We start from the raw sequence: 70,914 nt of genomic DNA, 5'->3' as shown, positions 1-70,914 counted from the left end.
TCTCCCTTGCCTTTCACTTCCCTTCTCTCCTTAGCTATTTGTAAAGCTTCCTCAGACAGCCATTTTGATTTCTTGCATTTCTTTTTCTTTGGGATGGTTTTAGTTGCTACCTCTTGTACAATGTTGCGAACCTCCGTCCATAGTTCTTCAGGCACTCTGTCTATCAGATCTAATTCCTTAAATCTATTTGTCACCTCTACTGTGTATTCGTCGGGGATATGATTTAGTTCATACCTGAGTGGCCTAGTGCTTTTCCCTACTTTCTTCAATTTAAGCCTAAATTTTGCAACAAGAAGCTCATGATCTGAACCACAATCAGCTCCTGGTCTTGTTTTTATTGACTGGATAGAACTTTTCCATCTTTGGCTGCAGAGCACATAGTCAATCTGATTTCTGTGTTGACCGTCTGGTGATGTCCATGTGTAGAGTCGTCTCTTGGGTTGTTGGAAAAGAGTGTTTGCTATGACCATTGTATTCTCTTGACAAAATTCTACCAGCCTGTGCCCTGCTTCATTTTCTACTCCAAGGCCAAACTTGCCTGTTAACCCGGTTATCTTTTGGCTTCCTACTTTAGCATTCCAATCCTCCATGATGATAAGCACATCATTTTTTGGCGTTTCTTCTAGGTGTTTTAGGGCTTCATGTTGTTGTTATGTGCGAAGTCGTGTCCGACCCATCGCGACCCCATGGACAATGATCCTCCAGGCCTTCCTGTCCTCTACCATTCCCTGGAGTCCATTTAAGTTTGCACCTACTGCTTCAGTGACTCCATCCAGCCACCTCATTCTCTGTCGTCCCCTTCTTCTTTTGCCCTTGATCACTCCCAGCATTAGGCTCTTCTCCAGGGAGTCCTTCCTTCTCATGAGGTGGCCAAAGTATTTGAGTTTCATCTTCAGGATCTGGCCTTCTAAAGAGCAGTCAGGGTTGATCTCCTCTAGGACTGACCGGTTTGTTTGCCTTGCAGTCCAAGGGACTCGCAAGAGTCTTCTCCAGCACCAGAGTTCAAAAGCCTCAATTCTTTGATGCTCGGCCTTCCTTATGGTCCAACTTTCGCAGCCATACATTGCAACTGGGAATACCATAGCCTTGACTAAACGCACTTTTGTTGGCAGGGTGATGTCTCTGCTTTTTAGGATGCTGTCTAGATTTTCCATAGCTTTCCTCCCCAGGAGCAAGCGTCTTTTAATTTCTTTGCTGCAGTCCACATCTGCAGTGATCTTGGAGCCCAGGAAAATAAAATCTGTCACTATCTCCATTTCTTCCCCATCTATTTGCCAGGAATTGAGAGGGCCGGATGCCATGATCTTTGTTTTCTTGATGTTGAGTTTCAAGCCAACTTTTGCACTCTCCTCATTCACCCGCATCAGCAAGCTCTTTAGTTCCTCTTCACTTTCTGCCATTAGAGTGGTATCATCTGCATATCTGAGGTTGTTGATATTTCTCCCTGCAATCTTGATCCCAATTTGTGACTCCTCTAATCCCGCATTTCTCATGATGTGCTCTGCATACAAGTTAAATAGGCAAGGCGACAGTATACAGCCTTGCCGAACTCCTTTCTCAATTTTGAACCAGTCAGTGATTCCATGTTCAGTTCTCACTGTTGCTTCTTGACCTGCATATAAATTTCTCAAGAGACAAATAAGATGCTCTGGTATTCCCATCTCTTTAAGAACTTGCCACAATTTGTTGTGCTCCACACAATCAAAGGCTTTAGCATAGTCAATGAAGCAGAAGTAGACGTTCTTCTGGTACTCCCTAGCTTTCTCCATGATCCAGCGTATGTTGGCAATTTGATCTCTAGTTCCTCTGCCTCTTCGAAATCCTGCTTGTACTTCTGGAAGTTCTCGGTCCACATATTGCTGGAGCCTAGCTTGTAGGATTTTGAGCATAACTTTGCTAGCATGAGAAATTAGTGCAATGGTGCGGTAGTTTGAACATTCTTTGGCATTGCCCTTCTTTGGGATTGGAATGTAAACTGACCTTTTCCAATCCTATGGCCATTGTTGAGTTTTCCAAATTTGCTGGCATATTGAGTGTAGCACTTTTACTGCATCGTCTTTTAAGATTTTGAATAGTTCAACTGGAATGCTGTCACCACCACTAGCTTTATTGTTGCTCAGACTTCCTAAGGCCCATTTGACTTCACATTCCAGGATGTCTGGCTCCAGGTCAGTAACTACCCCACTGTGGTCATCAGGGATGTTAAGCTCGCTCTTGTATAGTTGTTCTGTATAATTTTGCCACCTTTGTTTAATCTCTTCTGCTTCTGTGAGGTCCCTACCATTTTGGTCCCTTATCATACCCAACGTTGCATGAATCGTTCTCTTCATATCTCCAATTTTCTTGAAAACATCTCTGGTCCTCCCCATTCTATTGTTTCCTTCTATTTGTTTGCACTGTTCATTTAAGAAGGCATTCTTATCTCTTCTAGCTTTTCTCTGGAATTCTGCATTCAATTGGGTGTATCTTTCTCTTTCTCCCTTGCCTTTCACTTCCCTTCTCTCCTTAGCTATTTATAAAGCTTCCTCAGACAGCCATTTTGATTTCTTGCATTTCTTTTTCTTTGGGATGGTTTTAGTTGCTACCTCTTGTACAGTGTTGTGAACCTCCGTCCATAGTTCTTCAGGCACTCTGTCTATCAGATCTAATTCCTTAAATCTATTTGTCACCTCTACTGTATATTCGTCGGGGATGTGATTTAGTTCATACCTGAGTGGCCTAGTGCTTTCCCCTAGTTTCTTCAATTTAAGCCTAAATTTTGCAACAAGAAGCTGATGATCTGAACCACAATCAGCTCCTGGTCTTGTTTTTACTGACTGTATAGAACTTCTCCATCTTTGGCTGCAGAGCACACAGTCAATCTGATTTCTGTGTTGACCGTCTGGTGATGTCCATGTGTAGAGTCGTCTCTTGGGTTGTTGGAAAAGAGTGTTTGCTATGACCATTGTATTCTTTTGACAAAATTCTACCAGCCTGTGCCCTGCTTCATTTTGTATTCCAAGGCCAAACTTGCCTGTTACCCCGGTTATCTTTTGGCTTCCTACTTTAGCATTCCAATCCCCCATGATGATAAGCACATCATTTTTTGGCGTTGCTTCTAGAAGGTGTTGTAGGGCTTCATAGAACTAATCAACTTCATCCTCTTCAAAGAAGAAGTCCGGGGGAGAATGACAAAAGATGGCACTGTGCTAGCCTGGTTTATGCCGGGCTCTTGAGCCATGCTGAGGGTCAGGAGCAAATGCACCTGGCAGACCTGAGCAGATACGCAAATCTTGCTCCAGGAACCGGGAATGGCATCCTGAGGGTCCTACAGATCCATGGATACTGATTTCTCCGGATCTCCGTGGCATGTGCTCAAGGTCATGATGGCGCCCTTGTCGTAAATAACTTTCTAAGCCTGAAATGACCAGCTGACCCTGCATTCTTCCCAGATCATCTTTTACCAGACTGACAGGAGCTGGAGTCTGCAAAAGTAAAGACTGTGAGTTTTCTGGCTTTTCTTTTTTTTCCCCACAAGCTCTCCTCCCCCCCCCCCACCAATTTACAAGGGAATCCTTTCGTCGAACGGGAGACAAATCAGCTAAATATACTCGTTAATCAAATAAATAGTGGGGGACGCTGACTTGATACGGAGATCGACAAACTGATCATTTTGAATCGCCCGAGCTCCCGCGAGACCTCACGAGACTTTCTGTTTATAGTTTGTGACTGCCTAGAACTATGGAAAAATTAACTAAGGCACAGCTCTTCCATTTGTTATGCGAAGGGAACTCAGAGATACTGAAAGCAGTCAACAAGGTGGAAAAGGAAATTCAAAAGAATAAGAAAGAGCTCTTAGATAGAACTGACGGTTTGAAAAAAACAGCTGATGAAAACACAACTCAGCCAACAATACATCAAATGAGAATTCAATGTCTGGAAGTTAATCAACAGGAGGGGGAGAGAGCTAGGGACGTAAAAATCAAAAGCACCTTGGAAGAACTTGGGAAAACAGATTTAAGGAAGGAAAGCACCGAAAACCTGGAAGTCTATTTAGAGCAGGAAGTGATTTGGATCAGCAAAATAAACAGAGTCTATTCAAAGGAGACAGCATGCAGGAAGCATTCAGGAGAGATATCTGTGCGACCAGAGGAAGAGATCTGGATTGACAAAGTATACAGAGCCTACTTAAAGGCGACTGTAAGCAAGAATCAAGTAAGATACTTTTTTGGCCCTGACAGAAAGGCAACCAGAAATACTCTATGCATCAGGCGACACTGCTGAGTGTGGTGGATCAAGTAACACAAATACTTCAAGACACGCAAGCAGATGCATCATGGAAAAGAACACAATTTCATTTTCTGCGACCACCTGAAGAATGTGATGAATAGTGGAGCATTCTCTTGGCTTCCTGTGGGAAAGACAGCAGCAGTAACTCTTAGGTCAGGGCCAATATATGAAGGGAACTGACTTTATACTACTTAAGACAATAATAGAATATATTCTTACTAGGAATAAAGCCCATTTTAAAGGGGAATAAAATGGGTGCTAGGGCGGGCGGGAGAAGGCTGCGCAGCCCCCCCCCCCCACCGGCAGGTCTTCCGGAGGCGTCTCCCGGCCGCTGGAGCGGCCTGGCTGGGGAGGGCCGGCGAGGCTTCTTCGACGCGGCCAGGCCGCTCCAGCGGTCGGGAGAAGGCGAAGCCGAACCCCCACGGGAGGTCCTTCGGAGGCTTTTCCCGGCCGCTGGAGCGGCCCGGCTGGGGAGGGCCGGCGAGGCTTCTGCCGGCCCCGGGCGCTCCTTCACTGCCGCGAAGGAGCACCCGGGTCAGGAAGAAGCCGGAAAATGGCGGCAGTGGGAGGAGGGCGGCTGGAGGACTCACCAGGCAGGCAGCGTCTTCTGATTGGGCCCTACAACACCTTCTAGAAGCAACGCCAAAAAATGATGTGCTTATCATCATGGGGGATTGGAATGCTAAAGTAGGAAGCCAAAAGATAACCGGGATAACAGGCAAGTTTGGCCTTGGAGTACAAAATGAAGCAGGGCACAGGCTGGTAGAATTTTGTCAAGAGAATACAATGGTCATAGCAAACACTCTTTTCCAACAACCCAAGAGACGACTCTACACATGGACATCACCAGACGGTCAACACAGAAATCAGATTGACTGTGTGCTCTGCAGCCAAAGATGGAGAAGTTCTATACAGTCAATAAAAACAAGACCAGGAGTCAATAAAAACAAGACTCCGGGGAATGGTAGAGGACAGGAAAGCCTGGAGGATCATTGTCCATGGGGTCGCAATGGGTCGGACACGACTTCGCACCTAACAACAACAACAACAGAATCATGTCGAAGCCCTTCTATGTCCACTGTTTCCCATGCATGGCTTCATCACTTGTCAAGTTCATTTGATGAGAGGGTCTGTGTAACAAATGAAAATAAAGAAATAAATCATCACAAAAAAACATTTTCTGAATATAAAGCTGTTTTAGAGGGTTCCACCTGTGTATGGCATTCATATTCTTCCACTGCCAATTCATGTAGATGCCTCTCCATCCCATAGGCCTTGTGAAACTCTTTGTGTTCCCTTCACAGGTGCCTCTTTGGAGTGTGAAGCATGCATATCCCCAGGAAACAGCTGCCGTGGTATCATGAAGACTTGTCGTGATGGCCTAGACACCTGTATCACCATTGTGGGCGAAGCATGTGAGTGGAATGGATCCTTGGCCCATTTGTACCAATGAAAAGATTGTACTTGTGTGACTCCTAAAATATTTTGCAACACATGCCCACTTTTGGGACAGCATCCAACAACATACATCATTTTTAAAAGCTGCAATAACAATTCAAGCCACACTAGAGGACATAGAAAAGCTCAGGGAAATAAGCGTTTTTAAAAAAACGGCACGATTCCCCCAAACAAACAGCCTTTCCGAGATGTCTAAATCTATGAACTTAGAAGGGGTTAGGACTGCACAGATGACGACAAAAATCAGAAATTCTATACTCAAATTCCATTCTACCCTAGGGATGGGACAAGCTTGAAAATAATTGAATCAATGCTGATTCAAGAACATTTTGGGCTTATCTGAGGCGAATCACATAGCCCATCAATTTAAAGCAGCCAAATCAGCCCAAATCGGTATGGACTTGATTCATCTGATTCAAGATTTGGCTGAGAGCCCACCCTTTCCCAGGTATACCTTGGAAAGGCTGGGGGAAGAAAAGAGCACACCTGAGTCTCAGCTGTTTGGTGGACTCCTGACTCTGATCTGCCTGGGAAGGGTCTGGCAAAGGGAAGAGTATACCAAACAGCTGAGCTTCAGGCTCAGCTGCTTGGTGTGCTCTTTAAATGCCTTCCCCTGCCCTTCCCAGGCATTTCCTGCCGAATCTGAATTGTACCAAATTTTTCTTTTGTGTACATCCGTATTATACCCTAATACCAGGTGGATCAAAGGTGTCAGAAATGGCCAGAAACGCTTTGTCCAGGGCTCTTACCCAGTGTGTGAGCAACTTCTCATTGTCTTTATTTCCATATGACAGATGCTGTGCAATATGCCCAGTGCTAACGGGGCAATAAAAGCAAGAGGGTGAGCACTAGCGAGACACTGTACATGTTAATGTTTTAAACAGATTTGCGTTCTGAGAACAAATGGTATAATGAATTGGGTTTGCCCGTGTCCTTTATCAAGTCTATATCTCCTTTTCCAGTTCGACAAACTGACATTTATGTCAGATCTGGCCCTTGTACCCAATGTGTTCGCCATTGGGGGATCCCGGCCCCACCAAATAAAAAAGGTCAAGGAAACAGAAGCTGCTGTTCTAGAGGCGATCAAAGAGGGGATAGCCAAGTGTGAATAGGACTGTGATGTGGGTCATGCCTCCATTCCTGAGATCCTCAGGGGAAGTTTTTCAGTAGTGTCTATTTATGTCAGCCATCTTGGGTATGAAAAAGGAAAGGTGGGACATCAGTTGAATGGATAAACCTCTTGGGATTGGATTTGCTGGGATCGATGACCCACTTTACCTCATACTTTTGTTTTTCAAATCCAGCTGGGCATACGTTTATTAGGAAGAATTGCTATTCCAAGAAAGCCTGTGAACTACTGAAAGATGGAGGAAACTTCAATGGAGCTTTAATCAAAGAAGTCACATGCAAAGAAGTCACATGCAAGGCCCCTTCCACCTCAGCATCTCTACTCCTGGCACTCTCAGGACTTCTGCTGATCAAGTTCCTCTTCTAGCACACCTCCTGAAGATCTGAGAGAGCCATCAAAGCCTTTTCACTGGACCTGACCCCTCGACCTTTTAAAGAGATCAGGCCCCTAATGGCTTTTTTAGCGAGGAAAACAAATAAAAAAGATGAATGGACAAGGAACTGTAATTTGTCTTTTTTGTATTCGGTCAGGGGGTAAGTAAGGACTGATTTTCCCTAAGTCTACTTGTGGAGAGACAAAAAGGAAAGGAAAAATTGGCATGAATTAGGGATGGCAGGAAAGACCGGGGATCCCCCAGTTTTATAGCTGGTCTTCAAGAGACAGAGATCAGTTCCCTTGGAGAAAATGGCTTTATACTGTATTGAGTCCCCTGTCCCCTAAATCCTACCCGCTTTTGACTCCACCCCCGAAGTCTCCAGGTGTTTCCCAATCCAGAACTGGCAACCCTAGCATAAATTCAAAATCTGATGACAATACAAGGACCTCTAAGCCATCTTAATCATATTTACAAGCTGTCAATGGAATGATGGGACAAGCTCAGCTGAGTTGGGTCAGGGGCTGAGGCCGGTTGAATGACATTTTGTTCTTCTGTTAGGTCAAATGTCCAGCATCACAGACAACTGTGCCAGAGAGAGTGATTTTCTAAGCAAGATCAGTATTTGGACATTCTTGTCCTGATATTTTATCCTAAAAATTACCGCACTCAAATGATTGCCATGGCCAACTTCTCAGGGACAAAGATCAAGTTCTGTCTTTATATTATTCACACCAAGGTTGGAGTGAACAATGTGGTGTATTCCCATAAAGCTCTCCACAAAATGCTGCCTTGGAATCAGAATACACAGCTTCATTAGAGATGCAATTCAGAATAATTTAAGGGGCGGGGGGAGAAGATTGCAAGGAGCAACTGCCAGGAGACACGTGGCCCAAATCACATTAGCTGGTTCCTGGTTCCTTTCTTGGGTCAACTGCTCACACTACCAAGAGTATTATGGAACTTTGTGGAACAAAATCATTCTGGTCTCAGAAACTGGGTGATCCCAGCGAGCTTATAACAACATCAACAACAACAACTTTATTTTTACAGCCCTCCCTTCTTAGTTGGCTCTGGGTGGATAACAGGAATTCTACAATTTGATTTTACATGGGGACAAAGTTTTTGAATGTTCCAACTAAATCAAATTAACCCAATTATATTAAATTACATTTGTGAACCGTCTTCTTAGCCTTGTACAGGGTGTCTTGTTCTGCTGGGTGGGTTGGGGTTTTAGAGAGGGTATATTTGTAGTTTTATGGGTAGGGAGGCCAGTGTTTACTTGGTGTTAATTTTCTGGCCTCAAGCATAGACCTGGGAGAACAACTCTGTCTTGCAGGCCCTCCAGAACTGTTAAAGGTCCCAGAGGGCCCTGATCTCATCAGAGTTCTACCAGGTTGAAGCCAGGACTGGCCAGTTTTACTCCTTTGGGGGGTGGCGATCCTGAGCATTTGCTGTTCGCTGGATCTCCATGCTCTTTGGGGGTATAGCAGAAGGCAGTCCCATAATTTCAGGGGGACCATTTATTTTATTTCATTACATTTACAGTTATATACCACCCTCCCTTATGTCTCAGGGTGGTTTACAGTGAAATTTAATTATGCAATACAAGGAACATCATTCTTGTGAATAGATAATATTTCCAAAGGAACGTCGTTATTAAGAACAGATCATATTTCCAGCAATAGAACTCCTAACAACAGAATATTTAACGTGTATCATTTAATATTATATCCTTATAACTTGGCAGCTCAATGATTGTGTATTGCACAGGTAGAGAGGCGGTTTCTCAGATGCTCAGGGCCCAGATGACATATGGCCTTGGAGGGGATTACCAGAACCTGAAGTCTAATGTGGTATCCAACTAGCAACCATTGCAGCAGTTGGAGCACAGTCCGTATGTGAGAACCCTGGCAGCTGCATTCTGCACCAGTTGGAGTTTCCAAATCAAGGATAAGAGCAAGCTGCAGAAACTCAGCCTAGAGGTGGCCATTGCCTGGATCACTATGACGACGTGTTCTGTGTCCAGGTAGTATAGCTTGATGCAAGTGGGAGGACATTAGCTTTCCTACTCTTGTAATCTGTTTCCCCATGGAGAGGAAGGTGTTGGAGATCATGCCAAGTTCCTGGCAGAGTGTGCAACTCGTAGCTGCACCTCATCTAGGTAGGGCAGTTGGGCTGCCTTTCCAACCAAACCACATGACCTCCATCCTTAAAGGATTAAGCTTCAGATGGCTTTGCTTGAGCCAGCCCAACACAGTTTCTAGTCAGCTGGCCAGTGAGTCTGGGGGTGAATCGGGATGGCCGTCCATCATAAGGAAGAGCTGGGTGTCATCAGCATATTGGTGTCATTCCTGTCCGAACTCCCCTACCAGCTAGGCAAGATATTAAATGGGATTGGGGAGAGAACTGCTCCTTGTGGTATCCCGCATGGAAGTTTTCAGCAGTGTGATTAGTTCTCTCTAATTGCTCTCCTGTCTGCAGCCCTGAAGAAAAGAGACCAATCATTGAAGGGCTATCGCTCATATCCTGGTGTTGGCAAGATGGCAAGTAGGAGCTCATGGTCTACTGTGTCAAATATTTGAGTAGTATTAGCAGCACTAATCTTGACTTTAAAAGTTAACACCAGGACCTTGAACCTGATATGGTCTCTGATCTGGAGCCAGTGCAGTTAGCTCCAGTAAGGACTCATGCCACTGCATTCTGGGCCAGTTGAAGCTTTCAAATCATCTTCAAGGGTAGACCTGCATACAACAAGTTACAGTCCAGTCTGGAGGTGACCATTGCATGGATCACAGTAGTTAGGTTGGTTTCTGACAGGTATGGTGCAAGTTGTCATGCTTGGTGAAAATGGTAGAAAGCCTGGTGGGTAACTTTTGTGATCTGGGCATCCATAGATAGAGCCATAGATAGGGAGGTGTCCAGAAACATGCCCAGACTTCTGATGGTGGTTGTAGTTGTTAAACATGCCCTGTGTAGCACAGGGAGTTGCATCATACCTGTTTCAGAGAGCAGGCCCAGCCAGAGAACCTCTGTCTTTGCTGGGATAAGTTTCAGACATGACCCGGTGCTTGCACAGGGGATACCTTTAATTACATGATTTTTGGATACAAGCCACCCACCTGATTGGCCACCCCCACCTCTTCAGTAGCTCTGAGACCCAAAAACATCTCTGCCAGAAGTGAGTGATGAAAATTACCTCCGTTGCCTCCTTGACATCGTATTCAGACCTCAGGTGAGCCCAGGGTCAACATCACATGCATGCATCCTCACCCTCTGCCTTGGGATTGTGGGAACCGGCTAGAAACTTGGCAATTTGATTGTTGTTCAATGTGAAAAGATCTAGGATAGGGACTCTGAGACAAAGTGTGATCTTGCCAGAAGATTGTTGTGTTCAGCCACCATTATCCTGGATCGAAATCCTTCCTCCTCAATCAGTTGGCTTGGAGGTTTGTAAGACTGAATTCATTTTCTCTGCCCAGTTGAACAGGGTTTTTGGACTCCCAGATGTTAAGGGTGGCAAGAGCCCTGCCTCACAGGCTGGCACCCTGGCTTTCCACAAAAAGTAGTACTGCTCAATAGTCTAGGTTTGTGCCAAAGCCAGAACCTATAAAAACCTGACAAGACACTGCTAGGGACTAACTCCATCTTGGACCCCCCTCTTTGGCTTGTCTTTCACTATAGGTTGGGAATCACAAGTACTGCCTGACTCAGGAATTGCTTTCCTCCTGATCTGCTACCCTATTGTATTGCTGATTCAGTGGCCTGGCTACAACCTGTTTTCCCAACGGCTCCTAGGCAAACTCTTTGTATCTCACATAGGACTCCTGCTTGGCTTCTTGGCCATGGGAAATTTCTTCCCTAACCTAAGCAGCTAGACCTATTGAGAGATGATGGCTCCCTTTCTTAGACCCATTAACTCCTTGGTTTAAGCCCATCAACATCTGTCTCTAGACCTGGCCATGGCATTGCCCAACATCCTGCTCCATGGAAAATTACACCATGTGCTCACCTGGGTTACATCACGTATCCCCAAAAACATATATAAACAGTGCCTTCACAAAGTCACCTTGTGCTTTCTGATTTGGAAACCTTGAGGAACATCCTTCATAGAACCATAGAACCATAGAATCATAGAATCATAGAATCATAGAATCACAGAGTTGGAAGGGACCTCATCTAGACCAACCCCCTGCACTATGCAGGACACACACACAACCCTATCGTTCATCCACTGTAACCTGCCACACTCTTGAGGCTTCACAGCCCAAAATCCCATTTGCTTTTTTAACTACTGAGTCACATTGCTGACTCATGTTCAGTGTATGATCTACTAAGATTCCTAAATCTTTTTTGCACATGCTACTGCCAAGACAAGCCTCCCCCATCTTATATTGATGTATTTTGTTTTTCCTACACAAATGCAGAACTTTATATTTGTCCCTATTGAACAAGAATGTCCAAATATTGATCTTGCTTGGAGAATCTCTCTCTTTGGCACAGTTGTTTGACCTAACAAAAGAACAAAATGTCATTCATCCAGCCTTAGCCCCTGACCCAACACAGAGAGCCAGTTTGGTGTGGAGAGCCAGTGTGGTGTGGTGGTTAATAGTGCGGACTTCTAATCTGGCATGCCAGGTTCGATTCTACACTCCCCCACATCCAGCAAGCTGGGTGACCTTGGGCTCTCGGCTTCACCAACCTCACAGGGTGTCTGTTGTGGGGAGAGGAAAGGGAAGGTGATTGTAAGCTGCTTTAAGCCTCCTTTGGGTAGAGAAAAGCAGCATATAAGAACCATCTCTTCTTCATCATCATCATCCCATTGGTAGCATGTACATGTGATTAAGGTAGCTGTGAGGTCCTTGTAATGTCATCAGATTATGAACTGATGCTAGGGTTGCCAGCTCTGGGTTAGGAAACACCTGGAGACTTTGGGGGGTGGAGTCAAGAGTGGATAGGATTTAGGGCAGGGAGGAGCCTCAGTGGAATATAATGCCATTTTCTCCAAGGGAACTGATCTCTGACTCTTGAAGATCGGCTGTGAAACTGGGGATCCCGCAGTCTTTCCTGAGGACTGCCGTCCCTAATTCATGCCAACTTTTCCTTCACTTACTTTGTCTGCACAAGTAGACTTAGAGACAACCAGTCCTTATTCACACCCTGACCAAATACAAAAAGACAAATTCCAGATTCCGGTTCCTTGTCAATTCATCTTTTTTTATTTGTTTTGCTCACTAAAAAAGCTATTAGGGGCCTGATCTCTTTAAAAGGTCGAGGGGTCAGGTCCAGTGAAAAGGCTTTGATGGCTCTTTCAGATCTTCAGGAGGTGTGCTAGAAGAGGAACTTGATCAGCAGAAGTCCTGAGAGTGCCAGGAGTAGAGATGCTGAGGAGGAAGGGGCCTTGCATGTGAGTTCTTTGATTAAACCTCCATTGTAGTTTCCTCCATCTTTCAGTAGGTCACAGGCTTGCTTGGAAAAGCAAAACTTGGAAGTAGTTGTTGTCCCACCTGGATTTGAAAAACAAAGATAAGAGGTTAAGGGGGTCCACTGATCCCAGCAAATCCAATCCCAATAAGTTTATCCATTCAACTGATGTCCCACCTTTCCTTTGTCATACTCCAGGAATGGAGGCATGACCCACATCACAGTCCCATCCACACTTGGCTATCCCCTCTTTGATCGCCTCTAGAAAGCAGCATTTTCTTCTGTTTCTTTGACCTTTTTTTTCTTTGGTGGGGGTGGGGGCAGGATCCCCCAATGGCTTCATCCCATGGGAATTTCATTCCAGTTGGGTGGAAAACAAATGAAACAACCCCCCATAGGTGATAATGTATTCACCATTAAACCACAAGAAAATGTAAGAAGTAGGGGGGAAATAATTCAAACAAGAACAATAGACTGAAACAAACCAGAATCTTGTTACTTTAACTGGCTGATACTATGCAAAAGAAACAGGGACTAAACTGAGATCCATCTGTTTACAAGCATCTTCATCAGCGACAGGAACGATCCATGGTATGGGAACCAAGCCCCATGAGGAAATCCTGAGGCACTTGGGGTGTTCAGCCAGGAGAAGCTGAGAGGAGACAGGATGGCTCTCCTCAAGTATTTGAAAGATTGTCACTTGGAGGAGGGCAGGGGCAGTTCCTGTTGGCAGCAGAGGAGAGGACCTGCAGGAATGGCTTTAAACTACATGTAGATAATTATTGTCTAGCTATCATGGGGGGGGGATTCACAGAGTAGTTCAGCAGTGGAATGGGCTGCCTAAGGAGATGGGGAGCTCCCCCTCACTGGAGGTCTTCAATCAGCAGCTGGACAGATCCTTATCCTGGATGCTTGCGGCTGATCCTGCATTGAGCAGGGGGTGGGTCTAGATGGTCCTTATGGCCCCTTAAAAAATCTAGGATTCAATTATCATTTTTTCTTTATAACCCGCCCTTTCCTAGTCAGCTCTGGGTGGTCAACATCACATGTTAAGAACTGTCAATTCAGAATGACATATATTAAAACATTATTTTTTCAGTTTTTAATTTAAGTTTAATTTTTTAAATTCTCGTAAAAGCTGCTTCCTCTTCAATTAAAAAAGGGGGGATTAGACAGTGTTGGATGGGTTTGTTTTTTGGTGGATGGGTTGCCAAGCAGGGAGGCCAGCATCTCTTTGGTATGCTTTCCTGGCATCCACCATAGTGTTGCTGGCCGCCAGTGCAATGCTTGGAGCTTTTCCCATCTTGTGGTGGTTTCCCGGCTGCATTGAGGTTGGATCACCACATACCCACTTGTAGACATGTCCCCCCACACCCCATTTACCAACAAAACCTTATTTTCTTCCTGTTAGATACTGCACATCCTTTTCTTCCAACCGTGTCTCTGTTACACAAGCCAGGTCAGTTTCCTTTTCCTGGAACACCTAACGGGGTTGTACGGAATTCTGTAGTGCTAGCATACAGCTGGAGGAAAGAAATACCTTGTTGCAGAGGAGGTGATGTTCTAGCATTCTTCTATTTCACCACCCATGACTGAAAAACAAGGGCTGAGCCCAGAATAATGGGACTTCTAAATGCCAAGTGTATCTTGTTTCCATGTATCTATCTAAACTGGAGATGTCGAACACAATGTTTACAAGGGCCAGATCTGACAGGGCCAGATCTCAGTTTGTCAAGCTGAGCTATATGTGCTGGAAAAGGAGGCATAAACTTGATGAAGGACACAGGCAAATCCATTTTTTTTACTCAGAATGCAAACACGTTAAACATTAACATGTGCAGTGTCTCCCTAGTACCCACCCTCCTACTTTTATTGCCCAATTAGGACTGGGAAAATATACAGGGTCATAATGCACAGCATCTGTCATATGGAAGCAAAGATAATGAGAAGTAGCTCACAGGCTGAATAAGAGCCCTGGACAGGGCAGTTCTGGCCAGTTTTGACACCATTGATCCAACTGGTATTAGGGTATAGTAGGGATGTGCATAAAAGAAATATTTGGTACAGTTCAGGTTCGGCAGGAAATGCCTGGGAAGTGCGAGGGGAGGCATTCAAAGAGCACACCAAACAGCTGAGCCTGAAGCTGGGCCTGAAGCTCAGCTGTTCGGTGTACTCTTCCCTTGCCCAGACTCTTCCCAGGTAGCGCAGAGACAAGAGTCCACCAAACAGCTGGGCCTCAGGTGTGCTCTTCTCTCCCCCAGCCCTTCCAAGGTGTTCCTGGGTGCGGCGGAGGACCTGGGCAGGAAAGATGACATTTCCTCCTGCTTTGGGAGGAGTGCCCCCAGCTGGCTGACTCAATGGAGTGGGGTAGCGATGCCAGGCCAGCCAGGGCATGTCTTGGTTGGGAGACCACCCTTGTTTAGAAATAAATAAATAAATAAATAAATAAACAAACAAACAAACAAACAAACAAACAAACAAACAAACAAACAAACAAATAAATAAATAAATAAATAAATAAATAAATAGGGGGCAGGCAGTGTTGCATGCTGTGGCCTCCTTCAGGTTTACCCATCTGTCATCCAGATTCCTCTAGTGACGAAGCGACTGAGTCCAATCATTGGGTTGTGGCCATGAAGCACATAAATGAGAATTGGGTCACCACAGCATGGTGGCTGAGGGTTTCTGAGTGTTGGTGGGAATGAAGCCTGGGGGGCCTTGTTCTGGTGGTGGTTTGGCATGGGATGTGGCCTGTTTTGGGGAGGGGGGTTCAGTCTACGTATCAGACTCCCCAATATTTGGGCCTCCTTAAGAGATGGCAGGTCTGTGAGCAAGGCCAACCCGGCAGGGAAGGCATAAGGCTCACAGGGCCAAGTAGCCCAGGGTGGGACCAAGGGCTTAGTGCCGAGTGGCCTGGGGTGGGTCCAGGGGAAGTCCGTGCTCACTCTTGTTACCTGAGGTAGTCACTTCTCTATGGCAGGAATTCAGCGGCAAGGGAACCTGTGTTCCCGGTGGGCCCCAGGGTGCCACTAGATCTTTTCTTTGAGTGTGATCCCAGCAGCAAAGGGGGCCCACATTATCAGTGAGGGAACAAAATAAGCCCCAGGGCATTGCTGTCCTCCAGGTTCTTGTGGTCGGCAGACTGCAAATCAGGCTCCCCCTCCCAGGCTGCACCAACTCTCCTGTGGAGCTATAATAAAACTGTGGCCTTGTTTAAGCCTACAAAGATGTGTGGGCATCTTCTTTGAGCCCAAGGTGCCCTCCTGCAAGTCAATGGAATTTCTGATTTTTTGAGTCATCTGTGCAATCCTACTCCCTCCTTAGATTTAGACACCTCAGAAAGGCTGAATTAGCAACAAATTGTCATTTGTTTGTTTGGGGCATCAAGCCAATTTTTTATAAACTTTTTTTTCCTGAGCTATTGTTTGTCCTCTACTGCTGCTTGAATTGTTATTGCAGCTTTAAAAAATGATGTATATTGTTGGACACTGTCCCAAAGAGGGGCATGTGTTGCAAAATATTTTAGGAGTCACACGAGTACACTCTTCTCATTGGTGCTGATGGGCCAAGGTTCCATTCCACTCACCTGCTGCTGTCGTAATGGTCATACAGGTGTCTAGGCCATCAAGACAAGTCTGCTTCGAGCCACTGCAGCTGTTCCCTTCATTTGAGCACGTTTCACACTCCAAAGAGGCACCTGTGAAGGGAACAGAGAGAGTCTTACAAGTCATGTGGGGTCAAGAGGCATCTACATTAATTGGACATGAATGCCATATACACATCGAACCCTCTAAATCAACTTTATATTTGGAAAATGTTTTGTGCCATTTTTTTGCTTCATTTCTTCCATTTGTTACACAGACCCTCTCATCAAATGAACGTGACAAGTGATGAAGCCATGTATGGGAAGCAGTGGACATAGAAGGGGCTTCGATACAATTCTACAGACCAGTAAAGGATTTCTGAAAAGGTATTTTCCCACTTGTATCCACCATGCCTAGAGAATGCTGGGCAGCTCACAGCATTCATAAGGAATAACAATAAGACAATAAAATCGCCATGCAAAATCCTAAAATCTATCAATTCCAGAAGGGCCGCCTCCTTTTTCTCTAGCAAGAGAGGGTTAGATAAAATGCATGCTTCGTAACGAGTTGGTGGGTATTAGCTAATATTTTACATGCTTCAGGTAGGGAGGACAGAATTTTTGCTCTTATTTCAAGGCCACAACTTGTAGAACTGCTCCTTCTTACAGGCCCTGGGGAACTCTCTTGAGGTCTTGCAGTGATCTCATTCGGTCGGGTATGCCCCTAAGCTAAGGCAGTGCTGAAAAGGCCCTCACCCTGACTGAGGCCAATTTGGGGCAGGCCTCTCGCGCAGATTTTGCTCACTGGATCATAAACTTCTTTATTTTTTAGTTTATTCATTTGTTGGTTCGTTTGTTTGTGCATTCTTCAATTTGTATACTGCTGCTCCTCCAGAGAACTTGCAGTGGTTCACATAAGTAAAATATTAAAATACAATAAAACCGCATAAAATCCTCCCAATAACAACAAAGGCAGCAAGCAGTCACTTGGTGGGTATTAGCCAATTATTTACGTGCTTTGGGTAGGAAAGACAGAATTTTTGCTCTCATTTCAAGGCCACAACTATAAGTCTGGTGGGACTGCTCTGAGGTCTTGAAGTGCCCTGATCACATTGGGTCGGGTATGCCCCTAAACTAAGGCATGGCAGAAAAGGCCCTCACCCTGACAGAGGCCAATTTGGGGCCAGGGCTCTTGAGAAAATTTTGCTCACTGGATCATAAATTCCTTGGGCAGGACATGGTGGAGGAGGCAGACTCTTTCTAGGAATAAACCAAGCTTGTTGGGTTTCTCCATAAACTACTTCATATTGTTTTTCATCTCTGCAGTCTTTCTGGTTCTCACAATTGTACACACATTGTGAAAACAGGGCCACTTTTACCAACTTGTCCAAAGTCTCTTTGATTTTCTTTCAATGCCTGTATTCAGTTTGGCTCATTCTCTGCTGCCCACTTCCTGAAACATACTTTTCAGTGACGGGGTTAAGAGAGTTCTCTTGCTTTCAGTAGACCTCAAAACCTCACTAAAAGGAAGTTCTCAGGCAGAAATCCCTGAAAAGAGTCAAGAGTGGTCTTAGCCAAAGGCGACTGAGGAAGGTGCCATGGGGTCTAGGAGAAGGGTGGTTGAGGAGCCCTGACCAACAAGCTACACTGGCTGCACCTCACTGCCCAGCTCCCTCAGTAGGCTAAGATTGCAAGGGTGAAAATGGGGTAGGTGAATTGTGTCCAGTAATACCATGAGCCAATGTGGTGTAGGGGTTAGGAACAGTGGACTCTAATCTGGAGAACTGGGTATGATTACCCACTCCTCCTCTCTGTACAACCAGCTGGGTGACCTTGGACTCGCCTCTTAGGTTGCAGAGAAGTCTGGTCAGATTGCAAGTCCAGAAAATAAGAAAGAACTCCGACCAGTTGGCTGATCTTAATTCTCCTTTTTTAATTGTTCTTTTAAATGTTCACAACTAGAGACACAGGTTCCGGATGAACGATATAATTGTATTCCCCATTTTCAATTTCTTTTTTCTTCAGTGGTATTACTACAAAAATATAGTGTCTATAATTCTTTCAACTGTATCATATACTATGTCCTGAGAGGTTCAAACATTCTGCGAGGTTTTCTAAGCTTACAGGCTTAGAAAACCGCACCTACCTCGCAGGGTGTCTGTTAGGGGGAAAGAAGGGAGGGTTATTTATAAGCCGCTTTGGGATTCCTTCAGGTAGTGAAAAGCAGGCTATCAAAAAATGAACTCTTCTCACTCTTCTTGTTTATTGAGGCATTTTGTGGGAATGCTTCAGCCTTTACAAACAGCCTAGAAGCCTGACAAACTACAGTTCACAGTAATCTTTGTACTGAGAACTTACAGATCAGGTGTTCTCAGTTGAATCAAGGTCCAAGCCGCAGCCCTTCTATTAGCTGTGGGGGAAAAAGTCTAAGTCTAGAAATGAATTTTCAGGTGAGGGATGAACAAGTTCATAAGAAGCTCAACTACCCAAAGAGTAGTTCTCAGTGGTATTTCATCAGATTGGAGGGAGGTGAGCAGTGGGGTGTCACAGGGCTCTGGACTGGGTCCAGTCATTTCCCACATTGGCATTAATGATCAGGATAAGGGGATGGAGGAACTAATTAAGCTTGCAGATGACACCCAGTTGAGAACTGCCGAGAAGATAGAATTCAATGAGATCTGAACAGGCTGGAAAAGAGGACAAATGAGATGCAGTTCAATAGAAGAGCAAATTTCGACATCTGGGTCACAAAAATGAAAAGTACACATACTGGGAAATACATTTCTGGGTAGCAGTATGTGTGAATGGGATCTTGGGGTACTTTTGGACTGTAAGGTACATTTGAGCTGACGGTGTGATGCAGCAGCTATTTCTTCCTGACCCTCCAGCTATTTTTTCCTTCAGTCAGGGAGTTCCTCCTATCCCAGGATCCATTTGCATGGTATAAGCTCTACGCTGTTAACAGAGCCGTGCTGCACAACACCAACACGGGTTACAGAATCATAGAATCAGAGAGTTAGAAGAGACCTCCTGGGTCACCTAGTCCCACTGCCCATGCAATGCAGGATGCTCACATTAGAAGAAGGCGACACGTGGAGGAGGAGTGGGGAATTAAACCCGGTTCTCTAGAGTCCACCATTCTTCACCATGACACAAAGGCTTCATACACACTTTGACATCAAAGGCTTCCTTTGAGGAGAAGCTTAGAAACACCAGTTTCTGGAATTTTCAATCCCAATGAAGATAGGAATGGAACAAGAGGGCAAGAAGGTCCTTTCTTTCCATAACGTTTGGTCCAGTTTTGAATATATGCATGATTAAAGCTTCTCAACTCCTGTCAGGGTTGAGGAGCAATATTGGTTGGACACAACAACCCAACAATATCAGGGGAAGCCTGCTTGGCTTTGGTTTCATCCTCTTCACCCCTGTTGAAAAATCATGCCCTGCTCTGAGAGGGTTAACAGGTGCTGCTTACCTGTGGTGAGAAGGACAGAGAAAAGGAAGAGTCCCAAGAAAGCCTGCATAGTGACGACACCCTGTGCAAAACCTTCTTTCTTCAGCGAAGGACACTGTTGTTCTTCAGGAGGTCTGCTTGTCAAGGTGCCGGAACAGGTGTGAGCGAGTTAGGCAGGAGACAAGCTCTTTTATCTGGTGGGTATTACAGATTAACCCAACTCCTTCCTTTGATTCGCTAATGCTGGCTATGTGTCAGTGTTTGGCCAAGCCTTTCCCCTGATTTGGAGGGGCCTCCAAAGGAAAGAGTCGCCACGTTGAAGGTGGCTGCATCCAAATTCGCATCTAGCAATATCATCCTCTTTGCATTCATCCCAGCAACTGGCTGTGGGCCAGGTTTGTATTCTTTCTCTCTTGGGTTAATGGATAACCTTTCAAGCTGTTCTGAAAAGTAAATCCACCATGCTCAAGATAGATTGAGATCTTTGGTTTCATCCTTGCTTAGTAGAAGCCATTCTAAGCAAGGGTGGTCCTTCCTGATTCTTGGTCTCAGGCCCAACTGGAGGATAGGGCCTCACAATTTCAGAGGAGTTATTTATTGGCTAGATTTAGAGCCCATTGCAGGTGTAAATGCAATGGGCGCTAGAAAGGTTGGGACAGAGAGTGTCTTGGCTTGTAGTGTGTCTTCCTTCTTTTTTTCCTGTCTTTCTCTATCTCCTTTGTGTCTGCCTCTCTCTGTCTCTGCCTCTTTCCATCTCTCTTCCTCTCTCTCTCTGTCTTTCTTTCTTCCATCGTCTGTGGTGGCAGCGGCCGGCACTGAGGAATCCCCTCAGTCTGCATGTGACATTACCCGTGGACTGCAGATCTGTAGCGCCTTAGAGGGTAGGGGGTGAGGGCAGAGGCTGGCAGTGAGCTGAGGGGCCAATCAGAAGGTGCATCGTGCTTTCCGATTGGCCCCCTTGAGTTTTTAACCTGGACTCGCCCCGCCCCTTTCTCCTCCCACTTACCCCTTACTCTTTTATTTATACCGCTCCTATGGAGCGGTTTACAGATAATTGGGTTTATATACTACCTGTCTCTGTGTCAGGATTGTTAGAACACCCTGTCATAAATTAGCCTGAGTTTCTCCATGACAGTTAGATTGACCTTTGTAGCTTTGTGCCTGGGAGCCCCAGGCCCATATATTATGCATGCTTGCTTGAATTCGAAACTATGTTTATGTAGCTATTATCTCTGAAAGCTGTGAATGTTCTTTCCTTTGAAGCCTCTCGGCTGGGCCTGCTTCTTGTAACCATAACATCTTATCTGGGCCTGAAGACAGCCAAGGACATGTGAAAGTAACACTGTTTTTAATGGTACCTGTCTCCTCTTCCTTCCTCCCCTCCCTTGGGAACTTTCAAGTTTTGGGCGGGAGAACGTATTGATAAGGAGAAGCAAATCTGTCCTCAGGCAGATTTGACTTCTCTAGTCTAGGTGTATGAAGTACTTCTCAATACTTCTCAATAAAACTTTCTATTAAAAGAAGTTGGTTGTGAGTCCTTGCAACGTCTGACACTCTGCAAATGGGCTTGGGAGGGTTTACAATACAAATGAACCATCAGTGAAAACATTAATAAAACATCAGTGAAAATATTAATAAAACATCAATAAAAGGATCAATAAAACCATAATGCATACTAATAACTGCCCTACATCCAACTCCCAACCATCTCCATTCACTCTCAGGTATTTCCCAACCCAGAAGAAGAGTTGGATTTTGTATGCTCATTTTCTCTACCCAAAGGAGTCTCAACACGACTTACAATCTCCTTCACTTTCCTCTCCCCACAACAGACACCCTGTGAGGTGGGTGAGGCTGAGAGAGCCCTGATATTCCTGCTAGGTCAGAACAGCTTTCTCAGTGCTGTGGGGAGCCCAAAGTCAACCAGCTGGCTGCATGTGGGGGAGTGAGGAATCAATCCTGGCTCACCATGTTAAGCAATTCCAGATCCTCCCATGGGGAAGTTCCCCCCCCCCACACACACACACATAGCCGACCCCATAGAAATTACAATACATAAATCAAAAAACATTGTGGTAAAAATCCACCACATCCCCCCCATAAACATTATGCAATGGGGAAGTGGTAAGAGGGAAGCCATAATCCTCACTATAGGTAATCCTGGCATACTGCTGTTCGGAACCCTGATCAGATCTTCTACTCAGACCCTGGCCTGGCATAGGTGGAAAATTGCCTGGCAAACTATTCTCTTGACCTGTGCCTCCAGACCAGTGAGGCATCTATCGTCACTCCCAGATCCCTGGCTTGGGGCACGGTCATAAATTGCATCCTGGCCATGGTGCATATACACGCTTCCTGTCCAGCCCTCCTATTTTCCAGCCACAGGACCTCTGTCTTGTAGGGGTTGAGTTTCAGATGACTCTGCTCAAGCCATTCAGCCACGGCTTCCAAGCATCTGGCAAATAGTTCCAGGGGGAATCTGGGCAGCCCTCCATGAGGGGATGGAGCTGGGTGTCATCAGCATATTGATAACACCCCAGCCCAAAACTGCACCAGCTGGGCCAAAGGGTGCATAAAGATGTTGAATAATGTGAGGAAGAGCAATGTACTCTGAGGAACTACACAAGGGAGCTGATAGGAGCATGACAGCTCATCTCCCACAGCTACCCTCTGGGTCTGGTTATGGGGAAAGGAGCATAATCAGCTGTGATGTGCTCTGTATCCCCATCCTGGCAAGGTGGTGGGCCAGCAGTTCATGGTTGACCACATGAAAGGTGGCTAAGATATCTAATAGAACAAGTACGGCCAAAGTGCCTCGATCCAGCTGCTGACGGAGATCATTAATCAGAGTGCCCAGCACTGTCTCCACCCGATGGCCAGAATGGAAGCCAGCCTGATATGAATCAAGAGCCAGTATTTCATCCAAGAATGCCAGGAGCTGGTCTGCCATGACCCTTTCAACTACATTACGCAGTAATGCCAAATGTGCAACTGGCTGGTACCTGGCTGGGTCTCAGGGCCCAGCGATGGTTTCTTAAGGTTAGGGCAAACCACTGCTCCCTTTAGTAGCTCAGGAAACTTCCCGGTAGACAGGGAAATATTGATAATATCCCTGAGCTGACCCTCTAACCACTGGCCAAGATGGAGCCAAGATGGGCAAGGATCAAGGGGCAAGTGGTAGCCCTGACTGACCCCAGAAGCTTGTCCACTTTGGCTAAAGAGAGCTGTCTGAAGCCATCAAAGGTCACCTCCAGAGGTGGCCAACATACCTCAGTTCATTTGCTGTATCAAACATGGAAGAGCCCTGTAGGAGAAAGCCTCCCGGACAATGATTTCCATCCCCCCTCCCCTACCATGGATCCAAGATTGGTGCAGGACCAAGAACCCAAGTGGTGCTAATTCTTTCAAGGCAACTGACTCACCTTCCCGCACCCAGGTCTCGGACACTCAAGAAAGGTCCACCAATGACTTTGCAAAAAACTGTTGCAGAGTTGAAGCCTTGTTGTTAATTGATGTTGCATTGCAGATGACCAAAATCTTTCCTAGCCTCCACCCTCACGTGTCTGAGAATGGAATGGAGATTAGAAGGGGATCAAGTGCAAACTGCAGAACTCCCAACTCTTCTATTGTCCGAACTCCTCCCCGTGCCATACTGCCCTTGGCCAAGCTTGGTTGATATCCCAGCCCTGCTATGCCTTCCCCGAGCAGCAACCCCTCTCTATCCATGCTCTCACAGAGAGGTGATCTCTCCGAAACTAACCCTAGCTTTCTAACTATCTGCCAGCTGCACTAAACCCATTCAATATCTGGTGGATAAAGGTTATATAAAAGCTTGATGGCAACTACAACAAGAATAAAGAATAGATTGTCTTACTTATATGCAGTGGACATCAAAACTGAAAGAGGAATGGAAAGAATCTTGAGGAGTTTTGAGAAAAGCATTGTACACACAGTTATACCAAAACAGGGTGCAGAATTCTTCAATGCGATAGCAGCAGCAAGACTCAGCATAGGTCTGTACGGGGATATATGGAGTGTAAAACTCAGAAAGAGAGCTGTAATGGCTAAACTAATGAACCTGGTCAATCACAGACCACGAGAAGACTTTCAAATATATTGGGATGAATATTTGAAATATCTAAACCTTTTTTTTTCTTTCTGAAACTTTTCTGAATCTTGCTATGTAAAAATTAATAATGGAATCCAAGGAAGATAGCGAATATTAAAATAAAAGAATTCAGTTTTTATTGGGACACACAAATGGGACAAATACTTAACTGCACTAACGGAGATGCAATTACACTAACACACACAAGGAGGAACGAAGAGAAGGAAATCGACTAGATCTGGGAAATAAGGGTCCACAAGAGTTATAATTATTGATCTGGGCATGGGGCATGCTGGAAAGATGCAGAGGAATGTGAATGAACCTGCACTCAAATCAGTCATCTGACAGGATCCATACCAAGAAATCTGGGCAACAGAGAAGTGCTTTGATGGTCTTTATAGCCTTTTTGCAGCTATGTACATGGTGGGAAAGCATGTAGGCTGGATGAGCTTGAGGGGGGTAAACATTAGGTTTGATTGCTAATCTCTTTTGGGGAGCCTACATTCCATGGTGGGAACCTAGTGTCTTTTGTAGTCTTGGGGGATTGGGAGTGGACATCATACATGGCTTTAAAAACAGACAGCCATTTATTAGCTGGAAGAAGAGAATCTAGAGGTGAAGGGTTATTCCAGCTTTGGCTTGAGATCAACATGGCTGAGTTTGTCTCATTGGCCACTTGAATCATTATTCCCCACAATTCTCTCGAATAGACCTTCTTCTTCTGGGTAACCAAGTTCTTAAACCCTTTTCTTTTTTTTTTTACAGGATGGCCAATTCTGCATGGGTGGAAAAGGCTGAGAGGGCAGTCATATAGAAATGGGGCAAATCCCCATTTCTAAATGATGTTGCTGCCAGGCCATTGCCCGCACGGGCCTGGCACAGAAGAGGCCCCAGAAGCCCCCGGCTAAGGAATGAGGAATTTTATGAGTTCCCTGAACCCACTGTGGGGGGCTGTCCAGCAGCAGGCTGGTGTGGACAAGGAAGAGCCATGGCCTGGAAGGCCCAGCTCCTCCCTGTCCTACAGTAGCTCAGAGGGGGCACAAAATTCCTCTTGAAGTGCTTATCCACGCTGCAGGGCAGACTGGGCATTTATTTTTATTTTGTTGGAACGTGGGATTATGTTCCATGCAATCCCATGCTCCTGAAAAATAACGACCCGCAGCCTTCCCCCTCCTCACATGGCCCTCTAGGCCCATTTGGACAGGGAAGAGCCAGGCCAAAGTTAATAATGTTGAACAAACCAGAATATTGTCATTAGTGCTAGCTTTGCTACTCACCAAAAAATAAAATAAACTCCCCTGGGAGGTAACCATCAAAAGCTCCTTTGAGAATATAAAGGGGCTTTCCGCACTCCTTCAAAATTGCACAATAGTTGCCAATTGAAATCGCTACTGATTTGCCGTTATGCACAACGTCGTTGACAATCTGCCACACACCTGAAACCGATCCGCAAAAAGCGCTTCGTTGTAGCGCTTTCAGGGAAATCCCAAAAAGTGGATTCACCCTCCGGAAAGCGCTACACTCCTGCAACCAATCTGCAACACTAGCGGGAAAGTTCTGTGCGTTACCATTGTTGTGGTTTCCCCCTTGCTCTCTCTGATCTTCCGGCGAAGCGATCGCCATTTTTTTTCTCCGAGCGAGCGGAGATCAACGCACCGGCGAGCCTCCGTTTAGCCAGTGAGGCTTCCCCATCTGCAGTCCCTCTGTTTACAGTCACTAAGCACAAGCAACGCAGAAGCCCGTTTGCTGATGTATTTTCCCTTTATTTTTCACACTGTTTTTGGCCGAAAATCGTGCCCGTGAGGGGGGGGGATTTTTTTTTCACTCGGGGGGAGGGTGGCAATGATGAAACGGCAGCTCAAACACACCTGCCAGCTGGATGGGTCTCTCCGTTGCAACGAAGCAACGCATATTCGTTGCAACGTGTGTGTGTTTTTTTTTAAACCTTTCTTAAAGGGAAAGGGGCTGTTTGGGAGCATGCTAACGGCTGACCATTGGCTGCTTGACGGCCAGGGGCGGGACGAGCTTGGCAATAGCGCTTCCTGGCTAGCAATTTTTGTCGAGAGCGGAAGCCTGTGGGAAACGATAGAAACGCAACTGGATTCCACTACAAAGGCAGGTATGCATAACGACGAATTCCAATATTTTAAATGGCGATTTTTCGTTCAGCAAACCATTTGCTACATGGATCCCGGTGCGGAAAGCCCCAAAGACTTTGTTTCAAACCTAATTTTGCAAGGCAGAGACCAGAGATATTCAAGGGCATTTCTGCACATTGTTAAATTAGCATTACACCAGCAAACCATTTGCTACATGGATCCCGGTGCGGAAAGCCCCAAAGACTTTGTTTCAAATCTAATTTTGCAAGGCAAAAACCAGAGATGTTCAAGGGCATTTCTGCACTGAGTGGCATAATGCTATATATTATACCGTGCCTCCCGGATCCCTCCTCACCTTTTTACTGTCTCGCTACATGAGTCAGAGTCACTGTAGTAGTAGTAAAGGCAGGAGGAGGGTGTGGGTGCTAATGTCACTTCTGGTGACGTGTCACTTCTGGGTAACATGGCAGAGAGGCAAGTGGACCTCAATTGGGGCACAGAAACACTGGACTTCCTACCCATAAAACTATAAATATACCATCTCTAAAACCGCAACCCACCCAACAAAACAAGACATCCTGTACAAGGCTAGGAAGACGGTTCACAAATGTAATTTAATATAATTGGGTTAATATGATTTAGTTGGAACATTCAAATGTAAAACATTCCCCATGTAACATTCCCCATGTAACATCAAATTGTATAATTCATGTTATTGTCAGGATCAGTCCCCTCTGATCATTGCCGTGGCTTATAGGTGACCAAAGAAACTCCATTTTGATACTTTCTTGTAAATGTAGCTTTGTACTCTGTTATCAAGGGATGACTGGAGCCAGAGACAATCTGGCAGGAAGCCCGGGATGGCACCTGGAAGAAGGGGGTTGATTCTACTCTGGGAATGTGGGGAGAATCGGCCGGAAGAAAGTATTGATAACTGCCTGCTTGCCATGTATCGGTTAGATTTGACTTCAGACGTTAGAGTGTTCAGAACGACTTCCAATAAAGCTTTCTTTATATAGAAGCCACGTTGTGAGTTTGTCTGCCTTTGACAGTTATCCACTCTGAGCCAACTAAGAAGGGAGGGCTGTAAAAATAAGGTTGTTGTTGTTGATGTTGTTATAAGCTCACTGGGATCACCCACTTTCTGAGACCAGAATGATTTTGTTCCACAAAGTTCCATAATATTCTTTGTAGTGTGGGCAGTTGACCCAAGAAAGGAACCAGGAACCAGCTAATGTGATTTGGGCCACGTGTCTCCTGGCAGTTACTCCTTGTAACCTTCTCCCACCACCCATTAAATTATTCTGAATTGCATCTCTAATGAAGCTGTGTATTCTGATTAAAAAAAAGCATTTCATTGAGAGATTTATGGGAATATACCGCATTCTTCAGTCCAACCTTGGTATGAATAATCTAAAGACAGAACTTTCCATGCGAAGCTGGCCATGGCAATTGTCTGAGTGCAACAATCCTTAGGGTGAATTATCGGAACTAAAATGTCCAAATACTGATCTTGCTTGGAAAATCTCTCTCTCTGGCACAGGTCTGCTAGACATTTGACCTAACAGAAGAACAAAATGTCATTCATCCAGCCTCAGCCCCTGACCCAACTCAGCTAAGCTCGTCCTTTTGATGGCATGGACACAGGATTAAGATAGCTTAGAGGTCCTTGTAATGTCATCAGATTTTGAATTTATGCTAGGGCTGCCAGCTCTGGATTGGGAAAAACCTGGAGACATTGAGGGTGGAGTCAAAGGTAGGTAGGATTTTGGGCAGAGAGGGAACTCAATAGAGTATAAAGCCATTTTCTCCAAGGAACTGATCTCTGTCTCTTGAAGATCAGCTGCAAAACAGGGGGATCTCCAGTCCTTCCTGAGGACTGCCATCCCTAATTCATGCCAACTTTTCCTTCACTTTTTGTGTCTGCACAAATAGACTTGGGGACAACCAATTCACACCCTGACCAAATACAAATAGACAATTTCCAGATTGCAGCTCCTTGTCAATTAATCCTTTTTATTTGTTTTGCTCACTAAAAACGACATTAGGGGCCTGATTTCTTTAAAAGGTCGAGTGGTCAGGTCCAAAGGAAAGGCATTGATGGCTCCGTCAGATCTTCAGGAGGTGCACTAGAAGAGGAATTTGATCAGCAGAAGTCCTGAGAGTGCCAGGAGTAGAGATGCTGAGGCGTAAGGGGCCTTGCATGTGACTTCTTTGATGGTACCTCCACTGAATGTTTCTCCATCTTTCAGTAGTTCACAGGGTTTCTTGGAAAAGCAAAGCTTGGAAGTAGTTGTTGTCCCACCTGGATTTGAAAAACAAAAGTAAGAAGTAAAGTGGATCCATTGATCCCAGCAAACAGAATCCCAAGAAGTTTATCCGTTCAACTTTCCCTTTTTCATACCCAAGATGACTGACATAAATAGACACTTCCGAAAAACTTCCCATAAGGACTCCAGGAATGGAGGCATGACCCACATCACAGTCCCATTCACTATCCCCTCTCTGATTGCCTCTAGAATAGCAGCATTTTCTTCTGTTTCTTTGACCATTCTTTTTTTGCCTGGGTGGGATTCCCCAATGGCTTCAGTTCATGGGAATTTCATTCCGGTTGGGTGGAAAACAAATGAAACAACCTCACAGAGATGGTCACATGTTCGCCATTAAAACACAAGGAAATGTAAGAAGAAGGGGGGAAATAATTCAAACAGCAATATCAGAGTAAAGCAAGCCAGAATCTTGCTACTTCAACCGGCTGATACTTTACAAAGAAACAGGGACTAAACTGAGATCTGTCTGTTTCCAAGCATCTTCATCAGTGACGAGAATAATACGGGGCCAGGGGACCAAGCACCGGCTGAGGCACTTGGGAATGTTCATCATGGAGAAGAGGAAGTTGAGAGGGGACAGGATGGCTCTCCTCAAGTATTTGAAAGGTTGTAACTTGGAGGAGCCTCTTGTGGTAAGGCAGCAGACATGCAATCTGAAAACTCTGCCCATGAGGCTGGGAGTTCAATCCCAGCAGTTGGCTGAAGGTTGACTCAGCCTTCCATCCTTCTGAGGTCGGTAAAATGAGGACCCAGCTTGCTGCTGGGGGGGGGGGTAAACGGTAATGACTGGGGAAGGCACTGGCAAACCACCCCGTATTGAGTCTGCCATGAAAATGCTGGAGGGCGTCACCCCAAGGGTCAGACATGACTCAGTGCTTGCACAGGGGATACCGTTACCTTTAACTTGGAGGAGGACAGGGGGCAGTTCCTCTTGGCAGCAAAGGATAGGACTTGCAGGAATGGCTTTAAACTACATGTAGAAAAATATTGTCTAGCTACCATGGGAGGGGAAATTCACAGAGTAGTTCAGCAGTGGAATGGGCTGCCTAAGGAAGAGGGGAGCTTCCCTTGACTGGAGGTCTTCAAGCTGTAGCTGGACAGATTCTTCTCCTGGATGATTTTGGCTGATCCTGCACTGAGCAGGGGGTGGGACTAGATGGTCCTTATGGCCCCTTCCAAATCTAGGATTCTATGATCAATTTTTCTTTATAACTTCCCTATTCGGCTATGGGTGGGCAATATCACATGTTAAAAACAGTCAATTCAGAATTACATATATTAAAATATTTTTGAGTTTTAAATTTAATTTTTAAATTCTCTTAAAAGCTACTTCCACTTCAATTTAAAAAGGGGGGATTAGCCAGTGTCGGATGGTTTTTTTTATTTTTTTGGTGGATGGGTTGCCAAGCAGGGGGGCCAGCAGCTCTTTGGCATGCTTTCACCATAGTGTTGCTGGCCACCTACCCACCAGTGCAATGCTTGCAGCCTTTTCTACTTTGCAGTGGTTTTCCAGCTACATCGAGGCGAGATGTCATTAGAAGTGACTCAGGTTGGATCGCCACTTACCCTCTTGTAGACATTCCCCCCCCCATTTACCAGTGCAACCTTATTTTCTTCCTGTTAATTGTAACAGACACTTCACATCGCTCCTCCCATGTCTCTGTTACACAAGCCCGGTCAATTTCCTTTCCATGGAACATTTAATACAGTTGCACAGAATTACGTACTGCTAGCGGACAGCTGGAGGAAAGAAATACCTTGTTGCAGAGGAACCACGACTGAAAAACAGGGGCTGAGCCCAGAATAATCCCGTCTCTAAATGCCAAGTCTATGTTGTTTCCATGTATCTATCTAACCTGGAGATTTCGAATACACTGGTTACAAGGGCCAGATCTGATATAAATGTCAGTTTGTCGAGCTGAGCTATATGTGCTGGAAAAGGAGGCATAAACTTGATGAAGGACACAGGGAAACCCATTTTATTTTTTTACTCAAAATGCAAACATGTTTAAAACATTGACATGTACAGGGTCTCCCTACTGCCCACCCTCCTACTTTTATTGCCCAATTAACACTCGGAAAATATACAGGGACATTATGCACAGCATCTGTCATAATGCACAGCATCTGTAAGGTAATGAGAAGTAGCTCACAGGCTGAATAAGAGCCCTGGACAGGGCAGTTCTGGCCAGTTCTGACACCATTGATCCAACTGGTATTAGGGTATAGTAGGGATGTGCATAAAAGAAATATTTGGTACAGTTTAGATTCAACAGGAAATGCCTGGGAAGAGTGAGGGGAGGCATTTAAAGAGCACACCTTACTCTTCCCTCACCTGACTCTTCCCAGGCAGCACAGAGCCAAGAGTCCACCAAACAGATGAGCCTCAGGTGTGCTCTTCTCTCCCCCAGCCCTTCCAAGGCGATCCTGGGAAATGGTGGGTTCTCAGCCAAATCTTGAAACAAGTCCGTATGGATTCAGGGTCTTCTGATTTGGCTGCTTTAAATTGGTGGGCTGTGTTTCGCCTCGGATAAGCACAAAATATACTTGAATCACCATTGTATGGTTATTCACATGTTATAGACTGTTCCATGTACTGTTCTTATGTTCTTATGTAAACCACCCTGAGCCTCCAGGGGGGTGGTATATAAATATAATAAATAAATAAATAAATAAATAAATAAATAAATAAATAAATAAATAAGTATTTTCAGGCTTATCCAAGCCTAATCACCCATCCCTAGAGTAGAGTTTTCAACTGGAGGGGATTATTTGCAGGCAGGTCTGAGTAATGCGGCTGAGACTCACCTCCAGCCACCATAGATGTGGTGGAGGAGCCGGGCAGGAAGGAGAAGCCCCCTGCTTGGGGGAGAGAGCTGGTCCCTGGATATTGCCAGCTACCTCAAAACCCCATAGTTGGCAGAATCTTTGGAGCGGGTAACAATGCCAGGTCAGCCAGGGCATGTCTTGGTTGGGAGACTACCCTTGTTTAGAAATAATAAATAAATAAATAATAACAGTAGGGAGGCAGGCAGTGTTGCATGCTGTTGCCTCCTTCAGGCTTACCCATCTGTCATCCAAGTTCCTCCACCAAGATGTTGGCAGTGGCGAAGCGACAGAGTCCAATCATTGGGATGTGCATAATGTGCCATGAAGCACATAAATGGGAATTTGGTCACCACAGCGTGGTGGCTGAAGGATTCAGAGTTTTGGTGGGAACGAAACCTGGTGGGCCTTGTTCTGGTGGTGGTTTGGTATGGGATGCGGCCTGTTTTGGGGAGGGGGGTTCAGTCTGCATATCAAAGGCCATAGGATTTGGGCCTCCTTAAGAGGTGGCATGTCTGTGAGCAGGGCCGGCATGCCAGATTAGAAGTCCGCACTCCTAACTACTACACCAAACTGGCTCTCAGAAGACCACACGCTGAGTGGAGACATGACAATGGAAGGGATAAGGAATGTTTCCAGTGTGGGATGGTGCATAAGACTCAAAGGTGTCCAGCATATGGGAAAATTTGTCACAAGTGTGGAAGAAAAAATCATTTTGCAAGACTATGTACTGTAACATCGATGGGGCATGGCAAAGGACAACAAAAATATCATGTTCATAATTTGGATTTACATCGTTTATTTATAGGAGTGTTGTCCCATACTACTGGTGAACCGGATGCATTTCAAGCCCCTGGATGGTATGCAGATGTAACGATAAGAGGACGTACAGTAAAGTTTAAGTTAGATACTGGGGCTGAAGCAAATGTTCTGCCATTAAAAGTATATAATGACTTGCCAGTTCGGAAAGCATTAACTAAAAGTGATACAACTCTAGTGGCTTATGGTGGAACAAAGATAAAACCTTTGGGCACTATTGTCCTTGTAGTTCATACCATAAAACAGGAAGCTGAATTGTTGCTTTATGTAACAGACAAATCAACTCTTCCATTGTTAGGTCAGGTGGCTTGTGAGACTTGGTTCGTTGTGTAGATGTTGTAAACCCAATTGAATCATTGTCACGTGAACACTTGTTTACAATGTATTCTGATGTTTTTGAAGGTTCCCATCATATACATGTTGATCCAACAGCTCCACCAATGATTCAAGCATGTAGAAAGATACCTTTTGCAATATTGGACAGACTTAAGGAGACATTAGAATAAATGGAAAGGGTAGGTGTGATATCTAAAGTTGATGAGCCTACAGAGTGGGTAAATAGTTTGGACATCACAGGAAAAAAAAGGGAAGTTGCGTATATGCTTAGATCTCCATGACCTGAATTAAGCAATTCGTAGGCAGCATTACACCATCCCTACGATAGAAGATGTGCTTAGTCAGTTGGCAGGAAGTTTTTACAATTGTACATGAAAAAGATGGTTATTGGTTATTGCCATGCCCCCTTCAAGGATCGCTGCCTTGCCATGGCAAGGGGGCTTGCGTAGCTCAGTGAAGCTATGAGCTATGACATGCAGGGCCACCCAAGACGGACAGGTCATAGCTGAGAGTTCTGACAAAAGGTGATCCACTGGAGAAGGAAATGGCAAACCACTCCAGTATCTTTGCCATGAAAACTCTATGGACAGTTCCAAAAGGCAAAACGATATGATGCTGGAATTTGAGCCCCTCAGGTTGGAAGGTGTCCAATATGCTACTGGGGATGAGCAGACGGCTAGTACGAGTAGCGCCAGAATGAATGAAGCGACTGGGCCAAAGCGGAAAGGACGCTCAGTTGTGGAGGTAACTGTTGGCGAAAAGACAGTCCGATGCTGTAAAGATTTTTATTCCATAGGAACCTGGAACGTCAGATCCATGAATCAAGGCAAGCTTGACGTGGTTAAACAAGAGATGACAAGACTGAACATCGACATTTTAGGAATCAGTGAACTAAAATGGACAGAAATTGGTGAATTTAATTCAGATGACCATCAGGTGTACTACTGTGGACAAGAATCTCGCAGAAGAAATGGAGTACCCTTCATAATCAATAAGAGAGTAGGAAAAGCAGTCTTGGGATACAATCCCCAAAATGACAGAATGATCTCAGTTCGAATCCAAGGCAAACCATTCAACATCACAGTAATCCAGATCTATGCCCCCAACCACTGCTGCTGAAGATGAAGTTGACCAGTTCTATTAGAGCCTCTTGTGGTGCAGAGTGGTAAGGCAGCCATTTGAAAGCTTTGCCCATGAGGCTGGGAGTTCAATCCCAGCAGCCGGCTCAAGGTTGATTCAGCCTTCCATCTTTCCGAGGTCGGTAAAATGAGGACCCAGCTTGCTGGGGGCTAAACGGTAATGACTGGGGAAGGCACTGGCAAACCACCCTATATTGAGTCTGCCATGAAAACGCTAGAGGGCGTCACCCCAAGGGTCAGACATGACTCGGTGCTTGCACAGGGGATACCTTTACCTTTACTTTTATGAAGCCCTACAACACCTTCTAGAAGCAATGCCAAAAAATGATGTGCTTATCATCATGGGGGATTGGAATGCTAATGTAGGAAGCCAAAGGATAACCGGGATAACAGGCAAGTTTGGCCTTGGAGTACAAAATGAAGCAGGGCACAGGCTGGTAGAATTTTGTCAAGAGAATAAAATGGTTATAGCAAACACTCTTTTCCAACAATCCAAGAGACGACTCTACACATGGACATCACCAGATGGTCAACACAGAAATCAGATTAATTATGTGCTCTGCAGCCAAAGATGGAGAAGTTCTAAACAGTCAGTAAAAACAAGACTAGGAGCTGATTGTGGTTCAGAGCATCAGCTTCTTGTTGCAAAATTTAGGCTTAAATTGAAGAAAGTAGGGAAAAGCACTAGGCCACTCAGGTATGAACTAAATCATATCCCCGACGAATATACAGTAGAGGTGACAAATAGATTTTAGGAATTAGATCTGATAGACAGAGTGTCTGAAGAACTATGGATGGAGGTTCGCAACATTGTACAAGACATAGCAACTAAAACCATCCCAAAGAAAAAGGAATGCAAGAAATCAAAATGGCTGTCTGAGGAAGCTTTACACATAGCTAAGGAGAGAAGGGAAGTGAAAGGCAAGGGAGAAAGAGAAAGATACATCCAATTGAATGCAGAATTCCAGAGAAAAGCTAGAAGAGATAAGAATGCCTTCTTAAATGAACAGTTCAAACAAATAGAAGAAAACAATAGAATGGGGAGGACCAGAGATCTTTTCAAGAAAATTGGAGATATGAAGAGAATGTTTCATGCAAAGATGGGTATGATAAGGGACCAAAATGGTAGGGACCTCACAGAAATAGAAGAGATTTTTAAAAGGTGGCAAAATTATACAAGAGTGAGCTTAACATCCCTGATAACCACAATGGGGTAGTTACTGACCTGGAGCCAGACATCCTGGAATGTGAATGGGTCTTAGGAAGTCTGAGCAACAATAAAGCTAGTGGTGGTGACAGCATTCCAGTTGAACTATTCAAAATCTTAATGGACGATGCAGTAAAAGTGCTACACTCAATATGCCAGCAAATTTGGAAAACTCAACAATGGCCACAGGATTGGAAAAAGTCAGTTTACATTCCAATCCCAAAGAAGGGCAATGCCAAAGAATGTTCTCATGCTAGCAAAGTTATGATCAAAATTTTACAAGCTAGGCTCCAGCAATATGTGGACCGAGAACTTCCAGAAGTACAGGCAGGATTTCGAAGAGGCAGAGGAACTAGAGATCAAATTGCCAACATACGCTGGATCATGGAGAAAGCTAGGGAGTTCCAGAAGAACATCTACTTCTGCTTCATTGACTATGCTAAAGTTTTTGATTGTGTTGAGCACAACAAATTGTGGCAAGTTCTTAAAGAGATAGGAATACCAGAGCATCTTATTTGTCTCTTGAGAAACTTACATGCAGGTCAAGAAGCAACAGTGAGAAGTGAACATGGAATCACTGATTGGTTCAAAATTGAGAAAGGAGTTTGGCAAGGCTGTATATTGTCACCTTGCCTATTTAACTTGTATTCGGAGCAAATCATGAGAAAGGTGGGATTAGAGGAATCACAAATTGGGATCAAGTTTGCAAGGAGAAATATCAACAACCTCAGATATGCAGACGATACCACTCTAATGGCAGAAAGTGAAGAGGAACTAAAGAGTAGGGATGGGAGATTCGGCTTCGGAAACATCCGAATCGCCCGAATCAGGCCCGATTTGGACATTTCCGAATCGAAAACGGTCCAAATCGGGCCCTGCCGGCTCGAAAACGGTCCGAATCGCCGAGATTTAGCGATTCGGGCTGCCAAATCGATTCGGGTCCGAATCGATTCGGCAGAGTTGGAGGGAGGCCAGGCAGCCGTTTGCCTGTTGCCTCTAGCTGCCCTTTTTCCCCCTTTCTTTCTTTCTTTCTTTCTTTCTTTCTTTCTTTCTTTCTTTCTTTCTTTCTTTCTTTCTTTCTTTCTTTCTTTCTTTCTTTCTTTCTTTCTTTCTTTCTTTAACTTTTTGCTGCCTAAAATGGCGGTGGTGGAGGGGGAGTGAGTGGCCAATCAGAATGCCTGTAGCTTTTCAGCTCAGGCATTCTGGCCACTCACTGAAGACTTTTGCTTTTTAAATCCCCTTGCTTTGTAGCCTGCCCAGGAGGAGGCTACTAAAACAAGGGGCTGCTTGCTGGAGCTCACTTTGAGCTCTGGCTGGCTGGCTGGCTGTGCTGCTCCTAAGCTCCCTGCTTGGTAGAGCGGCCTGCCTGCCTGCCTGCCTCCTGGACTCCATGTGGACCTCTGGACCTGGCCTGTGGACTGGACTTCGCTGGAGAAGACATCAATAGTTTGTTTTAGAAGTGTTTTTCTTCTCCTTTCCTATTTTTCTCTTTTCCCCCTCCCTCTTCTCCCTCTCCCTCCCTCCTCTTTTCAAAAGTTTTTTGCCTTTGGGTTTCTGTGGGTGGGGGCCTGGGGGGGGTTTGGGGAATTGTATTTGCTGTTTTTATTGTGTTAACTGTTTGCTGTTTTGTTTTTTGTAAAAGTATTTTGGGGGTGGGGGTTGGGGCTTGCATTGTTTCTGGTTGTTTTTTTGGGGGGGGGGTTGTTTTGGTTTTCCCCCCCACAGATTTCCTCTGTTGCCACCTTTGGGCTTCGTGCCCTGGGTGGCAGCTGGTTGTTTTATAGTTGTAGGTGTTTTTTAGTTGGGGGCTAGTTTCAGTTTAGGGGGGGTTGTGTTTGTTCTTAGGTTGGTTTAGCTTAGGGCCTTGCAGGGCCAGTTTTTGCCAGCCACCTTTGGAGGATGTCCTGGGTGGCTGCTGGTTGTTTGTCTGTAGAAGCTGTTTGGTTGGCTTAGGCTAGGCTTGGTTTGGCAGTTTGGGCCTTGCAGGGCCACTTTCGCTTGGTTGCCACCTTTGGGGGAGTGCCCTGGGTGGCTGGCAGCTGGTTGGTGTTTGTTTCATAGATTGTTCCCTTCCTGGGGGGAATTGCTGCGTTCTTCTTGGGGTGCCCAATTAGTGGCCCTTTAAATAGGCAGTAAAATCCATAGTGTTAGGAGAAATTATAAAGTGCAAATAATTTTTTAGAATAGATAGTTTCTTTCCTAAGTAGCCAGATAGGATTTTTATAAGAGAACAGTGATTTGGGTTTTTGGTTAAAAAAAAATTTAAACCAGCAGGGGCTGTGCCTTATTGAAGGCCAGCTTTCCTGGTAGAGACAGGAATTGATTTAGAGGCCAACAGGTTTAGGGGTTCTTCTTAACAGATCAGGTGGGGGCTGGGTGCACAAATCTGCTCCAGCCTTCCTTCTAGTTAGTAACACTCAGGTAGCTTAAAACACTTTATAAGTGTAAAAAGGTTTTTTTCTTCTTCTAATTTTTCCCTGCTGTAGGTTAGGTAGGGCCAGTTAAACTTAGCTAGGCCCAGACAGGTTCCTTTAGTTTAACAAAAAACAAAAACAAAAACAAGAGACAGAACAGGAAAACCCCATAGAAGTTAGGTCAGCTTAGGGTCTAAAAAAACTTAACAGGTAGCTGGTGGGAGGGTTTTATAAGTTTCAAGGTTTCCTTAGAAACAGGTGTTAGGGCAGTTAGTGGCAGGGCCTCAAATTTCCCTGTCTCTTAGATTACAGACAGTTAGTAGGAAAAGTTTGTCGAAGGGAACATGAGTGGGAAGAAGGAAGGTCAGGCTAGGGGCCCTGGGGGAAAGGCCCTATAGAAAACTAGAGGGGTAGAGGGGAGTGAGAGGGGGAAGGAAGTGTCCTTCCCCCCACCTGAGAAGAGACCTGTCTTGGGTCGACCTTCCACCACTCCGACTGGCTGGAGTGGTGCAATAAAGAGTGTCCACAAGGGTCTCTTTATTGAGGCGGCTGCCGTGGCGCCCCCTTTTAAGGTGCGTCAGGCAGGGGTCTTTGCTGGCACTTCTGCGGGGCCTGCTGATCAGGCAGCCCCTCGTGCCGCTCCTTTTGCTAGCCAGGCATGGGGGCGTCAGGAGGAGTTGCCTGATCTCTCCCTCGGGGTGAGCCTTGGGGACATTAGTGGCTTGTCCTTCATGTCCCCAGGCATCACCTCGGGGGTGCAGAGAGCCCTGGAGGAGATGGGTGAGGGACTGGCCCGCCAGTCTACTCCCCTTTCTCCTCCAGGATCCAGCAGGATTCAGTTGGGGGGGGGGAACAGGAGCAGATGGTAGAGGTGGTGCAAGAGGGAGAGATGCAGGTGGCACCCCCTGCCCCGCCATCTCAACCCCTTCCCCCTCTCTCACCTCCTTCTGTCCCCATCTCAGCACACGGTGTGTCCGGCCCGAGCTCCTCACAGGAGGCAGCTCAGAGGACTTCGCAGGCTGCAAGCCAGCCTGCGTCGTCCAAAGGCTCAAAAATCTGGAATTACTTCCAGACAGTGGAGGGAACCCACCTAGCTGAGTGCCAGCTCTGTAGGCAGAGGGTTAGTCATGGAAGGCAAGAGCGTCACTACATGACTAGCAGCCTCATGAACCACTTGAAGAGGCACCACCAGGCTGTCCTGCTTCAGGGGGAGAGACAGGCTGGCAGTGGGGTGCCTGCGCAGGCACAACCTACCAGCACGGGCCTGGAGAGTCTACCTGGGACCTCCACCTCGAGAGCTCTCCCTAAGAGTTCTTCTCAGGGGGCGGGTGGAGTTAGAGGGAGGCAAGCAACCATGGTGGAGATGCTTGCCTGGGCAGTGGCATGCCAAAAGGGGGGTTTGAGGCAGGGTGTAGGGCCGCGAACCATGACCTAGCTGCGCTCATGGCCATGGGTGGGTACCCCTTTCGTCTGGCTAACGACATATACTTCCACCAACTATGCCGTTGCATATCTACCTGGTACATGCCTCCTAGTCGTACCACAATTAGCAGGACAGTGTTGCCCTCTCTTTATAGGGCAGCCAGGTGCCGCGTGGAGGTAGAGATGTCCTGAGGTTCAGGGACCGTACACTTCACATCGGACATATGGACGTCATGTCATGTGCAGGACGCGTACATCTCGCTGACTGCGCATTGGTGGGATGTACGGGAGGTGCTGGGTGGGGTTGAGCCTGTTAGGCAGGGTAAGGGCTGCCGGGCATGCTATCACCATGCCTTGCTGCACATCGAGCCCTTTGATGTGCGGCACACGGCAGACAACATCGAGAATGGTAGATGGGTGGGTAGGCAGTGGGACGGGGTCACCAAGGGCTTCTTGGTGACAGATGGTGACCTCAACATGACCAAGGTGGTCAAGGGCATGGGCCTGAAGCACATCTCCTGTGCGGTCCATCTTCTCCACCTTGTGGTTAAGGATGCCCTTGGGATCGGCTCCCAGGGAACCGGTTCATCCGCCGAAGCCATTGACTTCCGGCATCTCATCGAGAAGTGCCGGAAGATTGTGGCGCATTTCTCTCACAGCTCGTACGACGTCTCGAGGCTGGAGAGAAAGCAGGTCCTGATGGGCGTGCCGCAGCACTTCCTTATCAGAGACGTCAGCACGCGCTGGAACTCCACCCGCGCCATGCTTGAGCGCTTGGTGGAGCAGAGGAGAGCCTTAGATGCCCTTGTCCAGGAGACGAGGATGTTTATGCCTGGGGAGTGGCTCACCCACTGAGAGTGGGAGATCATTTCTCAGACCGTGGAAGTGCTTGGGCCCTTCAAGACTTTCACGGAGATGCTCTCGTCTGACACGGCGAGTTTGGGTCTGGTCGTGCCCATGGTCCACAAGGCCCATGTGGTGCTGGCCCCCTTACTGGACCCGGCTCGAGGACGTGCAGACGCTGTTCCAGCCATGCGCGCACTTGCGAGGAGGCTTCTGAGAGGGCTTGAGAGCCGCTTTGAACCCCTCTGCAAGTCAGTGACATACAGGCTCGCCGCCATGTGTGATCCGCGCATCAAGGGCAGCTTAGCAGAGAGGGAGAGGATTCCCCACCGCTGCTCATTCAGAGGCTTGCCTGGTGGAAGTCCAAGGAGGCTGAGGTGTCAGGCCAGGCAGGGGAGGAAGGAGCCAGCACGCCTGCTGCTCCTTCCCCCCCAGCCTCTGCTGGCACATCAGCCACTGTGGGCCACCCCAGCGAGAAGGCTGAGCAGGGCAACTTCTTGCTGGGGTTCCTCCAGCCCACTCCTTCTCTTGAGGGCAGCGGGTGCCCGAGGGAGGACAGTGCGTCTGGGATGGTGAGGGCTTACCTCAGTGAGCCCCAGGAGTCCGAGAACGCCTGTCCATTGAGACACTGGGCCAGGATGGAGGCGGTCTGGCCGGCCCTCTCCCGCCGGCCCTCTCCCACCAACGAGCGTTCAGAGCGAGCGGGCATTTTCTCATGCGAGCAGCACCGTCTGCGAGTATCGCTGCCGCCTGTCGCCCAAAAGAGTCCAGAAATTGGTCTTCCTCAAGGTCAACTTGCCGGCTCTTGGCCATCCAGAACTATTCTTGGAGGAGGACTGAGGTGAGCACAGAATTGCTGTGACTGAATCATAGAATCATAGAGTTGGAAGGGGCCGTACAGGCCATCTAGTCCAACCCCCTGCTCAACGCAGGATTAGCCCTAAGCATCCTAAAGCATCCAAGAAAAGTGTGTATCCAACCTTTGCTTGAAGACTGCCAGTGAGGGGGAGCTCACCACCTCCTTAGGCAGCCTATTCCACTGCTGAACTACTCTGACTGTGAAAAACTTTTTCCTGATATCTAGCCTATATCGTTGTACTTGAAGTTTAAACCCATTACTGCGTGTCCTCTCCTCTGCAGCCAGCAGAAACAGCATCCTGCCCTCCTCCAAGTGACAACCTTTCAAATACTTAAAGAGGGCTATCATGTCCCCTCTCAACCTCCTTTTCTCCAGGCTGAACATTCCCAAGTCCCTCAACCTATCTTCATAGGGCTTGGTCCCTTGGCCCCAGATCATCTTCGTCGCTCTCCTCTGTACCCTTTCAATTTTATCTATGTCCTTCTTGAAGTGAGGCCTCCAGAATTGCACACAGTACTCCAGGTGTGGTCTGACCTGTGCCGTATACAATGGGACTATGACATCTTGTGATTTTGATGTGATGCCTCTGTTGATACAGCCCAAAATGGCATTCGCCTTTTTTACCGCTGCATCACACTGCCTGCTCATGTTTAGTTTACAATCCACAAGTACCCCAAGGTCTCGTTCACACACAGTGCTACCTAGAAGCGTATCCCCCATCCAGTAGGCATGCTTTTCATTTTTCTGACCCAGATGCAGAACTTTACACTTATCTGTATTAAATTGCATCTTGTTCTCATTTGCCCATTTTTCCATTATGTTCAGATCTCGTTGAACTCTGTCTCTATCTTCCGGAGTATTTGCCAGTCCTCCCAATTTGGTGTCATCTGCAAACTTGATGAGTAGTCCCTCCACCCCCTCATCTAGATCATTAATAAATATGTTAAAAAGTACCGGGCCGAGCACTGAACCCTGAGGTACCCCGCTACTCACCTCTCTCCAGTCTGATGAAACACCATTGACAACAACTCTTTGAGTGCGGTTCTCTAACCAATTCCCTATCCACCTAACGATCTGAAAATCCAGATTGCAGTCCTTCAACTTATCCATCAGAACATCATGGGGAACCTTGTCAAAAGCTTTACTAAAATCCAAGTAAATGACATCAACCAAATTTCCCCGATCCAGCAAACCTGTTACCCCTAAGACTGCATCCTCTCTGAGTCTGTTCTGGGTGGCGGGGATGAAAAACGCTCGCCCAAGGTAAAAATTCAGACAGGACCAGTGCCCTGGCCAATCTAAATTGCCCCCCCCACCCCACACACAGAAATTCTGCAATCACCAGAGGGCCAGAGATTAAATCTGGGTCCCTCAGTCATGCCACCCATTTGGAAAACTTTTCCCAGTCCCAAAGTGAGCCTTAGAGCTCAAGGTAAACCCAAGAAGTAACTGAGCATTTCTCAGTGGGTGCCCAGGAGGAGTTTGTTGTTGTGTGCGCGCTGATTTGTCTTTTTGCTGCTGCCAGGGCTGTTCTCCCAGAACAGATCTGTCAGGGCTCTCTCAGGATGTGGCCTGAGTAGAGCAGTTGGATTAGAGGTGGTTTAAGGCAGTGGCCAGTTAGGTTGTTGGATTCCCCACCAGTGTCCACTGCTCCGTGTGTGGACTTCTGGGGGGGGGGGAGATGTGTCTTTTTGCTGCTGCCAGGGCTGTTCTCCCAGAACAGCTCTGTCAGGGCTCTCTCAGGATGTGGCCTGAGTAGAGCAGTTGGATTTGTGGTGTTTGAGGGTGGTGGCCCAAGCGTAGGAAGGGAAAGGTGACTGGAAGCTGTTTTGATACACCTTTGGGTTGTGAAAAGCAAGTCTTCCTCTTGCTTTGTATTTGTTAGAGGGGAGAGGCTGGATGGGAGAGCCAGTGATGAGTCCACAGCATGGATGGAGCATCCAGATTCTCCTCTGAGCTCCTCCATTTGCTTTCTGAGGCTCTCCCGGGTTAGTGCGTAGGCGCCGTGAAGCTTTAAAGCTTCACTGGGGGTTTCTGGGGGGATCTCCAGGTCTCCCCTGGAGGTTGTCACCCCTGAGCCACTAGTGTTCCCCCCCACAGGCCAGTGCAGGGACCCCCTCTCCTCTGCAGGGGAACCCAGGTGAGAACTCAGTGGACCTTATTGGTTCTGCAGTTCTCACCTGGAGGCTACTTAGGCTGCCAGCCACAGGTTCCCCTGCACCTGGGAGAGAGAGTCCCTTCCTGGCCTGCTCTGTTTGGAGCCAATGCAAGTCAATGTCTCCATTGACTTGCATTGGAAATCCTTCCCCCCGCATTCCCCGGGGGCTGTGGGGGAGGGGGTGTATGTTGCACCACTGAAGCTTCTTGGGAAGCCCAGGGAGGGTCTTCCCTGAGTCCCCTGAAAGTTTCAAGAAGATTGGACCAAGAGGTCCAATCCTAGGGGCTCTCAAAGAGGGTGCCCCTATCCGCTCCATTGGTTACAATGGAGTGTCAGGTTCTTTAGGCTGAACATGTTTCTCCATAGACTTCTATGGGGAATGTTCCTTGGGAGCCCCCAGGATGGGATCCCCTGGTGCAATCTTCCTGAAACTTTTAGGGGACTGAAGGAAGACCCCCCCCCCAGAGCTCCCCTGCCAGTTTCATCCTAGGGGCTCCCAAATGTGTGTGGGGGGAAATGATTTCAGAACAAGGAAATTGCCAATTTACCTGCTGACCCTCCCTGAGAGTACATTGCTCTCCCCCACATTATTCAACATCTTTATGCACCCTCTGGCCCGGCTGGTGCAGCTTTGGGCTGGGATGTTATCAATATGCTGATGACACCCAGCTCCATCCCCTCATGGAGGGCTGCCCAGATTCCCCCTGGAACTATTTGCTAGATGCTTGGAAGCCGTGGCTGAATGGCTTGAGCAGAGTCATCTGAAACTCAACCCCTACAAGACAGAGGTCCTGTGGCTGGGAAATAGGAGGGCTGGACAGGAAGCATGATTATGCACCATGGCCAGGATGCAATTTATGACCGTGCCCCAAGCCAGGGATCTGGGAGTGACCATAGATGCCTCACTGGTCTGGAGGCACAGATCAAGAGAATAGCTTGCCAGGCTATTTTCCACCTATGCCAGGCCATGGTCTGAGTAGAAGATCTGATCAGGGTTCCAAACAGCAGTACGCCAGGATTACCTATGGTGAGGATTATGGCTTCCCTCTTACCACTTCCCCATTGCATAATGTTTATGGGGGGGGGGGATGTAGTGGATTTCAAAAGCCTCTTGATGTTCAGGCATCCACTGGAATAAGACATCCTTTTTAAGCAGATTTCTTAGAGGGGCAGTGAGCTCTGCTTCATTTGGGATATATTCTTACAAATATTGTTGTTGTTGTTAGCTGCAAAGTCATATCCAACCCATCACGACCCCAAGGACAATGATCCTCCAGGCCTTCCTGTCCTCTACCATTCCCTGGAGTCCATTTAAGTTTGCACCTACTGCTTCAGTGTCTCCATCCAGCCACCTCATTCTCTGTCATCCCCTTCTTCTTTTGCCCTCGATCGCTCCCAGCATTAGGCTCTTCTCCAGGGAGTCCTTCCTTCTCATGAGGTGGCCAAAGTATTTGAGTTTCATCTTCAGGGTCTGGCCTTCTAAGGTGGAGGCAGGGCTGATCTCTTCTAGGACTGACCGGTTTGTTCGCCTTGCAGTCCAAGGGACTTGCAAGAGTCTTCTCCAGTACCAGAGTTCAAAAGCCTCAATTCTTTGATGCTCGGCCTTCCTTATGGTCCAACTTTCGCAGCCATACATTGCAACTGGGAATACCATAGCCTTGACTAAGCACACTTTTGTTGGCAGGGTGATGTCTCTGCTTTTTAGGATGCTGTCTAGATTTGCCATAGCTTTCCTCCCCAGGAGCAAGTGTCTTTTAATTTTTTGCTGCAGTCCCCATCTGCAGTGATCTTGGAGCTCAGGAAAATAAAATCTGTCACTGTCTCCATTTCTTCCCCATCTATTTGCCAGGAATTGAGAGGGCCGGATGCCATGATCTTCGTTTTCTTGATGTTGAGTTTCAAGCCAACTTTTGCACTCTCCTCCTTCACCCGCATCAACAGGCTCTTTAGTTCCTCTTCACTTTCTGCCATTAGAATCGTATCATCTGCATATCTGAAGTTGTTGATATTTCTCCCTGCAATCTTGATCCCAATTTGTGACTCCTCTAATCCCACCTTTCCCGCCTTTCTCATGATGTGCTCTGCATACAAGTTAAATAGGCAAGGCGACAGTATACAGCCTTGCCGAACTCCTTTCTCAATTTTGAACCAATTAGTGATTCCATGTTCAGTTCTCACTGTTGCTTCTTGACCTGCATATAAGTTTCTCAAGAGACAAATAAGATGCTCTGGTATTCCCATCTCTTTAAGAACTTGCCACAATTTGTTGTGCTCCACACAATCAAAGGCTTTAGCAAAGTCAATGAAGCAGAAGTAGATGTTCTTCTGGAACTCCCTAGCTTTCTCCATGATCCAGCGTATGTTGGCAATTTGATCTCTAGTTCCTCTGCCTCTTCGAAATCTGGCCTGTACTTCTGGAAGTTCTCGGTCCACATATTGCTGGAGCCTAGCTTGTAAAATTTTGATCATAACTTTGCATGAGAAATGAGTGCAATGGTGCGGTTGTTTGAACATTTTTTGGCATTGCCCTTCTTTGGGATTGTAATGTAAACTGACCTTTTCCAATCCTGTGGCCATTGTTGAGTTTTCCAAATTTGCTGGCATATTGAGTGTAGCACTTTTACTGCATCGTCTTTTAAGATTTTGAATAGTTCAACTGGAATGCTGTCACCACCACTAGCTTTATTGTTGCTCAGACTTCCTAAGACCCATTTGACTTCACATTCCAGGATGTCTGCTCCAGGTGAGTAACTACCCCATTGTGGTTATCAGGGATGTTAGGCTCGCTCTTGTATAGTTCTTCTGTATAATTTTGCCACCTTTTTAATCTCTTCTGCTTCTGTGAGATCCCTACCATTTTGGTCCCTTATCATACCCATCCTTGCATGAAACATTCTCTTCATATCTCCAATTTTCTTGAAAAGATCTCTGGTCCTCCCCATTCTATTGTTTTCTTCTATTTGTTTGCACTGTTAATTTAAGAAGGCATTCTTATCTCTTCTAGCTTTTCTCTGGAATTCTGCATTCAATTGGGTGTATCTTTCTATTTCTCCCTTGCCTTTCACTTCCCTTCTCTCCTTAGCTATTTGTAAAGCTTCCTCAGACAGCCATTTTGATTTCTTGCATTTCTTTTTCTTTGGGATGGTTTTAGTTGCTACGTCTTGTACAATGTTGTGAACCTCCGTCCATAGTTCTTCAGGCACTCTGTCTATCAGATTTAATTCCTTAAATCTATTTGTCACCTCTACTGTATATTCGTCAGGGATATGATATAGTTCATACCTGAGTAGCCTAGTGCTTTTGCCTACTTTCTTCAATTTAAGCCTAAATTTTGCAACAAGTAGCTGATAATCTGAACCACAATCAGCTCCTGGTCTTGGTTTTACTGACTGTATAGAACTTCTCCATCTTTGGCTGCAGAGCACATAGTCAATCTGATTTCTGTGTTGACCGTCTGGTGATATCCATGTGTAGAGTCATCTCTTGGGTTGTTGGAAAAGAGTGTTTGCTATGACCATTGTAGTCTCTTGACAGAATTCTACCAGCCTGTGCCCTGCTTCATTTTGTACTCCAAGGCCAAACTTGCCTATTATCCTGGTTATCCTTTGGCTCCCTAATTTAGCATTCCAATTCCCCATGATGATAAGCACATCATTTTTTGGTGTTGCTTCTAGAAGGTGTTGTAGGGCTTCATAGAACTGATCAACTTCATCCTCTTCAGTAGCAGTGGTTGGGGCATAGACCTGGATTACTGTGATGTTGAATGGCTTGCCTTGGATTCGAACTGAGATCTTTCTGTCATTTTGGGGACTGTATCCCAAGACTGCTTTTCCTACTCTCTTATTGATTATGAAGGGTACTCCATTTCCACTGCGAGATTCTTGTCCACAGTAGTATACCTGATGGTCATCTGAATTAAATTCACCCATTCCTGTCCACTTTAGTTCACTGATTCCTAAAATGTCAATGTTCAGTCTTGTCATCTCTTGTTTAACCACGTCCAGCTTGCCTTGATTCATGGATCTGATGTTCCAGGTTCCTATGGAATAAAAATCTTTACAACATCAGACTGTCTTTTCGCCACCAGTTACCTCCACAACTGAGCATCCTTTCGGCTTTGGACCAGTCACTTCATTCATTCTGGCGCTACTCGTACCAGCCATCTGCTCATCCCCAGTAGCGTATTGGACACCTTCCGACCTGAGGGGCTCATCTTCCGGCATCATATCGTTTTGCCTTTTGGAAATGTCCATTTGGTTTTCATGGCAAAGATACTGGAGTGGTTTGCCATTTCCTTCTCCAGTTGATCACCTTTTGTCAGAACTCTCAGCTATGACCTGTCCATCTTGGGTGGCCCTGCACGGGATAGCTCATAGCTTCACTGAGCTACACAAGCCCCCTTGCCACGGCAAGGCAGCGATCCTTGAAGGGGGCATGGCATATTAAATGTACATAAGTATGATGATGATTCATCCAGTTTCACTTCCCAATAACCATCTTTTTCATCTACAATTGTAAAAACTTTCATTCCTGCCAACTGACTAAGCACATCTTCTATCGTAGGGATGGTGTAATGCTGCCTACGAATTGCTTAATTCAGGTCACGGAGATATACGCAACTTCCCCTTTTTTTTTTCCTGTGATGTCCAAACTATTAACCCACTCTGTAGGCCCATCAACTTTAGATATCACACCTACCCTTTCCATTTATTCTAATGTCTCCTTAAGTCTGTCCAATATTGCAAAAGGTATCTTTCTACATGCTTGAATCATTGGTGGAGCTGTTGGATCAACATGTATATGATGGGAACCTTCAAACTCCCCAAGACCTTCAAAAACATCAGACTACATTGTAAACAAGTGTTCACGTGACCACGATTCAATTGGGTTTACAACATCTACACAACGAACCAAGTCTCACAAGCCACCTGACCTAACAATGGAAGAGTTGATTTGTCTGTTACATAAAGCAATAATTCAGCTTCCTGTTTTATGGCATGAACTACAAGGACAATAGTACCCAAAGGTTTTATCTTTGTTCCACCATAAGCCACTAGAGTTGTATCACTTTTAGTTAATGCTTTCCAAACTGGCAAGTCATTATATACTTTTTATGGCAGAACATTTGCTTCAGCCCCAGTATCTAACTTAAACTTTACTGTACGTCCTCTTATCGTTACATCTGCATACCATCCAGGGGCTTGAAATGTATCCAGTTCACCAGTAGTATGGGACAACACTCCTATAAATAAACTATGTAAATCCAAATTATGAACATGATATTTTTGTTGTCCTTTGCCATGCCCAATTGATGTTACAGTACATAGTCTTGCAAAATGTTTTTTTCTTCCACACTTGTGACAAATTTTCCCATATGCTGGACACCTTTGAGTCTTATGCACCATCCCACACTGGAAACATTCCTTATCCCTTCCATTGTCATGTCTCCACTCAGCGTGTGGTCTTCTAGTTGCAAGCATTTGTACTGGAACCTCATGATGTTCGTCTTTTATCACTGTTGCCTCATGCAGTTGTTTAGAAACATTTGCAATAGTTTGCAGTTGACTTGCTGTTGCTTCAGCCGCCTGGCATATCTCAATTGCTTTCTCAAGGTTAAGGCTAGGTTCCTTTAACAGCCTCTCTTTCAGTCTCTCGATTGCACTGAAAACAATTTTCTCTCTAACCATCTCCTTAAAAGCAGACCCCAATTCACAATTATTAGCTTTTAATTTAAGCTCAGTTACAAAGTGCTCCAGAGTCTCTCCTTGTCTCCACAAATGATTCCAGAAAGAATAACGTTCAAATATCACATTCTTTCGTGGAGTGCAATATTTCTTAAACTCTTCAAGGACTTCTTCTACATCCTCTGGCTCTCCACCAGAAAGAAGAAAACAAAAGTATTATAAATTAACAAAGCTTCATCGCCCACACAATTCAACGAAACAGCCACTGGCTGCTGATTTGAAACATTATCAATTCCAGCTGCAGTCAAATATAGTCGAAAAGTTTGTTCCCAGCATTTCCACTTCTCAACCAAATTACCTTGCAAAACAAGCGGACGTGGGGGTCAGAAAAAATCCATACTTCTGACACCATGTCATGTCTCTGCTGGCCCAAGAACCAACGTCCAGATTGTTTTGTTGAACACCGGTACGTATATTAGCACGACGATTAAAAGAAAACTGGAGCAGCAGCAAACAAAGAGGCGATAGCAAAGGAAGAACAACCCGCCAGAAAAACAAGGTTGCTGAAATGCCTCACGGGTATGCTAAGAGAATGAACCTCTTAAAGAAACATACATCACAGGAGTCTTAGTAGACCATAAACTGAGCATGAGTCAGCAGTGTGACTCCAAAACTAAAAAGGCAAATGGAATTTTGGCTGTATCAAAAGAAGTATAGCGTTCAGATCGCACAAGGCAATGCTTTATTCCGCTAAGGTTAGACCTCACTGGGAGTACTTTGTTCAGTTTGGGGCACGCGAGTTGAAGAGGGATGTAGACAAACTGGAGCGTGTCCAGAGGAGGACAATGAAAATGGTGAGGGGTTTGGAGACCAAGTTGTAAGAGGAAAAGTTGGGGGAGCTTGGTCTGTTTAGCCTGAAGAGAAGATGAGAAAGAGGTGATATGACATACAAGTCAAATGCAAATATTAAAACAGTCCTAAAAATGAAAACAACCAAACATATCTCAATAGCAGCATCATTATAGTAATCCTAGAGATGATAGCTTGCTGTACTGCCAGTTCATTGATGTTAACTCCCAGCTGGCAGAGGGGTAACTTTGTTCAAGGACGGGCATGGATGATGTTAATGTCCTTATCCTGGCCTCAATCAGGTGCCTGGTGGAAGAGCTCCATCTTACAAGCCCTTTGGAACTGGACCAGCTTTGTTAGAGTCCTCAGCTCTTTTGGGAGCTCATTCCACTAGGCAGGGGCTAAAACCAAAAAGACCTGGACTTGGTCAAGGCCAGGAAAACTTCCCTTGGGCTGGGGGCAACCAACCTGTTGGTATTCAAAGACTGGAGTGCTCTCCAGGAGGCATAGGGAGACAGATGGTCTTTCAAATACACTAGACCCAGGCAGCAAATGGCCTTAAAGGTTAAAACCAATGCTGTGAATTGGATCTGGAATTCAACTGGTAACCAGTTCAATAGCCACATCATCAGCTGGATGTGGACTTTTTAGGGTGTTTTGGTGAGGACCCTGGCAGTTGCATTTTGTACCAGTTGCCATTTCTGGGTCAGAGACAAGCGTAGGCCCACGTAGAGCAAGTTGCAGAAGTCTAATCTGGAGGTTATCATCACAAGGATCACTGTGCCTAGGTGCTCCAGGGCCAGATAGGGGATTAGTAGCCTAACCTGATGAAGGTGGAAAACACCATTTGGGTTACTTGAATGATCTGCACTTCTACTGAAAGGGAAGTGTCGAAGATCATGCCCAAATTTCCAGTGAATTGAGAAATTAAGGAAGTTGAAGCAAGCTGGCTGCAGAGTCTGTAACCAATGTAACAAGCAGGAAATGCAAGGAAGCAACAAAATGCATTTGCACAGTTATTTTGATATTAGTTCAAGTTTGGAGCCAGTCAAGAGCCTTGGTAGCCATTGAGAGCTCCTGGTTAAGTGGTATGTATGGTTGGAGATTTGACTTTTAACTTTATGCACTAAGTACCTGGGTTTTTAGTATCTTATTTTATTTTATTTTTATTTTGTTAAATTTCTATACTGTCCTCCGTTGAGGATCAGGGCAGTTTACAACAAAGTTTGTAGCTAGCAGTAGGGTGTGATGCTAGTACATTACAGAGAATAGAGCTTTATACATATAGTATTAACATAACAATACCAGGAAATATATCAGTCCTTCTGAACTTAACATTTTGAATAGCATTTTACAGTCATAACTGTATAACACTTAACTTTTGACTATTCACCTGTGAGTGCTGCTTTCATTTGATGTTGGCCAGGTCAGGAGTTGCCTTATGATTCTGTTTGTTGTGCAATTGCTGGTATTTGGTCATTGGGAGGGGGCTTCTGGGTTGGTGTGGCCCTCTTGGCCTCAACCAATGGTTTGGCAGAAGAACTCCATTTTGCAGGTCCTGTCGACTGTTCCAGTTCTGGCAGAGCCCTGATCTTGTCTGGGAGCTTGTTCCACCAAGTGGAAGCCAGGATGGTCATGGATCTTCAGTTTGTTGGTATATATGGAGTGGAATGCGGGGCATATTCAGAGAGGTGGTCCATCAAGTATGCAAGGTCCAAACTGCATATGGCCTTGAAGGTGATTACCAAGACCTTAAGCCTGATCTGGAATTCAATCAATAACCAGTGCAGATGTTGGAGTGTGGGCCAGATGTGGTCCTCCAGATTTTTCCTTTGAGGACCCTGGCTGATGCCTTCTGTACCAATAGCAGTTTCCAGAGCAGGGATAAGGGTTGGCATGCAGAGAGCGAGTTGCAGAAATCTGTTCTAGAGGTGACTGTTCCTGGATCACTGTGGCTAGGTATTCAGGTGCCTGGGAGGGTGCCAGTAGCTTAGTTTGGCGAAGCTGGAAGAACACCGGCCTTGCTACATTTGTGACCTGTTCCTCCATGGAAAGGGAGGCATCAAAGGTCACATCCAAATTTCTGGCTGAGTGTGCCACTGATAGTTGCATCCCATCCAGGCAGGGCTATCATGCTTTCTCCCTGGACCCTTTCTACGGAACCATAGGACCGCTATCTTCAATGAGTTGAGTTTCAGATGGCTCTGCTTGAGCCATCCTGTCACTGCTTCCAGAAATCTGGCTAATGAGTCTGGGTGCAAGACAGGGCAGTAGTTGGCAGGTTCCCTTGGGTCCAAAGATGGTTATTTCAGTATTGTGATGTTATTTTTCATGTCCTGAAAAGCAGGATGTCTGTACAATTTAGACAACGGATAAAAATACACACAAAGCCCATAGGCCATTCTTGAAAAAAATATCATATGCACCATAGTGTCTTAGGCATTAGACTGGATGTCTTTCAAGCCACACTGGGTCTTCCTCAGAGGTCTACTTTTTGACACACATTTTTGGATACAATGCAAGGTACACAGTAAAATAAACACCAGCTAGACTGGAAGATGTCTTGCTGTATTATAAAGGGAATAAGGGAATAAACCCCAGGAAATACAGTTTTGGTTAACAATGATAATATCTTTGCAGGCACTTCAGTTACCGAAGAAAGAGTTTTTGCACTCCTCCTTACCTGGTGCACTTCCCATCACCATGGAAATCTTCTTCGGGCTCTTCCTCTTCTTTCTGCTTCTCCCTTCAGGTAGTATTACAGCTGTTAGTAGCTGAGACCCTGCTCAGTTATATCCCAGGAAAAGGAGTCCAAACCCTGTTCTCCAGATTAGAGTCCGCTGTTCTTAATCCCTGCACCACAGTGGCTCATGGTATTACCGGACACAATTCAGCTCCCCCGTTTCCACCCTCCACCCTCACAATCCTAGCTTCCTGTGAGAGCTGGGCAGTGAGGTGCGGCCAGTATAGCTTGTTGGTCATGACTCCTCAAGAACCCTTCTGCTAGACCCTATGGCACCTGCCCCAGTCGCCTTTGGCTGAGACCACTCTTGACCCTTTTCAGGGATTTTTGCCGTGAGAACTTCATTTTAGTGAGGTTCTGGGCTCTACTGAAAGCAAGAGAACTCTCTTAGCCCAGTCACTGAAAAATATTTTTCGGGGAGAGGGCAGCAGAGAATGAACCAAACTGACAACAGGCTTTGAAAGAAAATCAACGAAAATTTGGCCAAGTTGGTCAAAGAGGTCCTGTTTTTCATGAGGTGTAAACAAGACTGCAGAGATGGAAAACTATCTGAATTAGTTTACGGAGGAACACAAGGAGTCTGCCTCCTCCACCATATCCCACCAAGGAATTTATGATCCAATGAGCAAAATTTGCTGAAGAGCCCTGGCTCCAAATTGGCCTCAGTCAGGGTGAGGGCCTTTTCAGCCCTGCCTTAGTTTAGGGGCATACCCGACCCAATGAGATCAGGGCACTGCAAGAACTCAAGAGAGTTCCACAGGGCTTATAAGACAGCAGTTCCATCAGGGTTATAGTTGCAGCCTTGGAATAAGAGCAAAAATTCTGTCTTCCCTGCCTAAAGCACGTAAAACATTGTCTAATACCCACCAACTCATTACGAAGCATGCATTTTATCTACCCCTCTCTTGCTAGAGAAAAAGTGGCGGCCCTTCTGGAATGTATAGATCTTAGGACTTTGCATGTTGCTTTAATTGTCTTATTCCTTATGAATGCTATGAGCTGCCCAGCATTCCCTAGGCATGGTGGGTACAAGTGGAAAAATACCTTTTTCAGAAATCTTTTACTGGCCTGTAGAATCGTGTCGAGGCCCCTTCTATGTCCATTGTTTCCCATACATGGCTTCATCACTTGTCAAGTTCATTTGATGAGAAGGTCTGGGGGAAAAAATGGAAGAAATGAAGAAAAAAAGTCATTAAAAGCATTTTCTGAATTTAAAGCTGTTTTAGAGGGTTTGATGTGTATATGGCATTCATGTTCTTCTGCTGCTAATTAATGTAGATGCCTCTCGATCCCATATGCCTTGTAAGACTCTCTCTGTTCCCTTCACAGGTGCCTCTTTGGAGTGTGAAACATGCTCAAGTGAAGGGAACAGCTGCAGTGGCTCGAAGCAGACTTGTCTTGATGGCCTAGACACCTGTATGACCGTTACGACAGCAGCAGGTGAGTGGAATGGAACCTTGACCCATCAGCACCAATGAAAAGTGTGTACTCGTGTGACTCCTAAAATATTTTGCAACACATGCCCCTCTTTTGAACAGTGTCCAACAATATACATCATTTTTTAAAGGACATGTCATCCTTCCTGCCCAGGTCCTCTGCCGCACCCAGGAACACCTTGGAGGGGCTGGGGGAGAAAAGAGCACACCTGAGGCCCAGCTGTTTGGTGGACTCTTGTCTGTGCGCTACCTGGGAAGGGTCTGGGCAAGGGAAGAGTACACCGAACAGCTGAGCTTCAGGCCCAGCTTCAGGCTCAGCTGTTTGGTGTGCTTGGAAACAGATGGATCTCAGTTTAGTCCCTGTTTCTTTTGCATAGTGTCAGCCAGTTAAAGTAAAAAGATTCTGGTTTGTTTCAGTCTATTGTTCCTGTTTGAATTATTTCCCCCTACTTCTTACATTTTCTTGTGGTTTAATGGTGAATACGTTACCACTTATGGGGGGTTGTTTCATTTGTTTTCCACCCAACTGGAATGAAATTCCCATGGGATGAAGCCATTGGGGGATCCCGCCCCCACCCCCACCAAAGAAAAAAAAGGTCAAAGAAACAGAAGAAAATGCTGCTTTCTAGAGGGGATCAAAGAGGGGATAGCCAAGTGTGGATGGGACTGTGATGTGAGTCATGCCTCCATTCCTGGAGTATGACAAAGGAAAGGTGGGACATCAGTTGAATGGATAAACTTCTTGGGATTCTGTTTGCTGGGATCAGTGGACCCCCTTAACCTCTTATTTTTGTTTTTTCAAATCCAGGTGGGACAACAACTACTTCCAAGCTTTGCTTTTCCAAGAAAGCCTGTGAACTACTGAAAGATGAAGGAACATTCAGCGGAGGTACCATCAAAGAAGTCACATGCAAGGCCCCTTCTGCCTCAGCATCTCTACTCCTGGCACTCTCAGGACTTCTGCTGATCAAGTTCCTCTTCTAGCGCACCTCCTGAAGAGCTGAGGGAGCCATCAATGCCTTTCCTTTCGACCTGACCACTCGACCTTTTAAAGAGATCAGGCCCCTAATGGCTTTTTTAGCGAGCAAAACAAATAAAAAGGATGAATTGACACGGAGCTGCAATCTGGAATTTGTCTTTTCGTATTTGGTCAGGGTGTGAATAAGGACTGGTTGTCTCTAAGTCTACTTGTGCAGACAAAGTAAGTAAAGGAAAAGTTGGCATGAATTAGGGACGGCAGTCCTCAGGAAAGACTGCGGGATCCCCAGTTTCACAGCTGATCTTCAAGAGACAGAGATCAGTTCCCTTGGAGAAAATGGCATTATATTCCACTGAGGCTCCTCCCTGCCCTAAATCCTACCCACTCTTGACTCCACCCCCCAAAGTCTCCAGGTGTTTCCTAACCCAGAGCTGGCAACCCTAGCATCAGTTCATAATCTGATGACATTACAAGGACCTCTCAGCTACCTTAATCACATGTACATGCTACCAATGGAATGATAATGATGAAGAAGAAATGGTTCTTATATGCTGCTTTTCTCTACCCAAAGGAGTCTTAAAGCGGCTTACAATCACCTTCCCTTTCCTCTCCCCACCACAGACACCCTGTGAGGTTGGTGAAGCCGAGCGCCCAAGGTCACCCAGCTGGCTGGATGTGGGGGACTGTAGAATCGAACCTGGCATGCCAGATTAGAAGTCCGCACTCCTAACCACCACACCACACTGGCTCTCCACATCAAACTGGCTCTCTGTGTTGGGTCAGGGGCTAAGGCTGGATGAATGACATTTTGTTCTTTTGTTAGGTCAAACATCCAGCATCACAGACAACTGTGCCAAAGAGAGAGATTCTCCAAGCAAGATCAATATTTGGACATTCTTGTTCAATAGGGACAAATATAAAGTTCTGCATTTGTGTAGGAAAAACAAAATACATCAATATAAGATGGGGGAGGCTTGTCTTGGCAGTAGCATGTGCAAAAAAGATTTAGGAATCTTAGTAGACCATACACTGAACATGAGTCAGCAATGTGACTCAGTAGTTAAAAAGGCAAATGGGATTTTGGGCTGTGAAGCCTCAAGAGTGTGGCAGGTTACAGTGGATGAACGATAGGGTTGTGTGTGTGTCCTGCATATTGCAGGGGGTTGGTCTAGATGAGGTCCCTTCCAACTCTGTGATTCTATGATTCTATGAAGGATGTTCCTCAAGGTTTCCCAATCAGAAAGCACAAGGTGACTTTGTGAAGGCACTGTTTATATATGTTTTTGGGGATACGTGATGTAACCCAGGTGAGCACATGGTGTAATTTTCCATGGAGCAGGATGTTGGGCAATGCCATGGCCAGGTCTAGAGACAGATGTTGATGGGCTTAAACCAAGGAGTTAATGGGTCTAAGAAAGGGAGCCATCATGTCTCAATAGGTCTAACTGCTTAAGTTAGGGAAGAAATTTCCCATGGCCAAGAAGCCAAGCAGGAGTCCTATGTGAGATACAAAGAGTTTGCCTAGGAGCCGTTGGGCAAACAGGTTGCAGCCAGGCCACTGAATCAGCAATACAATAGGGTAGCAGATCAGGAGGAAAGCAATTCCTGAGTCAGGCAGTACTTGTAATTCCCAACCTATAGTGAAAGACAAGCCAAAGAGGGGGGTCCAAGATGGAGTTAGTTCCTAGCGGTGTCTTGTCAGGTTTTTATAGGTTCTGGCTTTGGCACAAACCTAGACTATTGAGCAGTACTACTTTTTGTGGTAAGCCAGGGTGCCAGCCTGCGAGGCAGGGCTCTTGCCACCCTTAACATCTGGGAGTCCAAAAACCCTGTTCAGTTGGGCAGAGAAAATGAATTCAGTCTTACAAACCTCCAAGCCAACTGATTGAGGAGGAAGGATTTCGATCCAGGATAATGGTGGCTGAACACAACAATCTTCTGGCAAGATCACACTTTGTCTCAGAGTCCCTATCCTAGATCTTTTCACATTCAACAACAATCAAATTGCCAAGTTTCTAGCCAGTTCCCACAATCCCAAGGCAGAGGGTGAGGATGCATGCATGTGCTGTTGACCCTGGGCTCACCTGAGGTCTGAACACAATGTCAAAGGAGGCAACGGAGGTGATTTTCATCACTCCCTTCCAGCAGAGATGTTTTTGGGTCTCAGAGCTACTGAAGAGGTGGGGGTGGCCAAGCAGGTGGGTGGCTTGTATCCAAAAATTATGTAATTAAAGGTATCCCCTGTGCAAGCACCGGGTCATGTCTGAAACTAATCCCAGCAAAGACAGAGGTCCTCTGGCTGGGCCAGCTATCTGAAACAGATATGAAGCAACTTCCTGTGATACACAGGGCATGTTTAACAACTACAACCACCATCAGAAGTCTGGGTATGATTCTATGGCTCTATCTATGGAGGCCCAGATCACAAAAGTTACCCACCAGGCTTTCTACCATTTTCACCAAGCATGACAACTTGCACCTACCTGTCAGAAACCAACCTAACTACTGTGATCCATGCAATGGTCACCTCCAGACTGGACTGTAACTTGCTGTATGCAGGTCTACCCTTGAACATACCAAAGGCCAAAGCTGAGAGTGAGCTAAGATTGGCCAGGGAAGCCCACTGTAACAAGAAAAGATTTTTCAGTTATGTGAGGAGCAAACGTAAAGGAGGCAATAGGCCCACTGTTGGGTGCGGATGGACAAACTCTAACGGAGGATGCAGAGAAAGCAGAAAGGCTCAGCACCTATTTTACATCTGTTTTTTCCTACAGGTCAAAGGGTTTAGGTACATCTAGAGATGGCAGTAGCCAAGAGATAGTGTTGACATGGACAGAGAGGTTGTTGAGAGGCATTTAGCTGCACTGGATGAGTTCATATCCCCTGGGCCGGATGAAATGCACCCAAGAGTGCTCAAAGAACTTTCCAAAGAACTTGCACAACCCTTGTCCATCACCTTTGGGACCTCTTTAAGGACTGGAGATGTCCCGGATGACTGGAAGAGAGCAAACGTTATTCCGATCTTCAAAAAAGGGAGGAAGGATGACCCAGGAAACTACAGACCAGTGAGTCTGACCTCTGCTGTGGGTAAGATAATGGAGCAGATATTAAAGGGAGCAATCTGCAAAAATCTGAAGGACAATTTGGTGATCCAAGGAAGTCAGCATGGATTTGTCTCCAACAGGTCCTGTCAGACCAACCTGGTTTCCTTTTTTGACCAAGTGACATATTTGCTGGATCGTGGAAATTTGGTTGATGTCATTTACTTGGATTTTAGTAAAGCTTTTGATAAGGTTCCCCATGATGTTCTGATGGATAAGTTGAAGGACTGCAATCTGGATTTTCAGATAGTTAGGTGGATAGGGAATTGGTTAGAGAACCGCACTCAAAGAGTTGTTGTCAATGGTGTTTCATCAGACTGGAGGGAGGTGAGTAGCGGGGTACCTCAGGGCTCGGAAACACGACCGACGCTCTGGGTGTGCTCGATCCCCTTCTAACCTCCATCCCATCCCCAGGGATGTGAGGGTGGAGGCTAAGGGGAAAGTGGGTCCGAAATTGGTCTTGTGCAATGCAAGGTCGATCAAGAACAAGGCTGCGACTCTGCAACACTTCTTTATGGAGTCAAAGGCTGACCTTGCCTGCATAACGGAGACCTGGCTGAGAGATGGAGAGGAGGTGGCCTTGAGAGAACTGGCCCCAGCAGGATACTCCATTCTTCACCAATCCCGGACCCACAAGAGAGGAGGGGGGTGGCAATCTTGGTCCGGGAGGCTCTCTCCTACAGGGTTCTCCCGGAGCCAGAAATTGGTGGGGTGGAGTGTGTCGGTATTGAGTTGGGCTAGGTCGAGAGCTTGGCTATCTGGCTGGTATATCGTCCGCCCAACGCTCCGCCAGATGCCCTGCCCCGTCTGCTGGAGGTGGCGGCCGCTTGGGCATTGCAGTTCCCCAGGCTTCTAATCCTGGGTTACTTCAACGTCCACGCAGACGCGCCCTCTTCAGGACTTGGCGGGGACCTGGTGTCATCCATGGTGACACTGGGGCTCTCGCAATTTGTTGCTGGGCCCACCCATTACGCCAGCCACATGCTCGACTTGATTTTTGGCTCTGGGATAGAGGTGGATCTGGATACAGCTTTGGCTGTGCCGTGGTCAGACCACTATGCCCTGCGGGCCCGGCTCGAGATGCCACCCCCTCCCCAGTTGGGTGGCGGGCGTATTTTTGCCCGCCCGCGGAGACTCATGGATCCGCTCGGTTTCCAGATTGCTCTGCGGGACCTGATGCCTCCTGGCGACTCACTTGCGGCCATGGTGGGGGACTGGCTGTCCCGCCTGATGGCCGCCATAGATGGGATCGCCCCTAAACATCCTTTTTGCCCTCGACTCAAACGGGCCCCCTGGTACACGAGGGTGCTCCGGGAGAAGAAAAGGGAAGTGAGATGACTGGAGCGAGTGTGGCAGAAGACTCGTGAAGAGGCTACAAGAACATCTTATTGCACGCTTATGAGTGCGTATGAGATGGCGGTAAAAGTGGCTTAACGTGAGTTTTTTGCTACGGAAATCGCGTCCGCAAGCTTTCGCCCGGCCCAATTATTCAGGATAGTTAGATCACTTACTGCCCTTGAGGGGCGCCAAAACACTAGACAATTGGAAATCGGCTGCGAGGCATTTGCGAGCTATTTTGCGGATAAAGTCTTGTCACTCTGCCACGACCTTCCCGCCACAATTAATACAGTGAATGAACTGGAGACCTGTTGGCCGCCATTGGTAGTGAGGTTTGATGGCTTCAGGCGGCTCTCTTCTTCTGAAGTGGACAAGTTGCTAGGTTCGGTCAGGGCGACCACCTGCCCCCTCGACCCCTGTCCTTCTTGGCTCCTCAAAGGAGGTGGCCAGAAGATAGGAGGCCAGCTCAGAGACATCATCAATTCCTCCCTGAGTACAGGAGAGTTTCCTGAGCGGCTCAAGGAGGCGGTGGTCTGCCCTCTCCTGAAGAAACCATCGCTGGACCCGCTGGACCCTGTTAACTACCGCCCAGTGTCGCATTTAGCGTTCCTGGGCAAGGTGGTGGAGAGGGCGGCAGTGGACCAGCTCCTGGCATTCTTGGAGGAAACTTCAGCACTCAATCCATATCAGTCTGGCTTCCACCCTGGCCACGGGGTGGAGACGGTTTTGGTCACTCTGCTGGATGACTTTTGACATCGTGGACCACGAACTGTTGGTCCATCGCCTGGCCGGTACGGGGATACGGGGCACAGCCTTGTGCTGGATACGCTCCTTTCTCCAGAACTGGTCCCAGAGGGTTGCTGTGGGGGAAGAGCTCTCGCGGCCCTATAGACTCCCTTGCGGGGTCCCTCAGGGTGCGGTCCTCTCCCCCACATTGTTTAACATCTTTATGCGCCCTCTGGCCCAGCTGGTACGGAGCTTTGGGCTGGGTTGCCATCAGTACGCTGATGACACCCAGCTCTATCTCCTAATGGACGGTCACCCGAACGCCCCCCTGGAAACATTTGCCAGATGTTTGGAGGCGGTGACAGAATGGTTCGAGCAGTTGCCTGAAACTCAACCCCTCCAAGACGGAGGTCCTGTGGCTGGGGGGAAGGGTGCGGGAACAGGTAGCGCGTTTACCCACCCTAGCAGGGGTGCAACTTACCATCATGCTCCAAGCTAGGAATTTGGGTGTGACCATTGATGCCTCCAGACTATGGAGCCTCAGGTCAAGAGAGTAGTGGGCCAGGCATTTTTCTACCTTCGCCAGGCCCGGCTACTAGCGCCCTACCTGTCCCCTGACCACTTGGCCACAGTGATCCATGCGACAGTCACCTCCAGAATAGATTTCTGTAACTCGCTCTACGCAGGCCTACCCTTGTCCCTGATCTGGAAACTACAGCTGGTACAAAATGCAGCTGCCAGGGTCCTCACTGGAACATCTTGGAGGGCCCACATCCAGCCGGTGCTGAGGCAGCTGCATTGGCTGCCAATTGCTGCCCGGATCTGGTTCAAGGTTTTGGTTTTAACCTTCAAGGCCATACGCGGGTTGGGACCCACATACCTGAGGGACCGCCTACCGCTCTATGCCCCCTGCAGGGCCTTACGCTCTGCGGGTGAGAATCTGTTGGTCGTCCCCGGCCCAAAGGAAGCACGCCTAGCCTCGACCAGGGCCAGGGCTTTTTCAGTCCTGGCCCCTACCTGGTGGAATGAGCTCCCGGGTGATCTGCGGGCCCTGCGGGATTTGTCAGCTTTCCGCAGGGCCTGTAAAACGGAGCTCTTCCACCAGGTCTATGGTTGAGGCTGCGGTCAGCAAATCAGGGACATCGCTCCCCCCCCCTAGGAGTTGGAGTGTATGCTACTCCCCTATCCTTTCCTCTTCACCTCTTAATAATTGGGGCAGGGATGGGATCTTTAGCCGCCATGTTAGTAGATTGATGTTTTAATAGGAATTTTAATGGGATTAGTTGTTGTGACCCACCTCGAGCCTATCGGGAGAGGCGGGAAATAAATCTAATAATAATAATAATTAAAAAAAGATAGAGACAGAGTTCAACGAGATCTGAACACAATGGAAAATGGGCAAATGAGAACAAGATGCAATTTAATAAAGATAAGTGTAAAGTTTTTCATCTGGGTCAGAAAAATGAAAAGCATGCCTACTGGATGGGGGATACGCTTCTAGGTAACACTGTGTATGAACGAGACCTTGGGGTACTTGTGGATTGTAACCTAAACATGAGCAGGCAGTGTGATGCAGCGGTAAAAAAGGCGAATGCCATTTTGGGCTGTATCAACAGGGGCATCACATCAAAATCAGAAGATGTCATAGTCTCATTGTATACGGCACTGGTCAGACCACACCTGGAGTACTGTGTGCAGTTCTGGAGGCCTCACTCTGGTACCAAGGGACCAAGCCCTATGAAGATAGGTTGAGGGACTTGGGAATGTTCAGCCTGGAGAAAAGGAGGTTGAGAGAGGACATGATAGCCCTCTTTAGGTATTTGAAAGGTTGTCATTTGGAGGAGGGCAGGATGCTGTTCCCATTGGCTGCAGAGGAAAGGACACGCAGGAATGGGTTTAAACTACAACGATATAGGCTAGATATCAGGAAAAAAATGTTCACAGTCAGAGTAGTTCAGCAGTGGAATAAGCTGCCTAAGGAGGTGGTGAGCTCCCCCTCACTGGCAGTCTTCAAGCAAAGGCTGGATATACACTTTTCTTGGATGCTTTAGAATGCTTAGGTATAGGGAAACAGTAAGAATAAATGACACGAGGTGAGGGTCTGTGTGAAAAGGCCTACAGATCAGAAGGCGCTGTGGTATTTATTACTTCCCCCCACCAAGTTAGACAAAGGAACTTCCTGAAGGCATTGTGTGCTTTCAGGATTGGTTTAGGTTACATTCCAAGCCAAATAAGGAAATAGGTCAAAAAGGTCATCTCAGACTAGGGTTAGATGCAGAAGCTTTAGCTGAAAAGGGGTGTGGTTTGCCAGCACCGAACAGCCAAACTCCTACATTTAGGGCTGATCCTGCGTAGAGCAGGGGGTTGGACTAGATGGCCAGTATGGACCCTTCCAACTCTATGATTCTATGATTCTAAGAGACAGGGATATTTAAGGCTCTGCCACTAACTGCCCTAACACCTGTTTCTAAGGAAACCTTGCAACTTATAAAACCTCCCACCAGCTACCTGTTTAGTTTTTTTAAATAGACCCTAAGCTGACCTAATTTCTATGGAGTTTTCCTGTTGGATTTTTCCTCTTGGATTTTTCCTGGAGTTTTCCTTGGAGTTTTCCTCTTGGATTTTTTTTTTAACTTAAGGAACCTGTCTGGGCCTAGCTAAGTTTAATTGGCCCTACCTAACCTACAGCAGGGAAAAATGAGGAAAACCCCTTTTTACACTTTTAAAGTGTTTTAAGCTACCTGAGTGTTACTAGCTACAAGGAAGGCTGGAGCAGATTTGTGCACCAAGCCCCCACCTGATCTGCTAAGAAGAATCCCTAAACCTGTTGGCCTCTAAATCAATTCCTGTCTCTATCCTATTTAGGTACTTAGGAAAGAAACTCTATTCTAAAAAATTAGTAGCACTTTAAAATATTTCCTGAAACTATGGATTTTACTGCCTATTTAAAGGGTCACTAATTGGGCACCCCAAGAAGAACGCAGCAATTCCCCCAGGAAACAATCTCTAAAACACCAACCAGCTGCCAGCCACCCAGGGCACTCCCCCAAAGGTGGCAACCAAGAAAAAGTGGCCCTGCAAGGCTCAAACTGCCAAACCAAACAAGCTAACTCTACCTAGGCTAACCAAAGAAACAGCTTAAACAAACAAACAACCAGCAGCCACCTAGGGCATCTCTTGCTCTTGCTCATTTAAAGAAACCATGCAGCCACTGGGTCTGGGTTCTGGGCACCACCAGGGAAAAGGCAGCTGCCACTCTTTGGGGAACAGGAGGGGATCTTTTGTGAGAATGGAGGTCTTGAAAGGGGCACCCCTCCCCAGGACTCCGTCGCCGCTTGTGCTGCGGAACTCAGGGCACAACTGTAGTCGTGGTTTACCCATGGACTCCAGATCTGTAGCCCTTTAGAGGAGAGGGGGGAGGGGGGAGGCTGGCAGTCCCCCCCCCTTCTTTCTACTTTCTGGTCATTAACTGGCTGCCTCTTTTCTCTCCCATTGCAGCCACAGTTCCTCGAATCCAGAGCTCTGAAAGGCCCAGAAAGTCAGAATGGGGGCAGTAAGCTTTCCCCAAAAGAAGTGTGGGGCTTACTTCTCTCGCTTCCTCCCCCACCCCCTTTTTTAAAAGTAATGGCCACTGGGAGATTGCCGCAGGAGCTCTTTTCTCCCACCAGTTTCCCCAAAGGACTCCAAAACTACGTATGACTATCAAGATTGGTTGGAATTCGTTTTGCATTTCCCCCCCTCCCCTCCTTAATGAGTTTTTTTTTTTAAATAAAGGTGCTCAAAACAGCCACTTTTTCAGGGAGCATCAAAAGAAATATGGGGAGCGTTGGGGGGGAGGAGGGGGGTAATTCTGCGCCGGGTGGTCAGCAAGCGACAGGGAACCCTTAACTCTGCGGCACCAGTGAACAAAGAAAGGGCAAGGGGGAGTAGTGAGCAGGTAGCCAGGATCACCCCGGAAGAGAGGCGGCAGCAGTGGCAGGGGCAAGCAACGAGGAATAGCCTCAGTCCGCCCATGACATTACCCGTGGACTGCAGTTCTGTAGCGCCTTAGAGGGTAGGAGGTGCGGGCAGAGGCTGGCGCTGGGCTGAGGGGCCAATCGGAAGCCGCTTTGTGCCTTCTGATTGGCCCCCTTGAGTTTTTATCCTGGACTCGCCCTGCCCCTTTCTCCTCCCACTTACCCCTTACTCTTTTATTTATACAAGTCCTGCAGAGTAGTTTACAGATAATTGGGTTTATATACTACCCTTCTCTGCAAATGGGCTTGGGAGGGTTCACAATACAAATAAAACATCAGTGAAAACATTAATAAAACATTTATTTATTTATTTATTTATTTATTCATTTATTCATTTATTCATTTATTCATTTATTCATTTATTCATTTATTTATTCATTCATTTATTTATATTTTTATACCACCCATTTCTTTGCAGCCCTGGGCGGTTTACACTGAACATTATATAACTTACAACTATAACATCAAAACAACTTTCAATAAAGCATCAAAAGATTACAAAACCAGATTTATAATATAAATAGCCATTAACAGTAACATTGGGAGAGTCATGGGCGGGCATCTGGAGGGACCAGCAGGTGTTCTGAGTCGGTTGACCTTAAGCAGATGCCTGGTGGAAGAACTCCCTCTTGCAGGCCCTGCGGAACTGTGGAAGTTCTGGCAGGGCCCTGAAATCTTCAGGGAGCTCGTTCCACCAGGTTGGTTGAGGTCCCACATGCTTCTCTGGGGCCAGGGATCCACAGCCAGTTGGAGGCGGCAGAACGTAAGACTCTTTTGGGGGTATAGGCAGGGAGGCGGTCTCTCAAATACACTGGGCCCAAATCGCGTATGGCCTTAAAGGTGATTGCCAGAACCTTAAGCTTAATCCAGAATTCAACTGAGAGCCAGCCAAGTTGTTGGAGTGCCGGCCAGATGCGGGATTTCCATGATGTTTTAGTGAGAATCCTGGCCCCAGCATTCTGCACCAGTTGTAGTTTCCAGATCAAGGATGAGGTTAGGCCTGCGTAGAGCGAGTTGCAGAAGTCCAGCCTAGAGGTGACCATCACATGGATCACTGTGGCTAGGTGTTCTGGGTCCAGGTAGGGTGCTTGTAGCTTGGCTTGGTGGAGGTGGTAAAATGCCAGCCATGCTACCTTTGTGACCTGGGCTTCCACTGTAAGGGAAGCATCCAGGATCACACCCAATTTCCTGGCGGAATGCATTGGTGAGAGCTGCACACCATCCTGGGTAGGCAGACGTACTTCTTCCCATGGTTCCTTCCTACCCAACCATAGGACCTCCGTCTTTGTAGGGTTGACCTTCAGGCAACTCTGCTTGATCTGTTTTGTCATTGCTTCCAGACATCTGGCTAAGGATTTTGGGGGGGAGGAGAGTCAGGGCGGTTGTCCATCAGGAGGAAGAGCTGGGTGTCATCCGCATTAATAAAACATCAATAAAAGGATAAATAAAACCATAATGCATACTAATAACAGCCCTACATCCAACTTCCAACCTTTTCCATTCAGTATCAGGTATTTCCCATCCCAGAGTGGGAAACCCATATTGCAAAAGAAGAAGAGTTGGGTTTTGTATGCTCCATTTCTCTACCCAAAGGAGTCTCAAAGTGACTTACAATCTCCTTCCCTTTCCGCTCCCCATAACGGACACCCTGTGATATAGGTGGGTGAGGCTGAGACAATCCTGATATTCCTGCTCAGTCAGAACAGCTTTCTCAGTGCTGTGAAAAGCCCAAGGTCAGCCAGCTGGCTGCATGTGGGGGACTGGGGAATAAATCCTGATTCACCATGTTAAGCAATTCCAGATCTCCCCACGGCAGACCCCATAAAAATTACAATACATAAATCAAAAAACATTGTGGTAAAAATCCACTACATCCCCCATAAACATTATCCAATGGGGAAGTGGTAAGAGGGAAGCCATGACTCTCACCATGGGTAATCCTGGCGTACTGCTGTTCGGAACCCTGATCAGATCTTCTACTCAAATCCTGGTTTGGCATAGGTGGACAGGCTATTCTCTTGACCTGTGCCTCCAGATCAGTGAGGCATCTATGGTCACTCCCAGATCCCTGGCTTGGGGCACACTCATAAATTGCATCTTGGCCATGGTGCGTAAACACACTTCCTGTCCAGCCCTCCTATTTCCCAGCCACAGGACCTCTGTCTTGGAGGGGTTGAGTTTCAGATGACTCTGCTCAAGCCATTTAGCCATGGCTTCCAAGCATCTGGGAAATAGTTCCAGGGGGAATCTGGGCAGCCCTCCATGATGGGATGGAGCTGGGTGTAATCAGCATATTGATAACTTCCCAGCCCAAAACTGTGCCAGCTGGGCCAGAGGGTGCATAAAGATGTTGAATAATGTGGGGGAGAGCAATGTATTCTGAGGAACCACACAAGAGAGCTGATAGGAGCATGACAGCTCATCTCCCACAGCTACCCTCTGGGTCTGGTTATGGGGAAAGGAGCATAACCAGCTAAGTGCTGTGCCCCGTATCCCCATCCCGGCAAGGCGGTGGGCCAGCAGTTCATGGATGACCACATCAAAGGTGGCCGAGATATCTAATAGAACAAGCACAGCCAAAGCGCCTCGATCCAGCTGCTGATGGAGATCATTAATCAGGGTGCCCAGCACTGTCTCCACCCCATAGCCAGAATGGAAGCCAGACTGATATGGATCAAGATCCAATGTTTCATCCAAGAATGCCAGGAGTTGGTCTGCCATGGCCCTTTCAACTACATTACCCAGTAATGCCAAATGTGAAACTGGATAGTACCTGGCGGGGTCTCAGGGCCCAGTGATGGTTTCTTAAGGTTAAGGCAAACCACTGCTCCCTTTAGTAGCTCAGGAAACATCTTGGCAGACAGGGAGATATTGATCCACTGGCCAACCCCTTTGAGGAGCCAAAATGGGCAGGGATCAAGGGGCAAGTGGTAGCCCTGACTGACCCCAGCAGCTTGTCCACTTTGGGTAAAGAGAGCTGTCAAACGTCACCTCCAGAGGCGGCCAAGAGACCTCCAGTTCATTTGCTGAATCAAACATGGTGGGAAGGTCACAGCGGAGCAATAAGGGTTTGCCAAAAAGCTCGCTAATGCCTCACAGCCAAGATCCAATTGACTAATATGCTGGTCCCCTTCCTTGAGGGTGGTAAGAGACTTTAATATCCTAAATAATTAGGCCAGGTGAGAGCTGGCAGACACAATTTCCAAGGCAAAACATTCACATTTTTCCACTTTCACTGCCATCTCATATGCCTTCATAAGTCTGCAATAAGATGTTCTTGCCTCCGCACTGGAAGTCTTTCAACACACTCATGCTAATAATCTCACTTCCCTTTTCTTCTCCCGGAGCACCCTGGTGAACCAAGGGGCCCATCTGAGTCGAGGACAGAGAAGATGTCTGGGAGCAATCTCATCTATCACTGCCACCAAGTGGAACTGACTGTCCTCCACTAGGACTGACAATGAGACTCCAGGAGGCATCAGTTCCCACAGAGCATTCCAGAAACGAAGTGGATCTATAAGTCTCTATGGCCAGGTAAAAATACACATGGCATTAAACTTAGGATGGCATCCTGAGCCCAGCCTGCTGGGCATTCTGGTCTGACCATAGGATGGCTACAGCCACATCCAGACTCACTTCTATCTCCAGATCAGTGAGGTATCTATGGTCACTCCCAGATCTTCTATCCCAGCCCTGAAGATCAAGTCGAGGGTGTGGTTAGCCTGATGGGTGGGCCTAGCAACAAATTGTGAGAGCCAAGTATTGCCATAGAAAACACTTAGTCTGAGCCAAGTCCCAGGGGTGGCACATCCATATTAACATTGAAGTCCCCCAGGACTAACAACCTGGGCAACTGCAATGCCCAGGTGGTTGTCACTTCCAGCAGGCTTGGCAGGGGATCTGTTGGGGAATTGGGTAGGCCGTACACCAGCCAGATGGCCAATCTACTGAGTTACATCCAAAGCCAACACACTCCACCTCACTGATTTCTGGTACTGGAAGAGCCTTGTAGGAGAAAGCCTCACAGACCATGATTTCCATCCCCCCTCCCCTACCATGGATCCAAGATTGGTGCAGGACCAAGAACCCAGGTGGTGCTAGTTCATTCAAGGCAACTGACTCACCTTCCCGCACCCAGGTCTCGGTCACTCAAGCAAAGTCCACCCCTGACTTTGCAAAAAACTGTTACAGAGTTGAAGCTTGTTGTTAATTGATGTTGCACTGCAGATGACCAAAATTGGATTCTTCCTAGCCTCCACCCTCACGCTTCTGGGGATGGAATGGAGGTTGGAAGAGGATCAAGTACAAACTTCAGCAACTGTTCTATTGTCCAACCTCCTCTCCCTGCCATACCACCCTTAGCCAAGTTTGGTCGATACCCCAGCCCTATTATGCCCCCCCCCGAGCAGCAACCCCTCTCTATCCATGCTCTTACAGATAGGTGATCTATCCCAAACTATCCCTAGCTCTCTAACTAACTGCCAACTGCACTAATCCCATTCAAAATCTGGTGGATAAAGAGAGGATATATAAAAGGTTGGTGGCAAATACTACAATAAAAAAAGAATAGATTTTCTTACTTATATGCAGTGGACATCAAAACTGAAAGAGGAATGGAACGAATCTCAAGGAGTTTTAAGAGAACAAACTGAGTTTGAAAAGTTGATTTTGCAAGATAAAGATACCCAAGACATCACTTGGGTAGAATTTATAAACTTTTGCTTAAATAAGAAACTGAGCTAGAACAAGTGAAACCATGTATGATAAAGTGGGTGCAGAATTTTGGTATGATTATCACAATAGAGGAATGGGAACATCAATGATGTAAAATATGAAATTGACAAAATGTCAGTCATTGCATGAAAATTGGTATTAGATGTTTTATAGATGTATTCGACATCTAAAGCTATTAGTAAAATTTCTAAACAAACTGATGGAAAGTGTTGGAAATGTCAAGATGCTATTGGATCGTTTTTTCACATGTGGTAGAATTGTAAATTGATCAAAAACATTTTGATAAAAGTCCATAATAAACTGCCAACAATGTTTAAATGTAAATTTGCATTGGATCCAAAAAAGCATTGAATACACAGGTATATCAAAACAGGGTGTGGAATTCTTGAATGCAATAGCAGCAGCAGGACTCAGCATAGCTGTGCACAGGGATTTATGGAGTGTAAAGCTCAGAGAGCTAGCTGTAATGGCTAAACTAATAACCTGGTCAATCACAGACCACTAGAAGACTTTCAAATATATTGGGATGAATATTGGAAATATCTAAACCTTTTTTTTTCTCTTTCTGTAACTTTTCTGATTCTTATTATGTAAAAATTAAAGAAGGAATCCGAGGAATATAGCAAATATTACAATAAAAGAATTAAGTTTTTATTGGGACACACAAAAGGGACAAATTCTTAACTGCACTAACAGAGATGGAATTACACTAACACACTTACACAAGGAGGAACAAAGAGAGGGAAATCAATTAGATCTGGGAAATAAGGGTCCACAAGAGTTATAATTACTGATCTGGGCATGGGGCATGCTGGAAAGATGCAGAGGAATGTGAATGAACCTGCTCTCAAATCAGTCATATGACAGAATCCATACCAAGAAATCTGGGCAACATAGAGAGGTGCTTTGATGGTCTTTATAGCCTTTTTGCAGCTATGTACATGGTGGGAAAGCATGTAGCCTGGATGGGCTTGAGGGGGGTAAACATTATGTTTGATTGCTAATCTCTTTTGGGGAGCCCACTGGCCATGGCAGGAACTTAGTGTCTTTTGTAGTCTTGGGGGATTGGGAGTGGACATCATACATGGCTTTAAAAACAGACAGCCATTTATTAGCTGGAAGAAGAGAATCTAGAGGTGAAGGGTTATTCCAGATTTGGCTTGAGATCAACATGGCTGAGTTTGTCTCATTGGCCACTTGAATCATTATTCCCCACAATTCTCTCGAATAGAACTTCTGCTTCTGGGTAACCAAGTTCTTAAACCCTTTTCTTTTTTATTTTTTTTACAGGATGGCCAATTCTGCATGGGTGGAAAAGGCTGAGAGGGCAGTCATATGGAAATGGGGCAAATCCCCATTTCTAAATGATGTTGCTGCCAGGCCGTTGCCCGCACGGGTCTGGCACAGAAGAGGCCCCAGAAGCCCCCGGCTAAGGAATGAGGAATTTTATGAATTCCCTGAACCCACTGTGGGGGCCTGTCCCGCAGCAGGCTGGTGTGGACAAGGAAGAGCCATGGCCTGGAAGGCCCAGCTCCTCCCTGCCCTACAGTAGCTCAGAGGGGGCACAAAATTCCTCAGTCAGTTTTGAAGTGCTTATCCGCACGGCAGGGCAGACTGAGCATTCATTTTTATTTTGTGGGAACATGGGATTGTGTTCCATACAATCCCACGTTCCTGAAAAATAACCACCCACAGACCCCCTCACATGGCCTTCTAGGCCCATTTGGACAGGGAAGAGTAGGCCAAAGTTAATAGTGTTGAACAAACCAGAATATTGTCAATAGTGCTAGCTTTGCTACTCACCAAAAAATAAAATAAAATAAACTCCCCTGGGAGGTAACCATCAAAATTCCTTTGAGAATATAAAGACTTTGTTTCAAACCTAATTTTGCAAGGCAGAAACCAGAGATGTTCAAGGGCATTTCTGCACTGAGTGGCGTAGTGCTATATATAAGCGTGCCTCCCGGACCCCTCCTCACCTTTTTACTGTCCCGCTACATGAGACAGAGTCACTGTAGTAGTAGTAAAGGCAGGAGGAGGGTGTGGGTGCTAATGTCACTTCTGGTGACGTGTCACTTCTGGTTGACATGGCAGAGAGGCAAGTGGACCTCAATTGGGGCACAGAAACACTGGACTTCCTACCCATAAAACTATAAATATACCATCTCTAAAACCGCAACCCACCCAACAAAACAAGACATCCTGTACAAGGCTAAGAAGATGGTTCACAAATGTAATTTAATATAATTGGGTTAATATGATTTAGTTGGAACATTCAAATGTAAAACATTCCCCATGTAACATTCCCCATGTAACATCAAATTGTATAATTCATGTTATTGTCAGGATCAGTCCCCTCTGATCATTGCCATGGCTTATAGGTGACCAAAGAAACTCCATTTTGATACTTTCTTGTAAATGTAGCTTTGTTATCAAGGGATGACTGGAGCCAGAGACAATCTGGCAGGAAGCCCGGGATGGCACCTGGAAGAAGGGGGTTGATTCTACTCTGGGAATGTGGAGACAATCGGTGGGAAGAAAGTATTGATAACTGCCTGCTTGCCATATATCGGTTAGATTCGACTTCAGATGTTAGAGTGTTCAGAACTACTTCCAATAAAGCTTTCTTTATATAGAAGCCACGTTGTGAGTTTGTCTGCCTTTGACAGTTATCCACTCTGGGCCAACTAAGAAGGGAGGGCTGTAAAAATAAGGTTGTTGTTGTTGATGTTGTTATAAGCTCACTGGGATCACCCAGTTTCTGAGTCCAGAATGATTTTGTTCCACAAAGTTCCATAATATTCTTTGTAGTGTGGGCAGTTGACCCAAGAAAGGAACCAGGAACCAGCTAATGTGATTTGGGCCACGTGTCTCCTGGCAGTTGCTCCTTGCAACCTTCTCCCCCCATCCATTAAATTATTCTGAATTGCATATCTAATGAAGCTGTGTATTCTGATTCAAAGGAAGCATTTCATTGAGAGATTTATGAGAATACACCACATCCTTCAGTCCAAACTTGGTATGAATAATCTAAAGACAGAACTTTCCATGAGAAGCT

General features: G+C 46.3%; 2 protein-coding genes and 1 long non-coding RNA gene across 4 annotated transcripts in view; 2 read left to right on the top strand and 1 right to left on the bottom strand.

Moving 5' to 3' along the window:
• The window catches only part of LOC143837056 (uncharacterized), a 9,075-nt gene extending 1,804 nt beyond the window's left edge, over window positions 1-7,271 (top strand). The window contains exons 2-3 of the long non-coding RNA XR_013230894.1: window positions 5,574-5,684; window positions 7,032-7,271. This is a non-coding gene — a long non-coding RNA (uncharacterized LOC143837056). The remainder of the gene's footprint in view (window positions 1-5,573; window positions 5,685-7,031) is intronic.
• A 5,154-nt stretch (window positions 7,272-12,425) lies between these two features.
• Window positions 12,426-19,877, bottom strand: LOC143837046 (phospholipase A2 inhibitor gamma subunit B-like). Its single transcript, XM_077336467.1, has 3 exons — window positions 19,712-19,877; window positions 16,240-16,350; window positions 12,426-12,736 (listed from the first exon to the last, which is right to left on the bottom strand). Exons 1-3 carry the CDS (start codon window positions 19,758-19,760, stop codon window positions 12,561-12,563), a joined length of 336 nt encoding a protein of 111 aa, XP_077192582.1. The 5' UTR covers window positions 19,761-19,877; the 3' UTR covers window positions 12,426-12,560.
• Window positions 19,878-49,748: 29,871 nt separating this feature from the next.
• Window positions 49,749-54,073, top strand: LOC143837047 (uncharacterized). 2 transcript variants are annotated; one of them, XM_077336468.1, is made up of 4 exons: window positions 49,749-49,871; window positions 51,424-51,535; window positions 52,856-52,966; window positions 53,771-54,073. In XM_077336468.1, the coding sequence occupies exons 2-4, from the start codon at window positions 51,487-51,489 to the stop codon at window positions 53,944-53,946; spliced, it is 336 nt and encodes a 111-aa protein (XP_077192583.1). In that variant the 5' UTR covers window positions 49,749-49,871; window positions 51,424-51,486; the 3' UTR covers window positions 53,947-54,073. The 2 variants fall into 2 exon arrangements, with proteins under 2 accessions (XP_077192583.1, XP_077192584.1); XM_077336469.1 differs by lacking the exon at window positions 49,749-49,871 and adding an exon at window positions 50,323-50,520.
• The last annotated feature ends 16,841 nt before the right edge of the window (window positions 54,074-70,914 follow it).

This window comes from Paroedura picta, chromosome 5, assembly GCF_049243985.1.
Source record: "Paroedura picta isolate Pp20150507F chromosome 5, Ppicta_v3.0, whole genome shotgun sequence".
NCBI lineage: Eukaryota > Metazoa > Chordata > Lepidosauria > Squamata > Gekkonidae > Paroedura > Paroedura picta.
The sequence above is the reverse complement of the archived record's forward strand: the minus strand, read 5'-3'. Positions and strand labels throughout refer to the sequence as shown.

Bases quoted from the DNA above. Each gene is read 5' to 3' on its own strand.
- LOC143837046 (XM_077336467.1), bottom strand. From the start codon at position 19,760: ATGCAGGCTTTCTTGGGACTCTTCCTTTTCTCTGTCCTTCTCACCACA. The intron at 16,351-19,711 runs GTAAGCAGCACC...TTCCCTTCACAG, and splicing joins CTCTGTCCTTCTCACCACAG to GTGCCTCTTTGGAGTGTGAA. The intron at 12,737-16,239 runs GTGAGTGGAATG...TTTCAAATCCAG, and splicing joins GACCATTACGACAGCAGCAG to GTGGGACAACAACTACTTCC.
- LOC143837047 (XM_077336469.1), top strand. From the start codon at position 50,413: ATGGTCATGGATCTTCAGTTTGTTGGTATATATGGAGTGGAATGCGGG. The intron at 50,521-51,423 runs GTGATTACCAAG...ATATCTTTGCAG, and splicing joins AACTGCATATGGCCTTGAAG to GCACTTCAGTTACCGAAGAA. The intron at 51,536-52,855 runs GTAGTATTACAG...TTCCCTTCACAG, and splicing joins CTTTCTGCTTCTCCCTTCAG to GTGCCTCTTTGGAGTGTGAA.